The sequence below is a fragment of the Carassius auratus genome, unplaced genomic scaffold (genome assembly GCF_003368295.1).
Source record: "Carassius auratus strain Wakin unplaced genomic scaffold, ASM336829v1 scaf_tig00215914, whole genome shotgun sequence".
Lineage (NCBI taxonomy): Eukaryota > Metazoa > Chordata > Actinopteri > Cypriniformes > Cyprinidae > Carassius > Carassius auratus.
In genome coordinates this window covers 162,501-234,589 of record NW_020528308.1, presented here as the reverse complement: position 1 = coordinate 234,589, position 72,089 = coordinate 162,501, and the positions used below count along the sequence as shown (strand labels likewise).

Genomic DNA, 72,089 nt, shown 5'->3' with positions numbered 1-72,089 from the left:
GCAGGGAAACAAACACAAACACTTGCACAACTCCGTTGATGCTCTGTAAAAATAAACTCCATCCACTGGTCCCTTAATGCTGTTTCTCTTTTGGTAATCTGTGCAGGGTTGTCTTGCCCTGGCAACCAAAAACACACTCCTTTTGTGACATTTCGCGACGCTCTCGCTCTGATCAGTGAAGATGTCTGTGCTCGCTCTCAGTGCTCTGCTATACGGGAGCGCGCGCTCTTCCGGCAGAAGTGCCCTTAGGACCCATATAAGGAAATTCCGCTCCATCTAACGTCACACAGAGCCATACTCGAAAAAAACTTTCCGAAACTTGTGACAAACCGGAAGGAGTATTTTGGGAACAAAAATAATCCTTCAAACGTACAACTTAATTTTTGAAACTTTGTCCATGTTTAGCATGGGAATCCAACTCTTTAACAGTGTAAAAAACTCAGTATGCATGAAATAGCATTTCACCTCCCCCCCCTTAATATAATTCTGTTTTAATGCTGTTTTTGACTGTTTTTATGTTCAGTTATTTTATCTGTGCACCTGTAGCACTTTGAGATGTTCTTCATGTGTAAAATGCAATATAAATAAAATGTATTATTATTATTATTATTATTATTATTATAATTGAAGTCCCAGGAGTAAGTTATATTTGTTAGATCACACTAAGAAAATTTACAAAAGCAGAGAAGTCTCATCTTTACTGCTTAGTTGATCATTTTCTGTTTCTAACTGTAAATTCATTTTAAATAAGTAAATTTTAAAATCATTTTAAAAGTAAAAATATGCTTATTATTTCTGTTATTATTTTTCTTCATAATTATTTTGCTTTGTTTTATGTAAAGCACTTTGAGTTACCATTGTGTACAAAATGTGCTATATAAATAAACATGCCTTGCCTTGCCTAAGGGAACCAACTCTCAGGGGACCATTTCTACTGTTACGGATTTTCCCCATTTCTCTTTCTTTATCCCCATCAAATGTTACTATCGATATAGCCTCTGATATCTTACGGTCCAACTCGTCTGACGCCAGTCCAACACATGCTTCCTTGTCGTCATCTTCGCTCAGTTGCAGATTAGGGATATTATACAGTCTTATTATGCCGCTTTCATCATCGCTCAGATCGTCTACAGAATCAGTGAGCGCTTATTCATAAGCATCCGGATTGTCAAAGAAGTACTTCAAAACATTTTCGGTGAAACGGCCACGGTTTAGCTCGTCTGCGTTCATCTTTGCGGCGTACATTTTCACTGAATTTAGATTTCAGCTAGAGCCGGCCAGAGCGCTGCATACTAAGTAGCCACGCTTCCCTCGGAGGGCGGGGGCAATAACAAAAGAAACAAAAGCCGGCTTATCCAGTATGGAAATACAGACAGACAATGAAACGCCCCTACTGCGCGCTAGAATCTCCGACAAACAAGCTGATTTCAACCTCAAAATGTACGCATTTAAATATACCAATACTACTATCTCAAACACGGAGAGGCTTCTTTGTGATCTCAACTAACAGATTCCGCAAAAAAACTAAAACCACCAATTTTGAAAAAAAAAACCTGCTGCTTTCTCATTTTGCTCGAAAGTTGTACGATTGGTTTCTCTGGGTGGCTTGCACTGGTTCTCAGCTCCCTGCCTTCGTGCCTTTCTTCCCAGGGGTGCGTGATGAGCTAACCAGGTCATGAACGGCACTTTTTACAGCAGGAATCCGATTTGCTGGTTTTTCCATCCTCACCACTCTCCAGAGTGGTGCAGCTAGGTGGCATACGTGGTAGTTGCGATGCAGTTGTGTCCTAATACCACCTCCACCCAGCAGGGTGAACTTTGCTTCCCCTCCAAAGTCTGTAGGTACTTGTCTGGCAAGTGAAGTTTATACATCCCATGGAGAAGTGGCATTACTGCAGGTTCTTCCGGCTAAAGCACTGAGGGACCTGCTCGAGGGTAGTCACGATCTGGAAGTTCTGATAGAGCTCCGAGGGACGAAGGTCACTGTGTGTTCTCTGAGTCACTTCTGGTCTTGGAGCACCATCTCCAGCTGTGTCTGGTCGATATGAGGGACGCAGATGATGTTTGGTTCCTTAATGTGAACCTGTTTTAAAACAATATATATATATGTTTGGGTTCCAGACAAGACTTGCTGTTAAACGGTTTTGGTTATTAGACGATTTTGCTGACAATTTGTTCTATAGCATTGATATTTTCTGATGGGATCTGGCAGCCGGGGCTGCATCTGTCATTTCTGGTGTGGAGGCAGGACCAGCCTATTGCATAGGTGAAATAGGCTAATGCTGGGGGCGTGCAAATGATTATGTTTTTAAGAAACAAATCCAGCATTACAAGTAAGAGTCCATGATCCACATTAACACTTCCTCCTGTGAAAGAGTCTATGATTAAACTGAACTGAGCTGGATAATGACATCACTGAATCCAATAATGAACTGCCTTTAACGGACATTTTGCATTATTGACACACTGTTTCCCTAATTAACGTTGTTCAGTTGCTTTGACAGAATCTTTTTCCTTAAACAGGCGGGTGTCGCTGTTGGACAGTGTTTTCTCTACTTCCTGTTGGCCTTCAGTTGCTAGCTGTAGCTCCGTGTAGCTGTTTTTATTTTTATTTTTCTTCTCTAGAATCTTTATCATACTATCACTCTTTTAAAGTTTTTTAAAGTGATAAAATATAACTTAATTCACACCATATTTCTGATATTATCGATCAATCTATTCAGATTAATTTTGATCGTTCACTTTTTTTTATATCCGTGAGTGCAGTACACCTGTAAAGCGTTAGCACTCATTAGCTTTTCATTAGTGTTTTCATTCGAACCTATTGCTGGTTTCTTTTCTCCTCTCCTCTCTCTCGCTCCAGTTTTTCACAAGTTCATCAAACAACCGCAGTAAGAATATTTCTCCCCAGGTTCTCCCCACTCAGTGATGCACCCACTGAGAAACCTGATGAAAGTGCTCTAGTTATTGGTGATTCTATTGTACGGAACGTGAATATAGAGACACCAGCCAACATAGTCAAATGTTTACAAAACACACTTATTTGGACACATTCTCGAACAAATCTTATGCAGAGCTGCCAACAAATTCCTGATGAATTGCGTTTATGGCGAGGTCTCACTCTCTTCTGGTCGACATGTGCAGAGGCGTGCATTCCCGAGAGAAATGCTCATAAGGAGTTCCACCATCATGTGCGTCATTAGATCCATGATCAAACTACCGAACTTCTACAACCCAGAAGTACGATTTTCGGCACAAAAAACTAAATTCATCCAAATTGGCCATGTTTAGCACGAAAAATCATCTTTTTAACACTGAACAACTCTGAATCCATGAAACACCATTGTAGCCCCCCTTTAAGCAAATGTGTGATACATATGACCCCTTGCTGCGGCACGAGGAGCTTGTAATATGCATTAATGCTGTAAGTTGCATAATGGAGGATGGTAGTCCAGCAGGGAAAGCATACACCCTTTCGGAAACTTGGGATGACGTCCAGTCTGAATGAAAATGCTCCATATAAACACCTCAGTCAGAAAAAAATTGCCCAAACCGAAATTATAATCTGTTGAAGGGGTGGGATAACCTTCTATACCTGAACTAAATTAAAATTCTGCCATGTTAATGTGTTAAACTGACTACTTGTATTTATGTAACCACATCAATAGTCATAGTCATCAGAATGGGAACGTGATGTCGGTAACACTATGCATTCAGTGATTAGTAGACACTGACATTACAGTAGAGACTGGGAAATAGTGGATGAAGAAGATACATTTCCAATTATACAATAACACACATTAGAATGGAATCTGGAATCTCATGACCAGAGCAGAATCGGATGTAATAAAGGAGCAACATTACTGATTTTCAGCTTAGGAACAACACTGATAGTGAATAGCTCAATGAAAACACTTGACCAAAATGTGGCTGTCATTGTATGATTTATACAGATTCATAAACCCATTTGTAATTGTTGTGCGTTAGCTCGTTGCAAGCACTATCTGTGTTCATAAGCCGCCCCCTCGTGATTCATTTTTTAACAAAACCTGGTGAGAAATCGTGTATTTTTTTAAGTACAGAATTATTATTATTAGTATATATATATATATATATATATATATATATATATATATATATATATATCAGAATACAATTCATTTCATTACAGAAGGTCTTAGGCTGAGGCTAGTTCCCATTGCTGAATTGACATGCCTATGTTGCCGTTTTCCAGTTTACCTCTCCATGCAATTAACATTGTGGATGTTTTTCAGCCAGCATCACTACAAAACTTAATGTTCTCATGCGTCACTCAACAGTATCAATAATTCTGTGTCACAACTGAATGGATGAAGCTGAATATCACTTTACATTGTTGCCCAAACGCAGCGCTGTGTGGGAGACTCTGCTCTTGCATGCAGCTGGCGGATGCAGTGTGTAGCACCACTTCACACTTTTTGGCAGTTTGGTGTAATTTAGAAACAGTGCCCTAATGTGGGGCAGGTTTCCCTTGTTTCCGATATAAACTCTCAACTCAACCGGTCCAGAAATGTCCCAGTTCTCCCGATGGCATTTGAGCGGTGTTTTCTCACGCAGACTCAGTAGATGATGGGCGGGGAAATGTTAAATGACAGAACTGACAGTTTCACGACTGTATGGTACACCATTAAAAGGAAACGATTCATGATAGTAAATTGCAGACTTGCGAGCAACAAACAAGTGGGTATGCCTATGGCCCCGACTACACTACTGGTGTGGTACGATAGAAGACGGCCTTAGTGTGTATGCGATCGTGTTCGGGCCACAAGACTGAGCGCACGAATGAACACTGGAGTTTCAAATATTAGTCTGTTAATTCGTTAATAACGTCTCATGTAAATAGTCCACCGAATCTTTAAATCTGAATGAAAACATTTTATACATGTAAACGTGGCTATTGAAATCACGTACTATAAGCCTATCTATAGAAGCCATAGAGTGATAAATGCGTGCGTTTGAAGCTGCGTGCATCTGAAACACTCACACAGCTAATGTGACATCAACCGTAGAAATAAACACCAGTGACATTAAGATTTTGCCGCTAATACAGCGAACCCCTATTGAAACGCTTACACGAGAATGCTTGTCTCGTTTAACCCTGTTCTCATGACCTTATCGGCGTGTCCTTAGAGTGATTGCATGCTCTAGCTGCGTATTGCTCCAGGTGTATAAACACAGATGTATAAATGCTGCTGCAAATATGCTTAATATTCGTTCCTGCAACCGATGCAACACGATGTTAACCACCAGGCAACATACACAGCGATATGGATTAAAATAAAATTCACAATTCATTAAAAATTCACTTATCTTAGATGCGGATTTAAGACGTTCTGAAACAAACTGCAACAGTTTGATTTGCAAGCAGCGATGCGATGGAAGGGACACTGAAGAATGGGAATTTAAATAGACCTCAGGCGATAGGTGTCAAGACTGGATTGGTACACGTCAGGAACAGCTGACTGTCAGCTGATGCAAGCATGACTAACGTGGCCTGACTGAACTAACGCAATGCTCAATATCAGCTCTTAGGTGATGAAGATGGTCAAAAGTTTACACACACCTTGCAGAATATACTTCTTCATCAGAGTAGTAATTGTATTTTTTATTATTATTATTTTACCTCTCTACCCTCTTACTGCTTAAATTATTAACATTTTGCGGATACTGCAAGGTGTATATAAACTTTAGACTGCAACTGTGTCTATTGCTTTCACTCAACTGAACCATTTATAATGGCTGGATATGTTTTAAAACAATTGTTCTTCTTTCCTCAAATAATTTTTTGGGACTTTTCCTGCCTCTTTGAATCATTATCCGTTCACACAGACTGTGGAAAGATGGTGTGCAGCTTCATGATATGTGAAGTTTACTTCCGATGGAGAGCTTCTGGGACATTGACAGACAGCAAGTTCTTTTTTTAATTAATTAATTTATTTAGACAAACTTGCATTCACTAATGCTGGAGTAAGATTTTAGTCTCATGTTTTGTACATGGATAGATAATTTTCTTTCTTTTTTGTATTAAATATGTATCATTTGTGTGTTAGTAATCCTATATGTTATGAGGACCAAATGACTCAAGTGAAGTAATACCAGTACATTTTTTACTTGTGGACATTTTTAGGTCCCCAATGAGGAAACAGGTTTACACATCTTACAGAATGATGTTTTCCATGATGGTGAAATTAGCATTGTTCTCCAGACTCTTTCTAATAAGTGAGTTGAAGTGTTGTAACTGTATAGTGTTGGGTTTTTCTTGTGCATCAGCAAAAAGCATTTTAGCATTTGTTTTAGAGATTGATTTGTCAATAAATGTAGAGGGGTTTATCATTTTGTGTTTTTTGCTTTGATTGTAACTAGGTTATTAAGAGGTTATTATTATCATTATTATTTAATAAAATCCAGACTTTGCGTTGAGCTGTTGTGATAGTCCATCTTATAGTCACTAGTCCTGATGATTAGCACCTGTGAAGGTGATCAGAGTCCAAGGACGGGGCTTGTGGGAAATGTAGTGTAGTCAGTGTAAATGAATGGATGGATGTGTGTGTGTGTGTATTCAGTATTCAGGTGAAGGTGCCCTCTGCTGGCCAATCACCGGGTTCGTCTCCGTGACAGTACCTGTTGAAGATCTATGAAAGAAAAGTGTATATTATTTTAATGTTTAAAAACAGTAAATTGTTACATTATTTATACCACCAGAGGAAAAGCTTTGTGTGGGCTTTTTTTTTCTCTCTCCCCTTTTCTGTTTTTTTTTTTATTTTTTATTTTTTTTTATGTAGGATTATATTTTTGTATAAAAGTATACTTTTATAAAGTTATATATTATTAATCATAACAGTAGCGAACTTTGAGTACCTTTACCTCTATGTTTGTAGTTTGTACTGGAATTAAGTTAACTTATAGGTACAAAAGTGAATTGAGTTTAATAATTAAATACTTCGTACACTTTGAAGTATAGTCTCAGTAAACTACTAGTTAAGTAGTTTTATACTACAAGTATACTCATACATTTTACTGTAAGTATACTACTATGTCCCTATTTAGGTTTGAATTTGTATATATTTTGTATACAAACATCCAAAAAAAAGAACAAGGAGATCTGCTTGTACAAACCTGATTCCAGAAAAGTTTGTACACTGCACAAATTTTGAGCAAAAAAGGAATGGAATAATTAACAAATCTCATAAACTTATATTTTATTCACAATAGAATATAGATAACATATCAAATGTTGAAATTTAGACATTTTGAAATGTCATGCCAAATATTGGCTCATTTAGATTTCATGAGAGCTACACATTCCAAAAAAAAAAAAAAGTTGGGACAGGTAGCAACAAGAGGCCGGAAAAGTTAAATGTACATATAAGGAACAGCTGGAGGACCGATTTGCAGTTTATTAAGTCAATTGGCAACATGACTGGGTATAAAAAGAGCCTCTCAGAGTGGCAGTGTCTCTCAGAAGTCAAGATTGGCAGAGGATCACCAATTCCCCCAATGCTGCGGCGAAAAATAGTGTAGCAATATCAGAAAGGAGTTTCTCAGAGAAAAATTGCAAAGAGTTTGAAGTTATCATCATCTACAGTGCATAATATCATCCAAAGATTCAGGGAATCTGGAACTATCTCTGTGTGTAAGGGTGAAGGCCGGAAAACCATACTGGATCCCCATGATCTTCAGCTCTTAGACAGCACTGCATCACATACAGGGATGATACTGTAATGGAAATCACAACATGGGCTCAGGAATACTTCCAGAAAACATTGTCGGTGAACACAATCCACCGTGACATTTGCCGTTGCCAGCTAAAACTCTATAGGACAAAAAAGAAGCCATATCTAAACATGATCCAGAAGCGCAGGCGTTTTCTCTGGGCCAAGACTCATTTAAAATGGACTGTGGCAAAGTGGAAAACTGTTCTGTGGTCAGATGAAACAAAATTTGAAGTTCTTTTTGGATAACTGGGACGCCATGTCATACGGAATAAAGATGACAAGGACAACCCAAGTTGTTATCAGCGCTCAGTTTAGAAGCCTGCATCTCTGATGGTATGGGGTTGCATAAGTGTGTGTGACATGGGCAGCTTACACATCTGGAAGGGCACCATCAATGCTGAAAGGTATATCCAAGTTCTAGAACAACATATGCTCCCATCCAGACGTCGTCTCTTTCAGGGAAGACCTTGCATTTTCCAACATGACAATGCCTGACCACATACTGCATCAATTACAACATCAGGGATGCGTAGAAGAAGGATCCCGGCACTGAAATGTCCCGCCTGCAGTCCAGATCTTTCACCCATAGAAAACATTTAGTGCATCATAAAGATGCGACAAGACAGTTGAGTAACTAGAAGCCTGTATTAGACAAGAATGGGACAACATTCCTATTCCTAAACTTGAGAAACTTGTCTCCTCAGTCCCCAGACGTTTGCAGACTGTTATAAAAAGAAGAGGGGATGCAAACAGTGGTAAACATGGCCTTGTCCCAACGTTTTTGAGATGTGTTGATGCCATGAAATTTAAAATCAACTTATTTTTCCCTAAAAATTATACATTTTCTCAGTTTAAACATTTGACATGTCATCTATGTTGTATTCCTCTACTGTGTAATAATGAAAACATGGATTCTAGGAGTGTAGCTCAAATATATTTAGAGTTTTTTAAAGTATAAGTCAAGTATACTTTAATGTCATTTTAAGTATTTATGAGTACATAAAGCGCATTTTTGAGAAGTACACAAAAAGTAAACTTAAAGCATACATTCCTATTTTTTGTTTAAAATAAGTATACTAATTGTACATTTGAATAAAATTATTTTTCGTAAAGGATGTTAGCTGATTAGAATTGAAGATAGGGAAACAGGCAATAAAGAAAGTGAACAATCTGAAACCAGGGATTAGATTAAATTCTAATTACTTCACACTGCATACACACATGCTGTATTTGAAAGCTTCAAGTAAAGGATGTTAAACCCAAAATGTGTCCGATCCACCTCATTCACTACACACAATACAAAAATGAAATACTGACAGCGAATAAGCAGTAAACTGTAACATTAAGTTTAATTACATGTGTGGGTTGTGAATGTGAATGATATTTAATTATTTGGTATTTTAATTATACTTTACTCTCTCTCTCTATTTGTTGACAATATACAATAGCATAAGATGTTTTATAGTTCCTAAAATGTATTTGACTAAACAGTTACAGGAAGTTTCCGAAGCTTACTTCACATTATAAACAAAATATTATGAAGAAATTACAGTCAGTATATTTAGATTCAGAATCATTGTCTTGCCACATAATGAATGAATTAAGTGAGTCAAAGACAGTGTTGATTTCCAGAGTATTATTTTCCTTTACCACAACGACCTGTGAATAAAAGATAAGGCATTTATTGCATTGCATGCTTTAGTCTTTTTCATTTATAGAGCTTAGTTATCATAAAAATCACAACTCACTCGTAGCAGTGTCCACCTTCTGCTTGACTTCCTGTTTAGGGGTTTGAGACCAATGTATTGTCACGTTTATGAATCCTCTATCAGCTAGAGCAGATTCCACCTGAAAATAACATTAATAAGCTACTCAACAGAGATTGTGACAATACACTCAAATCTTCATAACTCAAAGAATGAATAAACCCTGATTAAAACAATGACATTACCTTTACCGTTGGAGCAACTCTGGAGCAATATCAAGTTATTAGTAAAAGTATTTGGTTTCCATATATGAATGGACAAAATTAAATCAGTGTAGAAAAAATCTAGCATGATGTTTCTTTCTCTCACCTGTTTCAAAATATTTTCTCCTACTGAAGTGTCAGTCAAATCAGCTCTGGAGTTAAACCGCATTTTTACAAACGATCTTTTTAAAACAGGACCTAGCAAAGATATAAACAAAATATAAAATATATAAACATAAAATATGTTTAAATATGCAAATTAATTTAAGATATTTGTTCATTGAAACATATCAGTGTCTTTGTCTGTTGACCTTCTCCATAGACCTCCACCTCACACAGAGTAAGCATCTTCATGTCTCCAGGAATGATCAGATTCACGAAACGTCCCTCCATCCCATTACATGAGTAGCTGTAGGACTCACCTGCTGGAATAGCAGGAATAACTGCACATCTACAGATAGAGAAACACACAAGGGATAGAAAAACACTGCAATGCCTGCATCAATCCAATTTTTGCTAGATGTCTCATGTTCTTTTAGCCTCCAGTTTCTCACATGGGATTGTTGTTGCTGTTGTTCTCCAAAGAGTTTCCGATGTGAATCTCTGCTCCGTTTATTCGTTCTGCACAGCAGTCTTTTCTGTTAGTGACAACCACTCTACTTACTCGGTAAATATCACGCAGATCCACACTCCACCATGGGTTACTCTGACTAAGGGTTGAGGAACATCCCATATACAACTGCTGGAGACCTCGATTGCCATCAGTGGCCTTTTCAGGAAACCAGTTCTCAAATGTTGATGACTGTGAAGCAGCTCCATCTACTGCCCGATTTCCTAGAAAATATCATTAGAAATTCTAGATATGAAAAGATTCTGTATGAATTCTTGATTTTAGAGTTTATAAGATAATAACGTGAAGCAGTATAACGCAAGCAAGAGAGCTATTTTCCTGAATTATCAGTACAATTGACCTAACTGTAAGCCCCTCCCCTTGAATGCAGATGAGCTAATGGCAGTCGAGTATCAGTTGGGAACTCTGATATCTGTAGGTTTCAGCACCATAGAGAAACATTGGAAGATCCTAAGCTTATGCCGCTTTATGGGGTTTATGCTTAAAAAATTTAACTTATAACAGTGATTCCAGGTGTCCTGAGAGGATAGGCATTGTAATTTATTTTATTCTATTTCCTATACCCAAACAAAATGGAGCAACATGTCCCAAAGTATTCACCATCGACCCCAATGAAGACAAAAACTTTAATTTTCTGGTTGTCATACTCTCATTAAGTTACAATTTAGTCCTTGAAAGGACCTGTACTGCCCTGAAAGACAGCGGAGACCAGGGCAACTAGAGCCCCAGATACAGATCCCCTGTAAAGACCTTGTCTCAGAGGAGCACCAGGACAAGACTACAGGAAACAGATGATTCTTCTGCACAATCTGACTTGCTGCAGTCTGGAATTGAACTACTGGTTTCGTCTGGTCAGAGGAGAACTGGCCCCCCAACTGAGCCTGGTTTCTCCCAAGGTTTTTTTCTCCATTCTGTCACCGATGGAGTTTTGGTTCCTTGCCGCTGTATAATGAACATTATTAATCTTTGTGTGTGTGAGGGAGAGAGAGAGAGATGATTTGAGTTAGTGATTTATTAATATCTGTAAGCATGGCCGTCACTAGTGGGGTGAAAGGTGGTGACGATTATAGGGGATATGAGAGGGGGCCCCCTGGCAACATCAACCGACTGGCTGTGGCCAGCATACAAAGATGCTCAGGACAGTTCACGGACCACTGCTTCGCATCGTCATGAAAGCATATCTTTTTCACGTTTTTTAAAGCCTTGCCACTTGTCAATTTAAACAATAAAGAATCCAAAAACAAGACGCGGAATATCTGAAAAGAGTAGCTGGTTACTCGCCGCTGTGTTCAGTGCAGAGAGAGAGAGAGAGAGAGAGAGCCGTGAAATTGATAAAAATTGTATATCTATCTATCTATCTATCTATCTATCTATCTATCTATCTATCTATATCTCTCTCTCTCTCTCTCTCACTCTCTCTCTCTCTCTCTATATATATATATATATATAATTGGGACCAAAAATTATTCAGCACCTTACAAAGCACCATGTATTGCTTAGTTGTTTTATTTTTATTATTATTTTTTTTTTCTGAATTGCTAATGCAACCTTTTCACACCACAGTCTGAACAAAATGAAGCATTGCTTGGTAATTGGTCAACAAAGTATTGATAGTTGTGTAAATATTGTCATAATAATAGTTGTCTGTAGTTTTGGTTGATTGTAATGCATTACATACATTTCTATCAAAGTTATGACATCATCAAGACAAATTTGTTGTCATATTTTAAATAAGTGTAATAATGTGCGAAATGTTGATGGTGTCTGAATAAATTTTGGTTTGATTGTATATATAATTTTTACATTGGAGACTATCCAGTGCCATTTTACATTTAATTATTCGGTATCTGTACCTGGACACCTACAAACTTGAAAAAAACATAAACATTGTGTAAATAACACAAATAAATAAAAATGAATGAACATACATATTAAACAATTTCAAACAGGGCCCACTGGTACAACCTTCGTCCGTGCCCTGCAAACCCAAGCTACAGCCTGGCCGTGATAGAGAGATGATTTGAGTGAGTGATTTATTAATATTTATAGAGTGGATGTGTGTGCACGTTTATACGTTTATGGTTGTGCTTGCAAGTTTAATTAATTAATTATTATTAATTTTTTGTTAAGGTTAGGGTTATGGTTGGGTTTGCAACTGTATGATTTTTTTTTTTTCTATTATGCACCCCCATAAATTATCCACAGGCTTTTCACACTAAGAGAAGACCAATTATTAGATAATGTAATGTGCACATGCTACTGCCAATAAAGCTGACATATCCTTATAATCAGTGAACCATTCACAATGCATTCCACTCTCAAACAAATACATTTGATACTGCTCACAAACTGTATTTTAATGCAGCCAAATTCTCAATAAATCTGTTTTCACTGGTATATATTTTTTGTTCGCCCTCTGGACTTAATTGTTTTATTGTTTTATTATTTATCTTTGATGCTGTGATGTTTTCGTGTATTGTGCAGTTTCTCTCTCTTCCCCTTTCCCTCTGCCAGTGTTAATTGGATGCAGCTGCAGGTGATTATGTTGAAGATGGAGCGTGCTTAAAAGCAGAGGAGGATGGCACTGCAGTCCGTTAATTGGTCGTTTGATATGTGGAGGAGGTTGCCATTTACTTTACGACCCCTTGTTTTTCGGACAGCTAGGGAGAAAGAGGGGGATTTCTGTGTTTTGTTTGGGTTCTTTATTTTTTTAGGTAAGTTAACCACTATTTTATTTATTTATTTTTTTATTTTGGCCATAACCCCTTCTGAATAATCACACTTCCTGTTTCATATTACTTTGTGATTTAAAAGTTTTTTTCTTATAAACATACTCTTGCTCCGTCACTCAGGGCGGGTTAATGTTAAGATTCCAGTCCAGTCTGTGCTGAAACTCTACTGTCAATCAAAATATAGTGGGAGGAGCCTGTCTGTGTGATGTCATGAAGACAGGCATCTGAGATTGGTTTGATTTAAGAAAGGGGAAATGATTTAACGAGATAAAAAAAATAAAAAAAACAAAGGGTAGATTTTTATCATTATAGGGTTTTTGTGTACACACACACTGCCAACACACATTATAGTCCAAACAACTTGTAAAAGTGCATTTAGCATCTGATAAATCCTTTAAAGGGGGGGTGAAATGCTATTTCATGCATACTGAGTTTTTTACACTGTTAAAGAGTTGGATTCTCATGCTAAACATGGAAAAAGTTTCAAAAATTAAGTTGTACGTTTGAAGGAGTATTTCTGTTCCAAAAACACTCCTTCCGGTTTTTCACAAGTTTCGAAAAGTTTTTTTCGAGTATGGCTCTGTGTGACGTTAGATGGAGCGGAATTTCCTTATATGGGTCCTGAGGCACGTTTGCCGGAAGAGCGCGCTCCCGTATAGCAGAGCACTGAGAGCACAACACACTTCACTGATCAGAGCGAGAGCGTCGCGAAATGTCACAAAAGGAGTGTGTTTTTAGGTGGCCAGGGCAAGACAACCCTGCACAGATTACCAAAAGAGAAACAGCATTAAGGGACCAGTGGATGGAGTTTATTTTTACAGAGCATCAACGGAGTTGTGCAAGTGTTTTTGTTTGTTCCCTGCATTTCGAAGATGCTTGTTTTACAAACAAGGCCCAGTTTGACGCCGGATTTGCACATCGTTTATTTCTTAAGGATAATGCAGTCCCAACGAAAAAGGGTCACGATCGTGTGTTGGAACCGCATGCGGTGAGTAAAACTGCTTCAAATATCTCTGTGTTGTTAACTTAGCTATCAGCGCGTAAGCACATCAAGTAAACAACATGCGATGTTGTCATCAAACTGCACTTTCCAAATGTACAGCTTAAAAAAAAAAAAAAAAGACGACAAAGTGGAACTTAGTCATTTTCCAAAACCGCTAAGCAAATATATACAGTTTCAGTACATACCACATAGAGACGTTGTTGCTGATGCTGCTCTTGTTAAATTTCAGCCTCTGGATCATAAATATACGCTGAATCTGACTGTTAGCAATGGTTTGTTTTGGTTGGTTTTGTCCTCACGTAATGTCACAGCTTCCAAACGCCCTCAACGCAAAAGCCTACTGGCGCTCGTGATTCTTTAGCTCCGCCCACACGTCGTGTTTTTCCGGGAAAAATCGGTACAGACTAACTTTCTCTTATGAATATAATAAAACTAAAGACTTTTTGGAGTTATGAAGGATGCAGAACTACTCTATAGGTACTCACGATTAACAGGATATTGAGTGAAAACGAGCATTTCACCCCCCTTTAAACTACAGATTCAGTGACACATTCATAAAGACAGTGCTCACTTGTGTTCATTGCATTGTTACATTTTTTCTAACATTTTATGTCTAGATTCAAAATTTTATGTATAAAATGTTGATCTAATTATATTATGCAGATACATTATAAATATATCCAAATTAATATTTAGTAATGGAACAGTGCTCTACAACAATGAATTACCTTGCAAATACCCGTAGACTTCAACCTCACAGAGAGTAAGAATTTTCCCACCTCCAGGAATATGAACAATCACGTAACGTCCCTCAGTCCCACCGCATGAGAAGATGGCTGTGTCTCCAGAAGGAATAGTAGAAACTACAGCACATCTGCAGACAGAAATATCACCCATTATTGCTTTTATTAATTCTCAGCTGAAGCCAATGATACATGTGAAAAGTATCCCCACATAGGGTTGCTGTAAACGTCAAGGAAGTTTCCGACACGAATCACTGCCCCGTTTATTCTGGATACGATATCCGAATAGTAGCTCAGTCTGTTAGTGATGGCCACTCTGTTTACTCTGTATATGTTGATCAGATCCACTCTCCACCACGGGTCGGTCTGTGTGTTGGTGTGGGAACAGCTGCCACGTACACCGTCCACTGCATATTCACTATACCAGGTGTCATACCTGGACGACTGCGTGGCTTTGTGCCGGAGTGCTGCATTCTCTGGAAGAAGGCCAGTAATTGAACATTTAGTTACAATATGGTCATAAACTAATATATATATGCATATAGGCTCCTCAAAATTAATTCCAAAGAAGAAAACCCTACAATTGCAATTACTATTACAACCTGTGGTACAAAGATGCAAAACAGAACAAAGATTTTATCAAAATAAAAGATTTTACCTTCTTGTCCATTCACAGTTTCTTGAATCAGTAAAAACCCTGTATAAAAAGATGAGCTTCAGAAAAGCATGCTTTTCTGGTTTATGAGTTACCATTAAATTTGTTCTCCTTTACCAGGTAATGAGAAGACCTTCCTGTGTATCATAACTTTCTTGGAAGATCATTTACATGCAAAATGAGCACAGACTTAAAGATCAATTTGTTTTGTAAAGCAGAGATAGAAACTTAAAATAACAAAAACTATTCCAGTAATCCAGTGAAAAATCAAATTCACAATCTACATACTGAGAAAAGTATTTAATGGAAAACCATGGAAAAAGTAACATGTTCGGAAACAGAACCTTCTGTGGATCTATAAGTGCAAATTAAAATAAAAACACCATTTGAAAACATTTCTGACCAAAGGCAAACATAAAGGTGTAAATATTAGTGTGAATCAAGTAAAACAGCAGATGTTGTACATTACCCAGGAAGATCCAGGGGCTCTTGTAGAGCTTCCTCATGGCTGATTAAAGGTGTCTCTCTGTCTCTTAGGATGGAGAATGTGATATCAATGTTTTTTTGGAGGATGACCTGTTTAAATGTAAATCACATGACCAACCTCATCTCTCCTCCCATCTGTTTCCATCAATCACCTGTCTCTCTTTCTCTCCTTCCACTGGTCCATCTCTCTCTCTCTCTCTCTTTTCTCTCTCTCACACACACACACACACACACAGTGCCTGAAATCTTGCATCTGCTTTATGAAACAAGGTTTATGTTGGTAACAATGCTAATGTAATAGCTCTAATGTTTGTGTAACTACACACATGTAACAACTTACTGAAAGGTTTGTGTAAGTTCACATGTGTAACAGGACATTGGTAAAAACACTTTGCAATTTAAATATGTGAACAAGCATGATAGAAAAGTGTGGATTTGCATTACATGAATGCATCCATTGCAAAAGACAGACAGGCAGATAGGTTGTAACTATTCGCGACCAGAGAAACACAAGGAGAGGGAGAGATCCAATTGCAGGTGATTTATTAAACAAATGAGGGTAATCCAAATCAACAGTCCAATGAGACAAACAAAACAGGGAACGGAACGGGAACTCGGAGGACGAGAAGGCAAGGGTAAGTCTCGGGAGATGAGAACACTGGTAACACGAAGGGTAAGGACTCCATACAAACAACAGGGAAAGACAGGTATTTATAAGGAGACTAATGACAAAGGATTGTCAGCACCTGTGCGATTTAATTGGAGTGCAATTACTGTGAAGACAGAACCAGACTAGAGGAATTCTAGTGCCTATGGTGAAGTGCCTAAGGGGAAGTGCGCTCACTAGTGGACACCCAGGGAAACAGAGACTGACAGCGTGACATAGGTGTGGTTAAAGTGAATATGGAAAAATCTTCTGAAAGTTATTTGAATGTATTTTTGAATGTAAAATATGTCAACACTGTTACTGTCACACAATTAAACAGAGCAGCACAGACTAATGAAACAAAATTGGACTGATCCCACATAACACTTCTCAACTCTGAAATAAAAGCAGTGTTTGTGCATCTGTGATTATTTGCTGGCATGTCATCATGAGGATGGATTTGATCTTTGTGCTGTAATTAGGTGAGTTGCACTGGTTTTGCAAAATATTAATAACCACTAAAAAGGGGTGAAGACATTGGATTTCCATTAAATTAAATGAAATTAAAATGTAATTAAATTTATGCATTTAGCAGACGCTTTTATCCAATCATATGTTATAAATCCAGTTGTATTCTACTGCCATAAGAAGAACAATAGAACACATTACATTTAGTGACTATGTTTACAAGGTAGGTAACCTAACCAGGGCTGGGCATTATCTCATGTTTTCATGTCACAAAAAAAAAAAAATCTGATGATTGGAAAGAAAACATCACAGATCATACAATATTAATTATTTATTTTATTGCACTGTACCAGAGACAGTTTATAAGAGACATACCACTTAATCAATCCTTAATACTGGGGGCGTAGATTACGCAAGTGTGTCCGCATAGAAGTTTTCAAGAGCTGTTATGAATAAATATAGATTTAAACTCAAAGAGAGAGGACAGTCCGCGCATGATCTGATATTTTATTCGGACCCAGAAGGCGAGATGAACATCACGGAGCGCTAAACTCTCATGCAGTGTGCGTTTCATTCATACTCGAAGCCAGAGGGCGCTCTCGAACAGAAATTCATACCAGGAAACTCCTAATATGGACGAAGGCGTCCAGCCATCGCTGTATGAAGACGTTTTCACAGAAGAACAGACACTTTTGGAAACACGAACATATTAAACATACGATTGCGACATTATGGTTTTTCAAGCCATCTCCAGCAGGTGATAAATAAAGTTTATGAACAATGCAGTGCTAATTGACATAGCATTTAATACAGTATAGAAACTATTCTTCCTTATGTGACAACAAGTGTTTGTAGTATATAAACAAATAATTATTATTTGTTATTGTCCAGCAGTTATAGTTTTGTATGCCAATTCAAAGCTAGAAATTAGAGAAAAATTTAGTTGCTTATAGTATCCACTACCAGTCAAAAGTTTTTGAACAGTAATCTTGTTAATGTTTTTTTAAGGAAGTCTCTTCTGTTCACCAAGCCTGCATTTATTTGATCCAAAGTACAGCAAAACATAATATATTAAATAAAATATTTTTACTAGAATATTTAAAATAACTGATTTCTATTTGAATATATTACAAAATGTAATTTATCGAGATTTCAAAGCTGAATTTTAAGCATCATTACTCCAGTCACATGATCCTTAAGAAATAGTTCTGATATTCTGATTTGCTGCTCAAAACACACACACACACACAAACACTTATTGATATAATGTTGAAAACAGCAGAGTATATTTTTTCAGGTTTCTTTGATGAAAAGAAAGGTCAGAAGAACAGCATTTATATGAAATAAAAATATTTTGTAAAATGACGTCTTTATCATTACTTTTGATCAATTTAAATAATCCTTGCTAAATAAAAGTATTCATTTCCATATTTTTTTTTTCCAAAAAATAACAATTATACTGACTTTTGAATAATATAGTGTATAATGTTGCCAAAGCTTTTTTATTTCAAATAAATGCTAATCTTTGGATCCTTCTATTCATCAAAAAATGCTGAAAAATTTATTCATATGTTTTTAATATTGATAATTAGCAAATCAGCATATTAGACTGATTTCTGAAGGATGAGACACTGAAGACTGGAGTAATGATCCTGAAAATACAGCTTGGGCAGTGGCGCCACCGTGGCGGACGTGCGCTTCCTCTCTCCTCTCCGTCCGCCATGGTGAGACCATGGTCCATCCCACACGAGCCCCTGGTCGAAGGGAGGCTATGGTTGAGAGCGGTGCTGAATCTCCTCTCGACCACTCCCTCCTCGGCGACCTCCCCTGCTCCCCCGGAAAACCACCAGGTGAGTTCCCTCAAATCCATCCCTCTCCCGCTCTGTGGCTGGGGAGGAGACAGAAGTTGACATACTGCTGGCTCTTGCAGTGACGGAGTCCTTCTGTCACGACCGGTGATACAAGGATACACGGAGAGAGAACCAATTGCGAGTAAGTCTTTATTTAGGGCTAATCCAACGAGAATAAACAGTCCAAGCAGGGGTCGATACCAGACAGAACCAAACCAAACCAAACATAAACAAACAAGGACACAGGGCAAGAGCACGTCAAGATGACGGACATGAATTATCAAGGACTCCGTGACACATACTAAGACAGACCAGGTTAAATACACAAGGAGAGACAAACGCTAATGGGAATTAGACAGAGTGTAATGATTAGTAACCAGTGACAGCTGGGTGCAAATTAAGCAGAGGGCATGAGGAATGTGATTCATAAAGTGACAGACACCGTGGGGAAGGAGGACATCTAGTGAATTCCCAGGGAATACAACCCAGACACTGTGACACTGTGGCCTCTTATGAGGACATTCTATTTTAGTGAAATTCTCTGAGACTAAATATGTCACAGTTTTAAGTCTGGATGTCCTGTACAGACAGAGAACATTCAGGGCTTTTCAGAGATACTGAATGTTTGGAGGTTCCACCATGACCTCTCACTCTCCTTGGTCTTCAAATATGTCTGAAATTAATTTAGTGACACTCTTATGGATATATGATAATATTTTTTAATTATAATTTAAATCTGTCTAATGTTTTAATTGTGTGTCAAAAATTAACATCTCAGGAAAATGTTATGGGTTTCAAATAAAAAATATGACTTTCTGTTATGAAACAGGATGATGAAACAGTTTCACACATGTCCTCTTATGAGGACACTGGGACTTAAAGCATGTTTATTTTCATTTTGGGAGACAACAACTGAATAGGGGAATTATATTTAAATATTCTATGATATTATATGTTATACAAATATTTTCGATTATTACTCCTATTATTACACTTCTTTTTTCATAACATTTTGCCCCAAAAACATATTAATATGCAAATTAGATTTAGTTTAGTTACATTGTATATAATGAAAAAACCTTTTTATGGTCATTTTACACACATTTTGCAGAAATAAAAATAGTATATTGAATAATTATGTTGTAACATAGCTGAGAATTATCTTTATACAAAGTTTGAAAAAAAAAGAAAAGTTTTTGTCTATGCATTCTTTTTTTTTTTTTTTTTTTTTAATTGAGTTCCAATGTACTACCGAGGACATAGCATAACTTATGAATGAAATAATACAAATATATATATATATATATATATATATATATATATATATATATATATATATATATATATATATATATATATATATATATTTCCTAAAACAAAATATAAAATAAAATATAAAAATGCCATTTTGTCCCACTATCCATTTTGCACCTATGATTTGGTCATAGAACGTCAAAATGAGTTTCGAACTTGTGTTTGAATAAAGATTTAATGTATTTTTTAAGTTGTTTATGTAGTGTTCTAATTCTAGAGGTTTATTTCATAGACAGTAAAGAAATGGACACAGCGACCCCATTGGAACTCAGTTGAGACAAGTGAAGCCCATTTTTAGCGTTATTTTAGCACTTCCGTTTCTGACGCGCAGACTCAAACGAAGCTTGACGACGTCAGCAACCTGTCTGACAGATGTAAATCTTCTAAGTGCTGTGCGTGCAAACTGCCATCGTTAATCTTGCAGAGACGGCGAGCTTGAGCGGGGAGTTCTTTGGCGTGAGTGAGCAGGAGTAAGTATTCTGATTAATTATTTTTGTATAGTATTTTAAAATGTAACGCCACTACGCCATGTTAAGTTAATTGCCTGCAAGCTTCTCCTCCTGTCTGTACGGTAATGCGACAGAGAGTCGAGTGGTTATGACGCAATCGTTAGCCTATTTTTTACAAAAACTGTTTCTACGGGGCCATAATGTAACATAGAAGGTAATGGAGCCCTTTATACATTGTTGTGTATCTTTAGAAATAAATAATGGACAAATGGAGTCTTTAAACGCCTCAGATGTAAAGTTATTCGTCAATGGGAATGCTAACGCAAGTGAAGTTCTGTTACAAGATGGCGGCACGCAGCCGACTTCAACTTCCGGTCAACTTCCTTGCCGCCTGGTTTATTTAAGCAAATACTGCATGACTTTGACTGGAGTCTCATTCAAATGCTGGAGCGGAGGGAGTTGCCACGGCAATGGGGTGACAACAACTGACAAACGAAATCTCCGTCACTAGCTGCTGTTTTCACTGCTTTCAGGTGAGTTCAGTCCATAAAACAACCACAAATATCACATACAACTGTTCCAGACACTTTCTTACATGTAACTGACATGTTTCTTTCGAATATTTACTTAAAGTCTCTGTTAGCATCTCAACTGTTTTCAGGTGAGGTAAGCTCACTCTATAGCTTGTGCTCTTTTTGATAGTTTGAAGTTTGGACTTTTAAGCACATCTGTATGCATAGATGAGATGTTTTGATAGATTTGTAAAGGGTTTGCTGTCAGTTTGTCAGTAGTTTATTGAAACTTGTCTAACTTATTTAGCTTAAAATATGCGCTGTAGTGTTAATCATTGAGGTCACTTACAAGGAGCGCAAATTAACTGAATCTAATGCTAGTTAAAACGTGATTATATCTTTCATGGTAAACAAATATTCATAAAATTTGTTCTGTGGTTTCAGAAGTGAGAATATTATCTCTCTACAACAGAAGAGAAGCTCCAAAATGTCAGAGTTTCTGAAGGGAGCTTCTGACAGAAATGCAGGAAACACAGTTGAGCTGAAAAAGCTCTTTGAATTAGTTAATATGCACTTTCTCACAACATATTTTCTTATATCACCCGAGCTGAACTTTCTCTCTTGAAGCCAATAAGGAAGTGTCTAAAACGGTAATTCAGCGACTGGCTGCTTGAGGCTGGCTGCAGAAGGGAGTCAATCCCATAGACTCCCCATGTTAAAATGCCCAACTTTAAAGCAGGAAAAAACATGTTTACAGCCTGGTGTAAGAAATTATTTTGGTCTATATAGCTAATTTTACCCTTCGTGACAAATTTGAGGGGGTGATTTTTTTTTTATAACTCATCCTGATTGTAGCAGGAAGGGTTATTACCCCTCCTTCATCATCGTTTAGTGTTTAGCCAATGGCTAGGCGTCCAGGGTGTATAAGAGCATGAGCTACCAGTTCCTTGGCATGCGTCATTATCCGGGGCTGTGACGTCATCCATGCGCCCTGTTACTTTCTGTTTGGAGTTAGCGTAAAATGTGCTGCTTGTAAAACTTGCCCAAGCTGTTTATCCACTGGCGGGTCTATGTGCTTGTTTGGAGAGTTGAATGTGGACACTTGAGACAGGTAAGAGAAACATTTGTTTGCGACGGTGGTTTGTAGATTAAGTTTATGGTTCGCTCTGATCAGGCGAGTAATCTGACTGATCTGTATGCGTAGTGTACGATATATCTGTGCTTCATGCCAACGAGTTTATCGGAGACTACCGACTTTCTGAATGAGCATTATCTGCTCTGTGCTTCATCATAAGGCTTTATTCGTGCTGGGCCTCATCAGCTGCTGTTCTGCTTTGGGTTTGTTTTGTTTAGTGTTTGGTGTGCTGTTCTGTCACGAGCGAGTCGTCTCGAGTGAACAGCTGATCGAATCGTCTTGGGTGAACAGCTCTGAGTTTGCTGTTCGAGTGAATCATTTCAAGTGAACTGTTCAGTGAACGATGACTCTGTTTTCGTGATTTTGGTTTTTCCTTCTAGTTTATTTCATTATTTTGTTTAGTATTTTCAAAGACGAGTATTTTTTGAATATGTTCTTTTGAATTCAATTGTATTAGTAAATTTACATCTTTCATTTGTGTTTTGAATTATACCGATGCCTTTATGTGATTTGTATTATTTTGTTTTCCATAACACTGCTCTTTAATGTTGTTTTCTTTGTTTGTTGGCAGGGCCTGGGCACCCGGGGGCAGACGTGTGACCAATTAGGTGGTAGGGTCTTCACTGTAGTGGTCTTCTCTGACATGAGTCGTGGAGTGTGTGCTGTGCTGGTGTGTGTGCACTGAATGGGGTGCTCTTCATAGAGGTGATATCTTGAGACTGCCCTTGGGTATGCCCAGGATCCTCTGCAGCCAACGTTAGAAATTAATAAATTGAAGAGTGATTGCTGGTCAACACCTTTTATACAAAAGGACTGTCTTTTTAACAATTAATAAATTGTATGTTTTTTTCAATCACCTATGTCTCTGACTCCAACTGTGGTTAAGGATCTGTGTGTGCCTTAGCTTAGGGGTTATATTAAATTCTTTGGGCGAAATTCCCCAAGTGGCGTAGTCGGAAATAATTAACTGAATTGAGCGTGGGTATAGATCGTTCCGCCCAATGTCATAAAATAGAACCGTCACTCCCGAGCGCTTTGCCACATTATTAATTATATTAAGCCTTAAATTTCTGCATAATTATTGGGGTGGCCACTTGAGTGAAGGGTGGATTGCCGCTGCTGACAGTGCTGTTGTGCTAGGTGGGTGGGCTTCAGCAACAAGCTCCCACCTTTTTGCCCATTTTTGATTACCCCGGAGTGACGTGCGTTGTTGCGCTACCCACTTTTGGTTTCATAAACTCTCTTTGGAAACCTATGGGTGACGTCATGGACACTACATCCATGTTTTTATAGTCTATGAAATCACCATGCATCTGTTATATTACAGTTATTGTAGGAAGGTTTTAACATTAACATTCTGTTATTTTATATTTTGTGTGTGTGTATATATATATATATATATATATATATATATATATATATATATTTGACATAAACCTCCTGTATACTAACTTTTTTTTGACTCTGTGATAAATGGCATGCTATATTTCTAGATTCTTCTATGATGATGGCACTTTCAGCAGAGTTGGAGCAGACCTCCTGTCAGACAACATCTCTAAGGCACTTTGAACCATATGACTAGTAAGTAAATCCTCAAACATTCAGTTGAAAAGGGTGTTTTAAATTGCTTTTGTACATTTTTTTTATGTAAGTCTTCAGCTCACTACATTTAGTTGATTAAAAATACAATAAAAAACGAAATATTGTAAAATATTATTAGAATTTAAAATACTAAAGAAATCAATGTCGCACGATCCTTCAGACATCATTCTAATATGCTGATTTGCATCTTAAGAGAAATTTCTGATTAAGTAATCTCCACATTTTGAAAATAGGATTTCACCTCATGAAATACTTTTTCATTTTCATATATATTTTCAGGCAGTGTTAACAGAATTTCTTTTATGCTGTGCCTTTGGTGTGCATTTTGATGTATTTCTGCCTTCGACCCACTGTAAAGAGCGGTTGCATGAGCCTGAGCATGCATGTCCTAAAAGGTGCATGTGTGCAGCTGAGTGCGTGTCTTGAGTATGCATGCGTTGCTTGAGAGTGCATCATGTCTGCTGTCAGACTCTTGGATTTTAGTGACATTATTCCTCCATTAGATGGTGACAAGAGATTGTTTTTCTGAGTCAGCTGTAAAGACATTTATATTGAAAGAGACTGAAACAGGGTTGTAAACAAGGAAATTGTTTTTACTTCCAACAACACATTGTAAGATACATCCAACAAGTGCACTAAGCAGCGCTGTCATCGGAAATGACCCTTAACAGATTAAAGGACAGTACAACAACAACGATATGGCTTTCCTCAGTGGACATTTAAATTAATGTTTTATTTTGAGATTGAGCTGAAGAATGAATGAAATTATAACACACCCTCAAAGTAATCTAAGATATAGCTCCACCATTTAGGGCAATAATGGTATGCTGTTATTGTATTATCATATCTGCCAGATGTATGGGTCCATAACTTAAAAATGCTACAGCAAAAATGTCTGAAATTTTTGGTTTACATTCAAGTGCACTTTTAATATGACCTCAGTGGACAACACAAATGCAGTAGCTCATATATTGTTTCAAAGCAGCTTTACAGACTGCATCTTTTTCAAAACCAGAATAGTCTTCATAGGAGCTTGTATCAGAAAAAGGAGTTTAAATCTAATTAAAATTATAGTATTTACAAGCAAACTTTATGTGCATTTTATAGCAATAAAAGTTTGTTTTTGTTTTTTGGGGGGAGTCCTTGCAAGGTAGGCGTCATCTACTCACAGGTGCTGGATCATATGAAGTCTTCACAAGAGTCTACATAAAAAAAAAAAAAAAAAAATCATTACTGTATTCGAAGGATTTAGAAAGCTCAAATTTTTGAAAACCAAGGTATGCTCTGATGGTCAGCTATCCAGTGAGTTGTGATTGGCTCAGTGCCTCAAGTTTGTGACAGTAATATTACGCCCCTCACCATTCTGTGATGCCGTCTCCCAGCACGACCAGACAAAAACATTAAAACACATCACAAACGAGGCATTTGTTTCATCCAGTGTAGACATAAGTACTGATTATAATGACTTATACTGTCTTTTTGTGCATTGCATCCCACCATGTAAACATAAAATCATGTCTGCATTTGTGATCAGAGAAACAACAAATAACAAGTACTACTCTACACTGCTCAAAACTAACGTTTGAATCATCAGTGGCAAATTATTAAATTAAATATAAAAACAAATGTAAGTCAGAACAGCCAGCATTGTAGACTACTCAGGATCAGGAAACAGTCCTCCATAAAATGCGCTGCACACCTCTGAATATTTAGGATAAATAGTTCTGAAACAGTGTTACTGTGGAACTTAACCACTGATTTCTAGTTGTGTCCTCTTTTGGAAGCCCAAACAAAGTAGTTTAGCTTTCACAATGAAACAAACAGCATCTCCACAACATGGCGGCAGCAACAATCAAGAATCAAGGTTACTCCTTCTTTCTATGCATAGAACATTTTGCCGGCTTTATGCAAATCTTCCAACAGTTTGTAGACATGTGGGGGCATGTTTAAACAAGATGTTTTAGGAGGGAGTGGACAAGTCTTAACTTTTATTAAGACTATCTCTTCGGGTTTGAGACTTTAGTCTTTGCAACTTTAGGGATCTTATCTGTTCACAAACAGCTTGTGACACTCCAAAGAGAAAGCACAACTTGAAAATGCATCATATGACCCCTTTAAAATAGATGATTGTTCATTTCTGAAAAAGAGACACAAATAATTAAGGTCCCTCGATTGAGCATGAATAATAAGCACGGAAGTGTCACATTTTTAAGCTGGAAGGGATAGCATCAATAAGAATCTGCGAATAAGAAGCTGGATTCAGTCTCGTAGAACAAGAATACCGGAGTTTCCCACAATGTCAAAAATTACCCATGCCGATTCACTAAATGTTCAAGTTGATCATGCAAATTCGACCAACAGAAAGATGCTGGGCTTGAAAGTGACATTGTTGTGAGCTGTGCTTTGTACATCTCTATGCTACTGACAATGGACCAATTTTTTTTTACCGGTTTTACCTGTTCCATAAACCTCCACCTCACACAGCGTGAGCCACATCTGGATGTTAGGAATGTACATGTTCACATAACGACCTTCCATTCCACCACAAGAGAAACTGACAGAACTGCCTGCTGGGACAAGTGAAGTGACACCACATCTACAGCGAGAAAGAGAGAAACCACGACACAATCAGCTGACCTGCTCAAATCCAGTTCTCCTGACACGTTCATAACTGTTTTCATAACTTCACCTGGGATTGTTGTTTCCGTTGTTTTCCAGAGAGTTTCCGATGCGGATCTCTACTCCTCTCGTTTGATCCGGACAGCAGTTATCATCTCTGTTGGTGACGGTCACGTTGTAAATGTTGTAAGAATCCAGCAGGTCCAGCCTCCACCATGGGTTGAGCTGGTATGCTGTGATGGAGCAGTATGTATAGATTTCTTCTGGAGTGGGTTTACCTGAAGGAGAGTATCTGATGCCGTTGATGGCCTTTGCTGCTCCACAGCTGTAAAATGTGGATGACTGTACAGCCGTTCCTTTTAATGCCAAATTCTCTGAAAACATTTAAAGAGACAGAGGGTCAAGACTCAAATGTGTGAAGTTTCTTTACATTCCAATTGAGTTAAATAATAAATTCCAACCTAAAACACTTATTTCCATTTACTACTACATTAAAATCTGAAGTTAATATTTTTAATGGATCTACACATACATTAATTAACTATGAGCAGTTGTATTTTTTTATCAACATTAACAAAGATGAATAAATACTATAAGTTGTGTATAGGTTAATGTTAATGGATGCATGTTAATTAGTGGGACACAAGTTACAACGTTTTACCTTCCAAGTTTTCTGAACTTCCCTGAATGGAAAAGACACCTGTTACAAAAACAAAATATTTCCTTTGCTTTCTGGGATGTGGATCAAGTTTATGTTGCATTTGCTCCTTTAAATGTGTGCATAAAGAATAGCTAAACATCATCTATAATTGTACATCCTTTGATTGACGTAATTTTTACTCACCCAAAAGTAAGAACAGATAAGAGAGTTCCTCCATCTTGTTTGTAAAGAACATTAACCAGATAAGTGTAATGGTCAGATATGCTAAAGGTGTGAGTTTCCCCTTCAGGTGTATCTTCTACGATATATCCCTCTTTTTATTTGTGTTTCTCTCGAGTCTCCTCCCTTAGGAAAATCTGACTGGCAGCTTGCTGAATATATTTCACACATCACAGGATCTCCAGAACTGCTTTTCTCAGAACACCTCTCAGGTCAAGTCTGATTTACTAAACAAATCTGTCAAAATGCTAATTAAAATGCTAAATAAAAGGAATCATCTAAAAGTTGAATCATGACATATGTAGTGTTTGGTTTTCCTGTATGAGGCCTTTTTCTTTTATAATTCACAGGGTTCCCATGGTTACTTGATATATATATATATATTATTCCCTTCATGGCCAATGGATTTTATCTTGCTTAATTTACGTTGGTTACACACATTTATACATTACGTGTTACCATGATCACGTGTGCACGAATGAGTTACAATGGTACCTCAATGTTTCACACATACATACACATAAACACACACACACACACACACACACAGACTGTTAATCATTGCAAAAATATGCTGAAACCACTGAAACGTGATGCCTAGAAAAAAAATTTAAGTTTCAAGATATTCGTCTCACCAAATAAGATTACAAAGAATGACTGAAAACTGTAACAATGTGTCATGTAACCTTGCTCTCACTTGAAATGTGTCCCCACATTAACAGGTTGGCCACAGGTTCTTAAATAGTCTTAAATAATGTTTTACTGATAAAAGGCCTTAAAAAGTCTTCAATTTCTTAAATTCAGATTCAGTGGGTATTTTCGATTCCATTTCCGTAAAAATTTCTCCAGTCTAAAGGATTCCAGTGACCGTTGTTTGGGGGCATGCCCTGCTCCGAACTTTTTTCAATACCAATTAACTCCAATTATATTTGACAGCAATATATATATATTGTTTAAAGGGGGGGGTGAAATGCTCGTTTTCACTCAATATCCTGTTAATCTTGAGTACCTATAGAGTAGTACTGCATTCTTCATAACTCCAAAAAGTCTTTATTTTTATTATATTTATAAGAGAAAGATAGTCTGTACCGATTTTTCCCGGAAAAACACGAGCGCCTAGAGGCGTGACGTGTGGGCGGAGCTAAAGAATCACGAGCGCCAGTAGGCTTTTGAGTTGAGAGCATGTGGAAGCTGTGACACAGATCCAGAGGCTGAAATTTAACAAGAACAGCATCTGCAAAGGCGGTATGCTATGTGGTATGTACTGAAACTGTATATATTTGCTTAGCGGTTTTGGAAAATGACTAAGTTCCACTTTATGTCGTCTTTTTTTTTTTTTTTTTTTTTTTTAAGCTGTACATGTGGAAAGTGCAGTTTGATGACAACATCGCATGTTGTTTACTTGATGTGCTTATGCGCTGATAGCTAAGTTAACAACACAGAGATATTTGAAGCAGTTTTACTCACCGCATGTGGTTCCAACACACAATCGTGACCCTTTTCCGTTGGGACCGCATTATCCTTAAGAAATAAACGATGTGCAATCCGAAATGCAGGGAACAAACAAAAACACTTACACAACTCCGTTGATGCTCTGTAAAAATAAACTCCATCCACTGGTCCCTTAATGCTGTTTCTCTTTTGGTAATCTGTGCAGGGTTGTCTTGCCCTGGCAACCAAAAACACACTTCTTTTGTGACATTTCGCGACGCTCTCGCTCTGATCAGGCTGTGCTAAGCCTCTCTCAGTGCTCTGCTATACTGGAGCGCGCGCTCTTCCGGCAGAAGAGCGCGCACTTAGGACCCATATAAGGAAATTCCGCTCAATCTAACGTCACACAGAGCCATACTCGAAAAAAACTTTCCGAAACTTGTGACAAACCAGAAGAGGTTTTTTTGGAACAAAAATACTCCTTCAAACGTACAACTTAATTTTTGAAACTTTGTCCATGTTTAGCATGGGAATCCAACTCTTTAACAGTGTAAAAAACTCAGTATGCATGAAATAGCATTTCACCCCCCCTTTAACCAATTAGATATTACATCATAGGTATGCAAAACAATGTGATTTCCATCAGATGTTTGGTCTTAAATTTTATATAGGTGGTATTAAAAAGGTCTTAAAAAAAGTCTTAAATATAACTTGTTCATATCTGTAGACACCCTGATTAAAGCCCCGTTTACACCAAGAATGATAACTATAAAGATAACGATAGTAGCATCCACACAAGCAAACGATATTGTGTGTTTATTCATGAGCGTCTGCCTCTTTAAATTCTCAAGCTCATTGTAGCAGGATGGATTCCGACTGGCTGCCAATGTTTGTATCTTTCATCAGCTGGAATAAATCGTTCTGTAAATGATTCCACCGATATTGTTTCTCTGTGCCTCTATCGTTATAGTTGTAGTGTGGACTCTGCTATTCTTTAATATTTAGAAACCGATTTTTAGAACTATATCTTTATCGTTATCTTTATCTTTATAGTTACCGTGCTTGATGTGAATGGGCCTTAAGTCCTTAATTTAAGGGGGCTGGACCTGGAAAGTCCTTAAAAGGTCGTTGAATTTTAAGTTAACCAAGGTGTGGGAACCCTGCATTCAAGTAGTTTATGCTGAATGAGAAAAAATATTGTGGTAAAGTATAATAAAATCAATATATAGAACATCTGAATGAAAGCAATGGGATAAATATTCTAGAAAAACTTGTGTGATTAAGAAGATATTCAAAATAAGGAAGCATGTTTTAAAAATAAGGAAAGTGTTTAATTTAATGTATCATTGCCAGCTTGACATGAACAGTATTTGTGTTTTTATTCCCATTTTTTCAATACATTTAACAGGTTTCCTAAACTCTTAAAATGGTTAGCACAACATCCGTCTTTGTAGGCTATAGAATGAACACATTTCTTGTTGCTTTGATGCAAAATGCATACATTTAACACCAATTTAAAATGCTTGTTTTGGCCACTGATGTGTAACAACAATTGATAACTAATAACAAAATCTGAACCATTTCCTACTGTCCCGGTAAATGTATTTTTAAGTCTTGTAGTGACACAGTAAAGAGGCAATCACTTCAGGATTGGGCAATGGCAAAATAATAAACATAACATATCAGTAACTAAACCCAGAAACTCTAAGTAGACTATACCAAAGAAAAAGGGAACAAATGTCAGCAGTCTTCCCCGACGCCTGATCTGAAGTATAAACAGGAGAAAAAAATGACATTTACAATAAAGAAAACTGGCACTGAATCCCTACAGTACCATTTACAATATTTACAAGGAATGAAAGGATGGTGGCACACTAACCAGCTCACAAAACTCAACAGTGAAAAAGAAATTGGGATTTAAAAAGGTAGCAGAATGGCTTAGGCAACAATAAACACAAAGAAAAATGAAGGTCTAGATCAGGGAAAGGCAACTCCGGTCCTGGAGGGCCACTATCCTGCTGAGTTTAGCTTCAGCCTTCATAAAAACTCACCTGCCTGTATCTATCTAGTAATCCCAAAAACACTGATTGCCTTGTTCAGGTGTGTTTAATTAGGGTTGGAGCTTAACTCTGAAGGACATTGGCCCTCCAGGACCTAAAAGCAAGTGAGAGAAAGACAAAGATAAACACTGAAAAATATATCACCAGATGTATCAGATGGAAATTCTTGTAACAACTATACAGATCACCAAGAACAAAGTGTAGACAGCTGTAAAAAGTTGATTTTGTTCTTTGTCCAATGATGAATTATACTGTATGTCATAATATCTTCTGTATGATGAATTTATGTTAGCCCACAGACGTCGTGGCCTAATGGTTAGAGGGTTGGACTCCCAATCGAAGGGTTGTAGGTTCTAGTCTCGGGCCGGCAGGAATTGTGGGTGGGGGGAGTGCATGTACAGTTCTCTCTCCACCTTCAATACCACGACTTAGGTGCCCTTGAGCAAGGCACTGAACCCCCAACTGCTCCCCGGGCGCCGCAGCATAAATGGCTGCTCACAGTGTGTGTGTGTGTGTGTGTTCACTGCTCTGTGTGTGTGCATTTCGGTTGGGTTACCATACTTGGCTGAATGTCACTTCACTTTCACCTTAAGTTCATGATTTTCCACTCCATCAGTCTGATTGCTGATCATTTCCAGTTGTTTTGTGTGCATTCAAATCTCAGGCATGATGTAAATCAGGAGCTCCATACACAACAAATTTGTCTGAGTAAAATTTACTCAAATTGAAGAAAATTTTAATATACAGTATGCCAGATAACATATGGTCCCTTATCTGAAAAGAGTAAAATAATACCTTTTCTTTATAATTCCTTTTTCTAGAACCCAAAGCACTACTAAAAATACAAAACTAACTAACACTAAATGCAATATCAAGTGGATTACTCATTACAGCATAACACAATAGAATATTACTGACAGTCCATAAAATACATTTAAAAAAAATATTATTTTTTAACAGCTTCTTAAAACTGGCTAGTGTTTGAGCATTTCTAACATCAGCGGGAAGCGCATTCCATAACCTAGGTGCAGCAACAGAGAAAGCTTTTCTACCTAGATTTTAATCTATAGGGAGGCTGTTAAAGAGGAAGAGAATCAGCAGACTGAAGGGAACGAGAGGGGGCATAACAGGTGACTAAGTCACAAATATAAGAAGTGGATGTTCCATGTATAGCTTTGTATGTTAATTTAAAAACACATTTTAAAAAAACAATACGTGACCGTACAGAAAGCCAATGCAAACTATAAAACGCGCCTGTGATATGCTGACGTGATGGAGTATATGTGAGAACACAAGCTGCTGAATTCTGGATGTACTGGAGGTGTTTGGTTGATTTAGCAGGTACGCCAATGAATAGTGCATTACAGTAGTCAATCATGGAAGTAACAAATGCATGAATAAGCCTTTCAGCATCAGGTGGAGTGAGGAAAGGCCTAGTGATGGAAAAAAGATTTTGTAATACTCTTTATGTGAGAGTCTAGTGTCAGATGAGTGCCAAAAATCACTCCAAGGCTATGAGCCTGGGCAGATGGAAGTACTTCACTGTTATCCATAATAAAATTAAGATTGCTACCCTTGTGAATAGCCTCTGGTGTGCCAATGAGTAGAACCTCTGTTTTAGAACAATTCTGTTTTTAAAAGTTATGGTGCATTTTTATTTCCAGCACACACTCTGAAAGAATTGTTGAGGTGAGTATAGGATCAGACTTGGAGCTGATGTAAATCTGGGTATCATCAGCATTAAAGTGATACCCCAAATCATATTTCCTAATAATTTGTCCCAAAGGAAGTATATGCACACTAAACAATATAGGACCCATTACAGATCCCCAAGGAACACCATGACAAAACTGTCCAAGTTCAGATTTGTTGTTTCCCAAGATAAAAAAAACTGGGTTCGATCAGTGAGGTAGGATTTAAACCAGTTAAGCACCGTACCAGTGATACCAAGCCATCTCTCCAGCCTGTTTATCAGGATAAAATGGCACACTGTATCACATGCAGCACTAATATCTAAAAAGACCAGGGTGGTGGAGGCTCCAGAGTCAGCTGAGACAACCAGATCATTCATAACTCGAACCAGGGCTGTCATTGTACTGTGTCCCTTTCTAAACCCAGACTGAAAAGTAGTAGTAGTAGTAGTAGTTGTCCTGTATTTTCACTAGTCTCAAGTACCAGCGAAATTAGCCATCAACCTGACCATACATACAATATGACAAGGGGGTAGACAGGACAGGAAGACAGGGAATTGAGGAAGAAATACAGCATAACATTAGGAAAGCGAGGAGAAGAAAAAAAAACAACAACACCCAGGCTATGCTCTGGTTCAAAAAGCTTTTTGGAAGACATGTGTGAGTGGAGTGTTGCTACAACAACATGCTCCAAAACTTTAGCAAGAAAGGGTAAGTTTGAGATAGGTCTGTAATCGTATCCAGACTTTTTAAGAGCTGGTGTAATAGTTGCAACTTTAAGGGCTTTTGGACATGTACAAGTAGTGAGGGAGATGGTCACAATGTTCAAGATGAGGGGACTAATTGAAGAGAGACACCACTTTAGAACAGATGTTGGGATTGGTGTCAAGAGTACATGTACTTGTATGCATTGCCCTCACTAATTTCAGAATTCAATCATTAGAGACTATGTAAAAAAAAAAAGCACTTTCAAGAAACCTAGACGGAAAGATCACAGGAACTTTAGAGCAAGGTACCAAACTGATAGACTTATATATGATATTTTCATTTTTTTCCATGAAAAAACTAAGAAACTTGTTACACTCCTGCACAGAGGAACAATTTGGTGACTTGATTGGTGCAAGAAGGCTGTTGATCATCTTATAAATTGTATTAGGGTTTGGAGCACTATCACTAATGATAGATGAATAGTACTCTGTTTTTAGTGCTTCAGCGTATTGACTCAAATGACCATCATACATAAGCTTATGAACAGTTAAACCTGATTTTTTATATTGGCGTTCAAGCTGCCTGCTTTTCATCTTCATGTCCCTTAACTCAGTGGTGTACCCAATGAGAAGATTTACTAAAAGAAACAACTCTCCTAGAGGCTAATTTATCCAAAGCAGATGACAAAATAGAATTATAGTGATTACATTTTACAACAGCTGATTGCTCTGAGATCAGGCAAGAGAGACTGTCAAAGTTAAAATTCTTGAAATTTCTAAAACTAATGACCCTTGTTTGAGTACCACTTAAAAGTGGAACATTTAAATTAAAAGTGAGAAGCTTATGATCACTGATACAAAAGTCACTACTATCTAGTTGATCAATGTCCACCACAACAGAACATACCAAATCTAGTGTGTGACCTTTATTATGAGTGGGAAATTTCACATGCTGAGTCATGTTAAAACAGTCTAATGCATCCATGAAATATATGCCTCTCAATATATGTACATCCCGGTGGAGCACTCCTATTTAAGTTTATAAAATCACAAGTTTCACAAATACAAAAGAAGTCCAGAGCATTGTTCAATATGATATCATGAAGTACAGCCGTCTTATTTTTCAGTGAATGAACATTTAGATGTGCAAACCGAGCAGTTTCAACTTGCATTTTCTGATGAGTCATTTGTGTATAATACAAATTTCCATGGCAAACATCACGTAGAGAATGCTTTTGTGTTTCAGAGTCCTTGGTTAGAGAGCATAACACTTTAATGTCAGTCCCAGTAGTATGAACATTAGATAAAAGTTACTCTTTTTATAGAGTTGTTTTTCTAGAGTTAAATTTGCTCACCTTAATGTTAATATTTGACTCTATTTAGTGTTTTATCCTTTCCTTTTTTTAGTAAGTCTTGTACTATTTTACTCAGTTCAGAGGTAAAAGAAATTGACTACGGTACTTTTTAACTCTGTCCAGAGGAAAGTCAAATTTACTCCAGGCAAAGCAAGGCAAGTTTATTTATATAGCACATTTCGTACACAATGGCAATTCAAAGTGCTTTACATAAAAGAAAGTGAAATAATAATGAAGAAAATAATAACAAGAATAAAACAAGCAATTTTAAAACTTTTAAAATTATTTAAAAAGTTACTTATTTAAAATGAATTTAAAACAGTTAGAAAATGATTTTACATTAAAAAAACAGTGAAAATATAGTGCAATCAGTTCAGACATTGCACAGTGCTCATTCAATAAATGCACAGCTAAACAGATGAGTTTTGAGTCTAGATTTAAATGTGACTAGTGTTTTGGCACATCTGATCTCTTCTGGAAGCTGATTCCAACTGCGGGCAGCATAGTAACTAAAGGAGGACTCCCCTTGTTTTGTGTGAACCCTTGGTATTTCTAACTGACTCGATCCTATTGATCTGAGTGCTCTGTTAGATTTATATTCAGTGAACATATCTGCAATATATTTCGGTCCTAGGTCATTTAGTGACTTATATACCAGTAAAAGTACTTTAAAATCAATCCTAAATGTAACTGGAAGCCAGTGTAAGGACCTGAGGACTGGTGTGATATGCTCAGATTTTCTGGATGAGCTGCAGCTTGTCTAATGGTCTTTTTGGGAAGGCCAGTGAGGAGACCATTACAATAGTCCACCCCGCTAGTGATAAAGGCATGAACTAGTTTCTCCAAGACTTGGCTGGAAACAAAACATCTGATTCTTGCAACGTTTTTTAGATGATAGTATGCTGATTTAGTGACTGCTTTGACATGACTACTGAAACTAAGGTCTGTCTCCAGAATCACACTGTAATAAACAAATCTCCATATTCATCGGGAAGAAGGAGGCGGGAACCGGCGCACAATCAAAAACTCATTTTAATAATCAAAAGTAAATACAAAACGGCGCACCAGCCCCTCACGGACGACTGGTGCGCATAAATAAAAGCCAAACACATAAACTAATGTCCCAGGCCTGGTCCTCTCTCGTCCTTCACGGTCGTCACTCCAGTTTTATATCCTTCCATCTCCTACGTGGGACTCGATACTAGCGGTGGGGCTCAGGTGTAGCTCATCTTCAATCACTACACCTGGCCTCACTCCTTGTTCCCACGCCTCTCGGCCCCGCCCCACTCGCCACACACACCAAGTTTCCTGACTTGATTTTTAGTTGTTTGACCCCTAGAATCAAGGTATGCATTCACCTTGAAAACTTTTCCTTGTTTAACTGAAGAAAGTTCTGGTACATCCAACTATGCATTGGCAGAGGGAGTCAATGGGGCTGTAGTCATTTGGAGATAAGGCTAGGTAAATCTGGGTATCATCAGCATATCTGTGATAGGCAATTTGGTTCTTTCTCATTATTTGACTTAGTGGGAGCATATACAGGCTAAACAAGAGCTGTGCAATAATTGACCCTTGTGGGACTCTGCATGACATGGACGTCCACTTAAGGCCGATTTATACTTCTGCGTCGAGTGTACGCCGTAGTGTACGACGTAGGCGACGCCGTCGTGAGCATTTATACTTCTGCGTATGTCTGTTCTGCTCTGCAGTTACACCGCCGAAACGCTAGACGTGAGCGGGTTCCACTGTGTTCACATTCCTTGATCCTCGCGGGCTTCTACGACCAATGGTGACTGACAAAGAGCAGATCATGTTGGAGCTGGAGCTTATTGAGGTCCAAAAACTGCAAATTTTTGTTAAGTTACTAAAACTAAAAGGCAGAAACGAGAGAAGGCGTCGGAGGAGATGGTACGTGATACTCGTGAACCAGTTGAGACAGAAAGAGGGTGAATTTTTTGTGCTTGTCCTACCTGGTCAACTTGTTGTGTAAATTGTATTGGTGTAAAATATAATGCACCAATAAATGACATGAAACCATTTAAATAAAGCCCAGTTTTAAAGTCATGTCATTGTTCCTTTATTTACATTAACCTACACAATACAATCTGCAAACAGCAGGGATAGATTTTTTTTTTTAAGTTTGTACTATACATACAAATGGTCGAACTATGTATAATATGATAATACATCATGTAAAGGTGCAATGGTCTATAATTGTTTACATTAAATAAATGCAAAAGAGCAAACTATACAAATAAATTAACTGTAAGATCATAATTTACTGTAACCTGAACCATAAAATATGCATACAGCAGGAACCAACATAATTGGTTCAAACTATATAGATAAATTGTTCAATGTAAAAGATAGTAAAAACAGGTGCAATGGTCTTGAATTGTATATTATAAATAGATGCAAAGGAGACACTTGCAACTATATGTTAATGTTTATTTGCAATAACCTTCACACTTTTTTAGAAACAGCAGTATTTTTTTTTTTATAAAAAGTGCAAACTATATACAAATATGAGGATGACAGGGCAATGTATTAATGTGCAATGATCTACAATTATTATCAAAAATAGATGCAAAAGAGAAACTTCACAAATGATGCAAACTACCGTATAACCTGCATGAATTGGTGTGAACAGACAATAAATAAAGCTGCATACTACATACAAAAATGTGCAAACTTTATTCCCTTCCACAAATAGTAAAACAAGATAAAATATTAATGGATGCAAAAGTGCAAACTATACACAAAAAAAAAAAAAAAGTGCAAACTGCAGATACAGTGAATTTCCATATGCGCAGAATTAAAAGGTTGAACGTTGTCAAAGTAAGCACAATTGTTGCTGCCACTTAAAAAGTATCTTCGACACGTCGAACATTGCCTGCGCTCTGCGGTCCTCCAGCACCCTCCTTAGCATATCTGCAACAGTTTGTCCAGACCGGTCGCTCTCATCATTGCCTTGACACAGTCTCTGTTGAAGCACCACCCGCCATTCCTCCAACTGAGCCTCCGACCGAGCAACCTGCACTTGGACCCAGTCATCTTTTTCTTTTCTCTTCCTTTTTTGTGCCATTCTTGGACTGGGGGATGGAAGAGATGGCTGGTGATGGGGGCTACCACTTGGTAATTGGTCATCATCGCTGTTGGCTGGAGGTCTCACATCCGATAAACCAGTGGAGTTTGAGCTGGTATCAGTCCCATCCTGTGATTATGAAAGAAATAGCAAATAGTATAAGTTATATATAAAAGATGATGCATTCATTGTTAATTCATAGATAGATAGAGCTATAATAACATATTCATACATTGCAAATGCTAAATTTTTGCATTTGTATTTTCTGTAAGCCAAATAAAATTACAATCTATTATATTATGTAAAAACAACCCATTATATTTACTTACAACCCTTTACACATGCTTTTTGACTCACAGGTATATTATTTTTGCAAAAAATCAATACCTCATGTGGTAGCATTGCTAGGTAAGTTAGCTAACCGAAACACAATAGAGGTACATAAAAGGACGTGCATTATTTACCTTATCGTCAAAGTTTGACTCAGTAAGCCGATGTTTGACATGAGGTGCCAGCCAAGATAGGAATAAATAAAACGCTGGGATTTTTTTTTCCTCCTGGACCCCCGCTCCTTTTTTACGGAGACGAACGTACTTGTCTCGAGAGTCCTTCAATCTTCATGCACTCCACTACATCTAAACCGACGTTGGAGGAAATCTCCCTCCATGAATTCGCTGTCATCTGGCAGTCTTTGTAATCTCCCAAAGAGACGTCATACAGATGGCTGTATTTCCTCACTTCTACAATTAATCGCTCGTTCACTTGGTCCATTTCCATGTTGGCTCTTCACTGAATTTCGGAATTTAAAAATGGCAGGTGGTCCAGAGTGCAGAAGTTCATTCTGGAAATGCATAGGAGGAAACGTGATACTACCAAGCCGACCAATCACAGATCTTGCGGTCCGCGACGTCGCAACGCGTAGATAAATTTTTGAGGAGCTGCGCGTCAGGGTCAGGCGTCAAGGAAGTCGACCGGAAGTTGAAGTCTGCTGCGTGCTGCCATCTTTTAGCAGAACTTCACTTGCGTTAGCATTCCCATTGACTCCCATTCATTTTGGCGTCACTTTGACAGCGAATAACTTTACATCTGAGGCATTTAAAGACTCTGTTTGTCCATTATTTATTTCTAAAGATACACAACAATGTATAAAGGGCTCCATTACCTTCTATGTTACATTATGGCCCTGTAGAAACAGTTTTTGTAAAAAATAGGCTAACGATTGCGTCATGACCACTCGACTCTCTGTCGCTTTACCGTAAAGACAGGAGGAGAAGCTCGCAGGCAATTAACTTAATATGGCGTACTGGCGTTACTCAAGTACTCAAGAAGCTACTAGAAGATTTACATCTGTCAGACAGGTTGCTGATTTGTCAAGCTTCGTTTGAGTCTGCACGTCAGAAACGGAAGTGCTAAAAAAACGCTAAAAATGGGCTTCACTTGTCTCAGTTGAGTTCCAATGGGGTCGCTGTGTCCATTTATTTTACTGTCTATGGTCAGGGTACGGCGTAGGGTACGACGTATGGTACATGTCAATGCGTATGCTACGCCGTACCTACTACGCACACCCGACGCAGAAGTATAAATTGGCCTTAAGACTCTCCTTAGCTCTCCTAGACTCACATAATAGCCTCTCCCTTCTAAGTATGATCTGAACCATTTGAGAACCATCCCAGAAAGCCCAACCAAGTTTTCCAGTCTCTCTAGTAGTATGTTATGATCGACAGTGTCAAACGCAGCACTGAGATTTAGCAATACCAGCACTGATATTTTGCCAGAGTAACAATTTAACCCTTGTGCACTGTTCGATTTCTGTGTACACCCTTTATGGAGCGGGTCAAATTGACCCTAATTGGATTCATACAATTCCTCAAAAATCACACTATGAAAAACAACAAAGATTCAGGTACAAACTGAAAACATTTATTATCAACATTTGTCAAATATATAATATCATATATCTGAAGGTATGATTTAATGAAAATGTTTTTAACCATTTTTAAAGATATTTTGTTTTGACAAAATTTGACTTGTTTTGCATATACATTTTTTTTGTCTTTTTTTTTCTTAGAACATCATAACTGAACAATTAAATGCAGCTGTATAATGAAAATATTTATTTTCTTCAGTTGGCTGTTTTGTAAACTCATTTCATAAAGTCATGAAGTAACTTTTGACATGAGCACACAGCAAATGTGTGCTTTTGGCATTTGAATTTCTTGCACTTCACACACATGGTGCTGGTTTTGCTGTTGCGCTTGAATGGGCACACCTCACATCTCTACCATTTTTTTTTTCCTATCATCTGTGTTCACTCCTTTATGTTCTGTGGGTCTGACTCCAGATGCACGTTTCTGCCCTCCATGTTCAGAATCTCTCTGTGTAGCTCAGATTTGTCATTTGTAATTTGCCATTAATTTTGAACACGATTTAGCTTTTTGAAGTGTGTTTGGTTAGGGTTAGAGCACTTTTAGATACACTTACACTTTAGAACTAGAGTTGATGCCCTGACATACATTAAATAAATGTTTTTATTTTGTGTCTGTACAGTTTCTTTTGAATGGCTGTCTTTGAGGGTCAAACTGACCCACGAACATCACACATGTAATATTAATTTTGCGTGTATATGTAAAAAAACCCAGCATGTTGAAACATTGCATGCATATCTATGATGATAAATGAGAAAAAGTCACAAAATATCAATAAAAGAAAAAAAGGTTTAATATTATTTCAGGTAGCTTGACAAAATAAATGATAGGTAATTTTTAATCTGTGGCTTACAAAATATTTTTCTGTATTGAAATAATGTGGAAATCCTCATTTTTTAGCTTCATAATGTAGTAAAATAATAAAATAACAAAATATAACCAATAAATGTTATTATTTTGGTTCAGTACAGTTTCCTTAGAGAGTTACAATATGCGGGTCAAATTGAGCCGCGAACATCACGCGAACACCATCACCGCAAACACCATCATGTTGAAACTTTGCAAGCATGTTCATGATGATAAATGAGAAAAAGTCACTAAATATCAAGAAAAAAAACATAGGTTAACCAGTATTTCCAACAACTAGAAAATCTAAACGGGTCAAATTGACCCGCAACATAACACAAGGGTTAAGGGAATATAATTTATTATCTTAATGAGTGCTGTCTCTGTGCTGTGATGCAGTCAAAAACCAGATTGAAAATTGTCCAGGTATCAATTTTAATTTAAGTATTTGTTCAGCCGATTAAAAACTACCTTTTCTATAATTTAGCCTATAAAAGGAAGATTAGATATTGGTTTAAAATTGCTCAAAATGGTGTTATCAAGATTGCTCTTTTTCAGGAGAGGCTTAACAACTGCAGTTTTTAAGGAGTTTGGAAATGTCCCAGACAGAAGTGAGGCGTTCACCACTTCTAAAAGATCTGCTTCTAAGCAGTTAAGCACACTTTTGAAAAAAGATGTGGGAAGTCAACTGCAGTTTTTAAGGAGTTTGGAAATGTCCCAGAAAGAAGTGATGCATTCACCACTTCTAAAAGATCTGCTTCTAAGCAGTTAAGCACACTTTTGAAAAAAGATGTGGGAAGTGCGTCAAGACAACAGGTTGACGAGGTTGATTTTAGGTGCTGCACTATGTCTTCCAGAATGTTGCTATCAATTGCTTCAAAAATAGACATAGTATATTTTTGATATTGTGGCCTAATCTGTAGTGTTCTGTAGCTCAATTGGTAGAGCATTGTGCTTTTAAGCGCAAAGTTGGGGGTTCGATTTCTTGGGAATACAAGATAGGTAAAAATTTCAAGAGGGTCTGGCTGCAGACTTGCACTTGCACTCTCAGACACTTGCACTTCCGCTAGTGACATCACTTGCAGTCTTTATTTTTTATTTTATTGAATTTCTTTTTACTTTTTGTTTGAATTTCCCAACATTTTATAACAGTAGCCAGGTGGCGAAGACAAGAAAAAATAAACTAAATTACAATGTCACTTGCAATTGCTACTTGCAATCTCTGCTACCTGCGACACTTGCAATCGACACAAATCGTGTTTGTTGCCAAAAGAGACAAGAAGCTGTGGTGTTGAATAAACGCAACGCGCAAAGTTTAGCATTAAGTATTTTTCCATATAGAATAAACTTTCTACAACTCATTTATATCACTGTCTTTGTCCATTAAGCTACATTGTGTTTTATTTATAATGATTTTCTATAGGAGGAATACGTTTAATGTAAAATTTAACGCACTGCGTTCTATACTCGTCTGCTTGCCTGTACAGAGCTGATGCTTTTAAAATCACTTAATCGCATTTCATAATGCATGTTCATATTTGCTGGTCTGTATATACGTTGAGTCAACAACAAGACAGTTAGGCTATGCCTGCTGAATTGTCTTTATCATCTTAGTCTGTTATTAGGCCACATTAAGCGTTCGCATTGTGTTCATATCCATCTGCTTGCCTTGTAGTACATTAAATAATAACTATATATCAAATTTGGTCTTTTAATTGAACTTAACGTATTCTAATACATTATGCCATATTAAGTGTTTGTTTTTTTCTACAGGAGGAAAACGCTTAACGAAAGACTTTGTGCATTGCGTTCATATTCTGCTGTTCTGTGGCCATGGATTTGCCGGTCTTGTCCTTTTCTTGCAGGACCCTGTATGTTATAGTAGTAGGCCTACTAATTTAGTTTTAATCGTTTAATCACCACCACAGCGTCTTGTCTCCATTGGCAACACGCACGATTTGTGTTGATTGCAAGTGATGTCACAGGTAGCGGAGAGTGCTTTTTTTTTCTTGTTTTCACCACCTGGCTACTGTTGAGAGATTCAAACAAAAAGTTATGAATAAATATTAAAAAATAAATAAATAAATAAATAAAGACTGCAAATGAAGTCGCTAGCGGAAGCACAAGTGTCTGAGAGTGCAAGTCTGAGAATGCAAGTAGCGAATGCAAGTGACATTGTAATTTAGTTTATTTTTTCTTGTCTTCACCAACTGGCCACTGTGGCAAAATGTTGAAAGTTTAAAAAAAAAAAAGTTACCAATAAATAGAAAAATAAAAAATAAAATAAAATAAAGACTGCAAGTGATGCCGCTAGCGGAAGCACAAGTGTCTGAGAGTGCAAGTGCAAGTCTGCAGCCAGACCCTTCTCAAAAATTGATAGCCTGAATGCACTGTAAGTCACTTTGGATAAAAGTGTCTGCTAAATGCATATATATATATATATATATATATATATATATATATATATATATATATATATATATATATATATATATAGTCCTAATAAATAAATAATTTTGTATTTTGAGTAATACCTGTGTCTCCATGTTTTGCTTGACTCTGGTTAGGGAACACGTGCAAAGTCTCATGGGTAAAATCTTTGGGTGATATTCCCAAGGTGGTGTAGTCAAGCATTAATTGTTTGTGTCTCTGGAGTGGGGTCAAAATTATTGGGCAAATCTACTGGGACACATATGGCCTGGCTACAGTTATTTTGGACAGTTCCCCTCCTGAAGTCTTATGCTTATATCCTATTGATTATTTAAAATAAAACCTGATATCTGTTTCACTTTAAATCTGGTATTATTCTGAATTGTGTTTGTCCTGGGACCAAAAATTTGGCCCTGGCATTTTTTGGTCCAGGCGGCCCACCACCACTTCGATATACAGGTGCTGGTCATATAATTAGAATATCATCAAAAAGTTATTTATTTCACTAATTCCATTCAAAAGTGAAACTTCTATATTCTTTCATTACACACAGACTGATATATTTCAAATGTTTATTTCTTTAATTTTGATGATTATAACTGACAACTAAGGAAAATACCAAATTCAATATCTCAGAAAATTAGTATATTACTTAAAATGAATAAACACAAAGAAAGGATTTTTAGAAATCTTGGCCAACTTAAAAGTATGAAAATGAAAAGTATGAGCATGTACAGCACTCAATACTTAGTTGGGTTTCCTTTTTCCTGAATTACTGCAGGAATGCGGCGTGGCATGGAGTGGATCAGTCTGTGGCACTGCTCAGGTGTTATGAGAGACCAGGTGTCTCTGATAGTGGCCTTCAGCTCTTCTGCATCCTTGGGTCTGCATATCACATCTTTCTCTTCACAATACCCCATAGATTTTCTATTGGCCAAATAAAAAGGAAACAAATGTCAACAGTCTTCCCCGAATCCTGATCTGAAGTATAAACAGGAGAAATGTTTTTTTTTTTTGGTTTTGTTTACAAGGAACAAAAGAATAGTGGCACACTCACCAGCTCACAAAACTCAACAGAAAGAAAGAAATGTGGATTTAAAAAGTAGCTGAATGGATTAGACAACAAAAACACAAAGAAATCTAGATAATCAGAGATATACACAACAGAATTCTCAACACGATAATAATATAAGACTCTAATTCACAACACCAAAAACTCTGCTCTCTCCTCCTTCTCCTTGTTACATCCTGATATTTCAAAAGATGCTGGAATATGAATCAGCAGGTGCGTCTTTTTACGCCCAATTAGGGAGGAGTCACCTAAAAGCAAGCGAGAGAAAGACAAAGATAACCACTGAAAAATATATCACCAGATGTATCAGATGGAAATTCTTGTAAAAACTTCTGAAAAAAAAAACAAAGTTGACTCGATGTATGTTAACTATATCAGCTCTAGATGAACCCCAGACCTTAAGTCCTGATTTCCACTCCATCAGTCTGATCACTGATCATTTCCATGTTGTTTTGTGTCTATTTGAATGATCTCAGGCAGGATGTAAATCAGGAGCTCCACAGGAGTACATCATCTGCTCAAATTTCAAACAAAGAGTCGTCCCTTCATACAGGTCTCAGACTGTACACATTTCTGGCTGTTTTGCCTCAAACTCAGACATAAGCAACAACGTAAGCTATTATTGTTTGTCATGGTTTGCATAGTTTCAGGGAGAATGCAGGAGTCAGTAATCAATTTGAAACTTTTCGGCAAACAAGCTCGTAACTTAGCAGACCAGATGACCAACTAAGGAACAGACAGGAACTAATAAACACAGGTGAGTGAATAATCAATCAGCTAAACAGGAACAGGATACATGACCAAAAAAGGAAAAAAGAAGCTAAGACAGAAGTAAAACAAGGAAACAGAGGTCCATAACACTGACAAGTGTTCAGAAAGACACTTTTCTTTGTGACAAGTATCAACTGGAATGTTTTCCTTCAACATTATTTTCCTTCACATTACTGATATCTTTTTTGTGAGGTTAATCACCCAACATTCCAAATATATTTAGGTCTAAATTGAGATTTATGTGTTTGGATTACAGTTTTAACATTAACTTATATACGTAGTTGTCATAAATGAAACAGTAAAAAAAATTGCACAAAAAACAAACAAACAAAAAACATGGCATGGTTTATTATCACCCTGGAGCCCAAGACCGGTGTCCCACTGAAGCTGAGCAGGGCTGAGCTGGTCAGTACCTGGATGGGAGACCTCCTGAGAAAACTAGGTTGCTGCTGGAAGAGGTGCTAGTGAGGCCAGCAGGGGGCGCTCCTAGCACCACATTGTAGTGATGGGGACACTATACTGTCAACAAGCACCGTCCTTCGGATGAGATGTTAAACCAAGTTCCTGACTCTATGTGGTCGTTAAAGGAGCCAGTTTAACAAAATCCATCACATAGTACTCGATGGGCCGATCTTTTTTGGTTACATTGAAGACTATGCAGTGCTACTTTACATTTATTTATTTGGTTTCTGTACCTGGACACCTACAAATTAAAAAAATAATAATAAAAAAAAAAATAAATAAACATTGTGTAATAGCACAAATAAATAGAAATGAACGAACATACACCTACTGCTGCAACCTTCCCGGGGCCCCGCTAACCCCAGCTACGACCCTGTGTGTGTGCTTAAAATATATCAGTCTGGACAGTAAACTGAAACATTTTAGCCAATGCCAATTATATTGCCAAGGTGTGTAGAGGGTTGACTGAGTCTCGAAGTTTCTTGCTCATGTTCACATGACCCAGACGGCAGAAACCACATCTTTTTTGCTTTAACTATTTTACAGAAGTTTCATTGTTATTCTGAGTGGACACAAATAAACTGTACAGATTCAGAAGATGTATTACTTTTATCTGTATGACAAAAAATGACGGAGTATTTTAAGAGCAAGTGAGAGCTCCGAAGCCTTCATCTGTCCTGCTGTGTCCATCATGTACTGTTTTCATTTAATTTTGAGTGAACCACTCTTCAAATGCATTAAAATATAGTTTAATCAATTTTAATTATTTGATTAATTATTTGTGATTGATTTTATTTATCTAACATTTATTTATTTTTTTTGTTACATTTGAAATTGCCTATCTTACCACCTGTTAGAGGAAACTAAATAAATAAATATACATAAAAGATATTCATGACATAGTTATAAAATACAGAATATAAACACTTAATGACATTTTAATGACAAATTCAATTTGTACTGTTGTAGTTGAGGTCAAGAAAATTATTCATGACGCTGTTATAAAATTATTTGATAGAGTATAAACACTTAATGACATTTTAATTAGAAATTCAAAATAACAACTGAACAACTGAATAAAAGTGGCAAGACAAAATATTCATGATACAACTATAATGGCCTTATTACAGCCAGTGTCAAAACCAACCACATGACAGTTTAATGTAATGTCAACCCATAAAGTTAAGTAATTTCTTAATGTTGATAATTAATCTGCTGTGTCATGATTATGACAGATTTATGACAGGTTATGTTGTCTTGGTAATGTCAAGTTGTCATGATAAAGACATCTCAAACAATGTAATCTTGGCATTAAAATGACATAACTGTGTGAATGACACTTAATGACAGTTCTCATAAACATGCATAAAACCAAAAGCCTCCATATTCATGACGTGTGATGTCTTTTGAACACCCCTTCAAATAAAGTGTTACCCAGAATTTAACACTTAAACACTGGAAATGTAATATATTATTACAATTTCTCATCAAATGGTAAGCCATTTAAATTTAAATTTAAATTCTACATATGTTCGGATGGTCATTAGTATTCAATGAGTTTTAGAAGTAATTTCCCTTAATTCGATTTCTAAATGTTAGATGTATTTTTATTTTTATTTACTTAATTATTTATATTGTACATTTATTTATTTTTATTTATTAGAAGTCAAATTAATGTCAAATTAGTTAAATTCACAAACATTTAATTAATCATGTTAATAAAAAAGTGTGCTCCCACTCGCACCACCTTCTTTCACTGACAACCTCTACCCACAACAGGTGTTTGAACTCTCAAATAATTGACATTTTGCCACAGTCACATGACATCACACATTAATATGTACATGGCTCCTATAGATACCTTGTTGTAAAGTTTTACAAAATTGTCTTAGTATAATTATCTTTTAAGATATAACTATGAAGATATATTTATTTATTATGGAAATGTTGGTTCTACTTGCTCTAGGGCAAGTAAGATTTGAACCGGAGTTTAGGACATGGAATGTGAGCATTATAAATCCAGATGCATTCCAATCCAGATAATAAAGTATGTAGAATTATTCATGCATTTTGCACCACACTGACACAGTGTCTTCAAATCGCTTGTGAACGCTGGATAAGACACAATGCAGCATCTGCCGTTTCAACATCTTTAGAAAATCATCACTTTCCTTGCTCACATTCTTTCATATTTTGTATCTTCTCTGCATCAGATTGAAAGTGCTACCTCTTCATTTTCAAACATCAATGCACACGACTGACTCAGCAATCTTTATCAAGTTATTATCAAGCATTTCTGTCTTAACCCCTGACATAAAAAAAAAAAAAAAAACATTTCAGTAGAAAAAAGGACTCAAAAGCGAAGGCAGGTAAAGAAACAGAAACTTTATTGCTTAAACAGAACCAGCACTCTTGGTGGACAAAGATCTGGAAGTAACTCAGGGTAAACTACCCCTTTTAGACTTGCACTCTATTCATTCACTAACTGCTTGTTTTCTTAATAATAAGAATAATAATAATAAATGAATAAATAACTTATTTATTACACTCTATTCTTTTTCTTTTCTATATGTTGTCTAAACAATAAAACATTGTAAACTATAAGCTTGTAAATAAAGAAACATCAAAGCTGATCCGAAGATAGTTTAGGTTTCCCAATCATCATCATCATCATCATCATCATCATCGTCTCTTTCTAACAGCACATTTAGCTGCAAATAAAACAGTTCATTACATCATAAAAACATCCCTTTCCAGTTCATTTATAATATATGCATTTTCATTTGAATTGAAAATCAACATTCCTTTTCAGTTTTCCAGTGTTTGTATGAACACACTCACCTGGGGCAGCTTCCTTCCGCATCACTTCCTGTTCTGGCGGTTGAGTCCATTGCAGCGTCACGTCAGAAAACCCTCGTTCCACCAAAACAGACTGGAGCTGAAATGAGCAGATCTCTTAAAAGTGCTCTCAGTGAGCTCAGATATCTGTGTTTCCTGAGCTCTCTCACCTGTGACAGGAGCTGGACTCTCACCGCAGGATCAGACAGACTCCAACTGGACTTCAGTTTCATCTTCAGGAAAGTTCTCTTCAGTAAAGGACCTGAAAGGGCACATGAGAGTGAACATACAGAGAATGAATGGAATTCGGTGTTATTGGAGGTTGTATTGTGATCCCCAAAAATCTTGAATAAAAATACATAATGCAAAACAATAACAACAAAAAGACTATTAAATTAAATTAAATTAAATACAATAAGACATGGTTTAGTGACAAATACAAATGAGTTTCATGTAGTGAATCACTTAAAGCTGAGAGCATGCAACTGTTTTAGTTTCACATTTTCAACTAATAAATTGCATTTTTTTTTAAATGAAGCTGTTAATAGTTTCCCAAAACATTAAATCTGTTTGATCACACCTTCTCCATAGACCTCCACCTCACAGAGAGTAAGAAACCTTGAATCTCCAGGAATGATCAGATTCACGTATCGACCCTCCATATCGTTACAAATGTAGGTGGAGGAAACACCAGCTGGAATGCTAGAAATCACAGTGCATCTAAAGAGAATCAAAGAAAACATTATTTAGACTTCTAGTCTTTCTTTATGTGTGTTTTCAGGGATTTTTATGGATATTAAGCCACTGAAAGAGGAGCTCACATGGGATTGTTGTTGCCGTTGTTCTCCAGAGAGTTTCCGATGCGAATCTCCGCTCCGTTTATTCGTTCAGGACAGCAGTCTAGTCTGTTTGTGATTACGACGCTACTTACTCTGTAAATATAACTCAGATCCACCCTCCACCAGGGGTTTGTCTGAGAATCGGTTGAGAAACATGCTGATGACGGTTGTGTGAATCCTGGATTGAAATCAATGGCCTGTTCAGTGATCCAGCTGCCAAAGGTTGATGACTGTGTGACGTTTCTTCCTGTTGCCAAATTACCTGGAAGATGTCATAGTGTAAAGAAATGGTTTTAGTATACATATTTTATACTCTAATTTTTTTTGAGGGGGAGATTTCTTGAATTCAGGTATCTATGACAAAGTCCTATCTACCTGAATGGAGAAATCCTGAAAACTCAAAAACTGCCTGCCACATATGCATTTAAATAACATTTAAAATCACCAACAAAATTTGACACAAACTGTCCCATATGATATACTCAAATAACATTATAAAAGCTTTTATTTCAGGCTGGTCCAGTCAATGTGAATATGTATCCTGTCTCAGGAGTAAAGACAGATGCAGTGACGTGATGATGATTTTACCAGCTGGCAGCTGGCTTATTTATAAGGAAGTTTATTAAAAACCACTTTAATGAAATGAGAATTTCTTAAAAAGTCCAATTAACAAGGAGATTACCTCTGAATTACCTGGAAAAATCACATAGACTCCCACTTCACAGAGAGTAAGAACCATTGAAGTTTCAGGAATACTGACAAAAACATAACGTCCCTCCATTCCATGACACGAGTAGCTGTATGTAGCTCCTGCTGGAATAGTAGAAACTACAGCACATCTGGAGAAAGACGAAAGAGTGATGATTAACTCTTTCTTTTATAACAGGATATACAATTAGATATTTCCTCCAACTTACATACCATAAATTATTTGCATAATTTTTATTATTATGATTAGTATTATTATATTATTTTTCAGCTTATCAAATGTGCAATTATTTGTCATAACAATGAAGCATTATTACTCATAGAAGATAAAGGTTTTCCGGTTTGGTTGGGGTTTTTGTTGTTGTTGTTTTTTATCCTTTAGACTGTGACGCTTCAGAGAGAAACTGTGTTGTGAAATTCTGTAATGAAATTAACATTCTACTCTATTTTCTTTCCTGAAAACAATGTTCAGTGATGTACTTGTTTGTACTGTAGGATGAGGCGTTAATTAAATTGCCTTCTCCAAATACCAACACTTGCAGTCTTTGCACTTGACCACTTGACAACTATAAGACGTATTTCCTGTATTTGGACCAAGTGTTCAAGTGAGGATGAAGACCACAAGTGTGTGTCAAAAACACTTACACAAACATTTAGAGTGCAGTAAAAATGCAAGTATTTACACAGCTTTATTTTAATTTTAAATACTTTGTATTTTAAAATTAACTTCTAAATTTCTGTTCAGTAGTCCCTATAACATGACAATTTAATTTGTAGTGCTTCTAATTAAGAGGTATAAAGAAGTTGCAAAATTTTTACAAAATAAATATCACCACTACTCATATTTGCACCAATAAGTGAAAATCGTGCTCTGGAGAAGTATTCGAGCTAGCGTGGATTTAGTGTGTGCACTGAAGGACACTGCAATTTGCCATTATTAAGACCGTGGACAGTATTGTGCACTTACTTCCTGTTGTGCACACCCGTTCTCAAGTGGCAAAGACTGCAAGTATTTGGATAAGGCAATTCTATGATCAGAGAGGGAATTGCCTGTGTAACGCGATCTGACATTTTTGAAAGATATTACCCTGATAACAGACATCCATCACATGGACGTAAATGCAGACATCAATAGGGCTGTCAAAAAAATAATGAAAGAATTTTGTAGATTTGTCAAATAAAAAAATTCTGTAAAGATCCATGTGATGCATGATGATGACATGACTGACAAGGTTTGTTAGTTTGTTATCGAGTTCATCGCAATGTGGATACTAGTAATGGGAGAAATGAACCATTTGGAAGCTTTGAATCAATTGCACCATTTGCTTCGGAAAGTGATTCACTGTTTCAAAGTCCTCGAAACAACATATGCTGGCGATGCCTTCTTGTCAAAACTGGTTAAATGAAAAAAAAAAAAAAAAACTTAAGCCTGTTATTTCTATAATTCGCTGTTGTGCGCCTCTAGGAAATAACATTCCTTTTGCCATTAATTAATTGTAATAATACAGTGAAATTTTTGATACACAAGGAGTCTGACAGCAGCCATTGTGCTCCACGGAGAGGTCTGATCTCACCATCATCTAGTATATCTGGAATGACATGAAGAAACAAAACAAACTGAGACAGACTAAATCCAGAAGAACTGTGGCAACATCCCCAAGACAGTTCAAGAAACTGATCTGCAAAGCTACCTGAAAAACTATGTGCAAGTGTACCTAAGAAAAAAATCTGTTTGAAACAAATATGGTAGTCACACCAACTGTTGATTGTTAATTTTAGTTAATTGATAAATCAAATCTATTTATGACATTATTTTTGAAAACATCCTCAGTTGACAGTATTTTTACACAAGTGCCTAAAACTTTTCACAGTACTGTAGCTTTGCCAATACGTTTCTTCAAGCATCTTAGAGACATTGTCACAATTCCTCTGGATTAAGTCTGTCTCAGTTTTTTTCTGTTTCTTCATGTCATTCTAGACAGACTGGATGATGGTGAGATCAGACCTCTCCATGGAGGCTGTTTTCAGACTCCTTGTGCACAGAAAAAAAAAATCACAGGATTATTACAATTAATGCAAAAGTCAAGTCAAGTCAAGTCACCTTTATTTATATAGCGCTTTAAACAAAATACATTGCTTCATAGCAACTGAACAACATTCATTAGTAAAACAGTGTGTCAAAAATGCAAAATGATAGTTAAAGGCAGTTCATCATTGAATTCAGTGATGTCATCTGTTCAGTTAAATAGTGTCTGTGCATTTATTTGCAATCAAGTCAACGATATCGCTGTAGATGAAGTGACCCCAACTAAGCAAGCCAGCGGCGACAGCGTCAAGGAACTGAAACTCCATCGGTGACAGAATGGAGAAAAAATGCTTGGGAAAAACCAGACTCAGTTGGGGGGCCAACTGATGAAACCAGTAGTTTAATTCCAGGCTGCAGCAAAGAAGAATCATCTGTTTCCTGTGGTCTTGTCATGGTGGTCCTCTGAGACAAGGTCTTTACAGGGGATCTGTATCTGGGGCTCTAGTTGTCCTGGTCTCCGCTGTCTTTCAGGGCTGTAGAGGTCCTTTCTAGGTGCTGATCCACCATCTGGTCTGGATACGTACTGGATCCGGGTGACTGCAGTGACCCTCTGATCTGGATACAGACTGGATCTGGTGGCTACGGTGACCTCGGAATAAGAGAGAAACAGACTAATAGTAGCGTAGATGCTAATGATGATGTAGTAAGTACATCGGGTGTTATGCGAAGTGTTCCAGGTTCCGGTTTGCCTAATTAATGCAGCCTAAAAATCCGGTTGCACTTTATTTTGCAGTACGTGTACTTACATGTACTTATAGTGTACTTACAGTGTATTTATCTAAGAAAGTTCAGGTAATGCAAGGTAACTACATGGGGTAAGGTTAGGTTTAGGGGTAGGTTCAGGATTAGTACCTAGTTATTACATAGTTATTGTAATTACCATAATAAGTACCTAGTATGTACATGAGGAACAGGACTGTAAAACAGAGTGCTACCAAAAATCCTTTAACGGATTTGGATATTTAAAGCATATTAGTATGTTTATGTGGAAGCCAGGTTAAAGAGATGGGTCTTTGATCTAGATTTAAACTGCAAGAGTGTGTCCGCCTCCCGAACAATGTTAAGTATGTTAGGTAGGTTATTCCAGAGTTTAGGCGCCAAATAGGAAAAGGATCTGCCGCCTGCAGTTGATTTTGATATTCTATTATCAAATTGCCTGAGTTTTGAGAACGTAGCGGACGTAGAGGATTATAATGTAAAAGGAGCTCATTCAAATACTGAGGTGCTAAACCATTCAGGGCTTTATAAGTAATAAGCAATATTTAAAAATCTATACGATGTTTCATAGGGAGCCAGTGCAGTGTGGACAGGACCGGGCTAATATGGTCATACTTCCTGGTTCTAGTAAGAACTCTTGCTGCTGCATTTTGGACTAGCTGTAGTTTGTTTACCAAGCGTGCAGATCAACCACCCAATAAAGCATTACAATACTCTAACCTTGAGGTCATAAATGCATGGATTAACATTTCTGCATTTGACATTGAGAGCATAGGCCATAATTTAGATATATTTTTGAGATGGAAAAATGCAGTTTTACAAATGCTAGAAACGTGGCTTTCTAAGGAAAGATTGCGATCAAATAGCACACCTAGGTTCCTAACAGATGACAAAGAATTGACAGAGCAACCATCAAGTCTTAGACAGTGTTCTAGGTTATTACATGCAGAGTTTTTAGGTCCTATAATTAACACCTCTGTCTTTTCAGAATTTAGCAGCTGGAAATTACTCGTCATCCAGTTTTTTATATCGACTATGCATTCCATTAGTTTTTCAAATTTGTGTGTTTCACCGGGCCGTGAAGAAATATAGAGCTGAGTATCATCAGCATAACAGTGAAAGCTAACACCATGTTTCCTGATGATATCTCCCAAGGGTAACATATAAAGCGTGAAGGGTAGCGGCCTAGTACTGAGCCTTGAGGTACTCCATACTGCACTTGTGATCGATATGATACATCTTCATTCACTGCTACGAACTGATGGCAGTCATATAAGTACGATTTAAACCATACTAATGCACTTCCATTAATGCCAACAAAGTGTTCAAGTCTATGCAAAAGAATGTTGTGGTCAATTGTGTCAAACGCAGCACTAAGATCCAATAAAACTAATAGAGAGATACTACCACGATCAGATGATAAGAGCAGATCATTTGTAACTCTAAGGAGAGCAGTCTCAGTACTATGATACTGTATGAATCCTGACTGGAAATCCTCACATATACCATTTTTCTCTAAGAAGGAATATAATTGTGAGGATACCACCTTTTCTAGTATCTTGGACAGAAAAGGGAGATTCGAGATTGGTCTATAATTAACTAGTTCTTTGGGGTCAAGTTGTGTTTTTTTTTTTTAATGTGAGGCTTAATAACAGCCAGTTTGAAGGTTTTGGGGACATATCCTAATGACAATGAGGAATTAATAATAGTCAGAAGAGGATCTATGACTTCTGGAAGCACCTCTTTTAGGAGCTTAGATGGTATAGGGTCTAACATACATGTTGTTGGTTTAGATGATTTAACAAGATTATACAATTCTTCCTCTCCTATAGTAGAGAATGAGTGGAACTGTTTCTCAGGGGGTCTATAGTGCACTGTCTGATGCGATACTGTAGCTGACGGCTGAATGGTTGCAATTTTATCTCTAATAGTATCAATTTTAGAAGTAAAGTAGTTCATAAAGTCATTACTGCTGTGCTGTTGGGAAATGTCAACACTTGTTGAGGCTTTAATTTTAATTAATTTAGCCACTGTATTGAATAAATACCTGGGTTTATGTTTGTTTTCTTCTAAAAGAAAAGAAAAGTAATCGCATCTAGCAGTTTTTAATGCTTTTCTGTAGGATAGGTTACTTTCCCACCAAGCAATACAAAATACCTCTAGTTTTGTTTTCCTCCAGCTGCGCTCCATTTTTCGGGCTGCTCTCATTAGGGTGCGAGTATGCTTATTATACCATGTCACACTGGCTTCCTTAACCTTCCTTAAGCGTAAAGGAGCAACTGTATTTAAAATGCTAGAAAAGAGAGAGTCCGTAGTTTCTGTTACATCATCAAGTTGTTCTGAGGTTTTGAATATGCTAAGGAATTTCGATACTTCAGGAAGATAACTCAAAAAGCAGTCTTTTGTGGTAGAAGTGATGGTTCTTCCATACTTGTAACAAGAAGTAGAATTTACAATTTTGGCTATATGAAGTTTGCACACAACTAAATAATGATCTGAGATATCATCATTTGGCTGCATAATTTCAACACAATCGACATCAATTCCATGTGGCAGTATTAAATCTAGAGTATGATTTTGACAATGAGTAGGTCCTGAAACGTGTTGTCTAACCCCAATAGAGTTCAGAATTTCTATAAATGCTGATCCCAATGCATCTTTTTCATTATCCACATGGATATTAAAATCACAAACTATTAAAACTTTATCTGCAGCCAGAACTAACTCGGATGTAAAATCGCCAAACTCTTTAATAAAGTCTGTATGGTGCCCTGGTGGCCTGTATACAGCAGCCAGTACAAACATAACAGGGTATTTATCATTAACATTTGTTTCTCTGGATAATGTTATATGAAGCACCATTACTTCAAACGATTTATACTTGAAGCCTGCCCTCTGAGAAATCCTGAAAATGTTGTTATAAATTGAAGCAACTTTTCCGCCTTTGCCTTTTAGACGCGGCTCGTGTTTATAACAGTAATCTTGGGTGGTGGACTTATTTAAAATAATGTAATCATCAGATTTTAGCCAGGTTTCTGTCCAACAGAGCACATCTAGATTATGATCAGTGATATTATTTACAAAAAGTGTTTTCGTATGAAAAGGGATCTGATATTCAATAAGCCAAGCTTTATCATTTGTTTATCCATATTGCATCTGTTTTTTTATTTGTTGAACCTCAATTAAATTGTTCATCTTAACTTGGTTTGGACGTTATTTGTATTTTCTAGTTCGGGGAACAGACACAGTCTCTATAGTGTGATATCTAGGTGAAAGAGTCTCTATGTGCTGAGAATTAACTGACCTCTGTGACGGGAGGCAGGTAGCAGACGGTCGGTTTAGCCAGTCTGTCGGCTTCCTGACCTGGGCCCTAGTTAGTCAAGTATAAACACTAAGACTGTTTGCCATATTTCTAGAGAGAAGAGTGGCGCCACCCCAGGAGGGATGAAGACCATCTCTTTTCAACAGGTCAGGTCTGCCCCAAAAGCTCGTCCAATTGTCTATGAAACGTTATGAAATGTTATTCTGTGGGCACCACTTAGACATCCAGCCATTGAGTGATGACAATCTGCTATGCATCTCGTCACCACGGTAAGAAGTTCCAAACAAAAGAAATGTTTAGAAATGTAAACTGATATTTCCTACTGATACATATGATACATATGCATATTATATATAATTATGTCTTATTTATTTTTTTGTGAAAATTCTACTGGCCTAAGATTTCTGCACAGTACTGTATGCTCTTCCTTCGGACGTAAACTGCTGCATTTTTCTATGGTTATGGAAGGGACAACACATGGAGTACGTGTCCATCAGTTCAATCGCTGAAAACCAATCTCGGGGATGGATGCACCCAAAGATGCATTCCTGCATGAACATCTTGAACGGTAACTGGTGAAGGGATTGGTTGTTACCCACCACCTTTCTTGGGTACAAAGAAAAAGGGGCTGTAATGCCTTGTCTTCGGCTGGAGTGACTGTCTCTATCGCATCCTTGAAGGTGGAGGACTGTGATCTCCACCTTCAAGACTGGAACACTGTCTGCCTTCACTGCTGCATTGCAGATGCCCCTGAACTTGGGGGGATTGGAACCAGAGACAGAGAAAACCACTCTCTCATCAAGATTCCCTCCTCCAGGGGAAAGAGAGGTGCCTTCACCTTCCCCCAAGAACAACTTCCTCCATCTCTGTGTCACCCGTCCCCGGACATCTTGTTCTTCTGCTCACTGCCAGGTTTGTGGCAAGGGACTGGGAGCAGACACAGGGGCTCACACTCTCTGATGAGCAGGCTGTGGTGTTATGGTGCCTTAGTCTGAAGAAACTGCAGTAACGCCATGGCATGTAATGTGGAGGTAACTTCTTCACAGGCCATATAAGCTTACCTTAACACTGTTGCAAATGCGATGATGATTGGCTGGGTGGGCGGTGCCCTGATCATGCTGTCTCACTGCACACCCTGACTACCACTAAACATAAGACAGCGTCAGTGACAATGGCGACAAGCCAGGGGAAATTCAAAAGTAGTGTTCTCGAAATGGAAGTACCGGCACTACTTCTCGTTAATGGAAATTAAAGGGAAGAATGTTTATGTAACATGCACACTATGCCCAGGAAAAAAGACTTATCCACGTCTGCCTCAAGCAACTCAAATCTTATGAAGCACCTCACATCAACACTGCTAACACGACACTTGTTGCTGCTGCTAACCCAACTCCAAATCCAATCTGTTAAAACAAGCAATGCTCAATTTTTCGGGTCATTAACAGGTGACCAAGCCTGAGCTGAACACATTGATTGCAAGATATGTTGTTGAAAACAGGCTCCCCTTGTCCACTGTGGAGTCTGAGTTATTCAGAGCTATCCTTGATAAAATACCAACACGAGGAGGAAGGGGGTTTGTCCCATTTTGTTAAATTCATAGACAGTGAATACAATATATATATATATATATATATATATATATATATATATATATATATATATATATATATATATATATATATATATATATATATAGCTCAAAACATTATTTGAGGAATTAGAGTAAATTTCAACTACAGCAGACATCTGGACTGCCCACAATAAAAGTTACCTGAGTGTGACAGCACATTGGACCAATCCAAATAACATGGAAAGAGATAAAGCAGCTCTTACCTGCAGATGGTTTAAGGGGCATCATACTCATGACGCCATTGCAGTTTAGCTTGACAATATACTCTCAACATATGGGATAACACACAAAATCACAGTGACTGATAATGGCTCTAATTTTGTTAAAGCATTTAAGAGATACCAGCCACTTGATGAAAGTGATTCTGAAGAAGACAATAAAGATGAGGTGACGTTTACAGACATTAATGATGCTCTACATGCAAATGATGATAATGATTTTGATGTCGATGTTGTGATCACTTTGACCCCCACAAGAGATGTGCATCACACACACTAAACCTGATTTCCTGCACAGATGTTGACAAGTGACTGCTGTCAAAATCTGCAACAAAGGCTGTTTATAGAAGTGCTATTGCCAAATGTACTGCCCTATGGAACAAGACTAGGTGATAAGCTTTGGCTACTGAAACAGCTGATGAGTTGTTGTCAAAAACGCTGCTTGTACCTTGTATAACATGATGGAATTCCTTCTATGATGCCCTGGCTCAAATCTTTGATAAATCCATGGTAGACCTTAACACCATTTCCTCCAAATTAGGACTGACAGCGATAGCAGAAAGGGAACATCAGTTTTTAAAGGAGTACTGTACTGCGATGAAGCCCCTTACAGTTGCCTTGGATATACTTCAGGAAGAAGACAAATGTTTTCATGGTACACTCCTACCAACGATTGAGACATTAATGCTTGAAGACAGAAGCCCTTAAAAGTGGCCTGTAAATACTGAGGGACCTTCCTGATGCCATAGTTACAGTAAGAACTTGAATTTAATATTTTATCATTTATTAAGTGAACATTGCTGTAGTATTCATAATAATAAATACAACAGCGACTAATTATGATAATAATAATAATAATAATAATAATAATAATAATAATAATAATAATAATAATAATAATAATAATTTCACTGATTTGTGTTGATACATACATTTTATGTTATTATTCTTATCATTTCAGGCTTTCAAAACCAGATTTGCTGATGTCCTGGGAAATTAAGAGGCTATACTTGCTGCCGTACCTCTTCCAAAATTCTTCGCTGGCTGCGGTCATAGGAGTTAAAGGATAAGGCTAAGGCTAAGGCAAGTTTGCTGAGTGCCGAAGAATTGTCCTCGAAGAAGCACAGCCAGGTACCAGAACATCTTCACATCACACAGATTCAGCCAAAGAGAACGATTTATTTTCCTTTGAGAAGGAAACCTCCTCTTCAGCAGAAAAGTGGCAGACTTTATTAGATCTTTAGCACAAAACTTTGACTCTCTGTGTGGATTTTCTCTCATCAAGAAAATTTCACTACGTTACAATGCTGCTACTCCATCTAGTGCACCTGTTGAGAGACTGTTCAGCCTTGGAAAGCTTGTCTTCTCTCCGAAGAGGAACAGACTGTCAGACAAAAGATTCGAAAAGCTTCTCCTCCTACGTTACAACCACTGGTTTTGTTTTTAGATGAGAGGGTTATTTTAATATAGATTAATGTATTGTTCTTTTTTTCACTGAGAATGGACAACATGTTAATCTACATCGAGAGTTGGATAGTTTTCTGTTTATTGTACAATAATATACAGGTACAGAGATTTGCACTACTTAATGGCCAGATCTTCCTTTGTTTCTTTTTATACAGTATTTTTATTCTTCAGTCAGTTAATATAAACATCTTTGACATGAAATATGTATCAGAAAGTAATAGGTTTATAGAACATAAAAAAGGACATCACTGTTACTTTTCTGAGTAACTAATTACTTTTACAATGTGGTAACTGAGTTAATAACTCAATTACTTTTTGAGAGAAGAAATGTGTGACTGTAACTCGTTACTTTTTTTAAAGTAAGATGACCAAGATTGGTTATAAAAGCACGTTCTGTTGTCCACTGAGGGCTAGTTCCCTGGAGCGTCTGCCATCATTGTTACCCTCAGACTGCCCTTGCTACTTCCTGAAGTAGCCCCGCCTGACTTCTGTCATAATGAGAACTAGATCGAGGCAGAGGCAATGGAGCTTGCCCCGCAACTCTGAGATGATCTTTCCCATGATCATCTTCTTTCACAAACGCCACCTCAGCCTGATGGTAATCATCCAGATATATTCACATTCAACATAAAACACATTCACACATATATGAAAACTGTTTGAAAAATAAAACAAATAAATAAAAAGGCGATCGCTATAAGTTCCGCCTCCATCAGAAGACAGGTGCGTCAGAGCGTGTGCGTTACAGGCCAGAATTCAAATAAACTTTCACCAACTATCACTATCAGTGGACCCTTAGCTTCCTAACAAAATCAGGATTTACAGCTGTGGATGTGTTTATGACACGTTATTACAATTAATCTAGAATGTACTGCATTTTCATGTATACTGCTTACACAAATGTAGCAAATACAGTCTTTATAAGCTTTCCATTGAAAAACAGCGATCTGTCATCGATGCTTGAGGCTAAGAACTTTATAATTATATATAGTTTGTCCAGATTAAATTTGTCCCTTTTCATTTAATCTATTTGTAAATACTGGCACGTACGAGTTGAGGGGTTTTGAGGACGCGGGTGTCTGGGTGCAGGCTAAGAGGTTTTAATGCACAGACACATGAGAGAGTGATCGTGACCATCATCCAGCGCCAGGTAATGACCACATCCAGAAATACCCGGGTGATACGCTGTCTATAGCAAGATCCACATCGTCTTTACAAAGATTGCCACGCAACATCATCTTTAAAAAGACGCACCAGTGAATGCTCTTTTAGCATGTTGAAGTGCACAGGGGAGTTGGCCACCTGCAACACAAACGGGGTAGTGCTGCCTGATATGTGCATACCACTCGACACAGCGGCAGCTGGATGCAATAATCGCATGCCAATGTGCATGGCTCGTTTAGTTTACACTTGAAGTACATTGGTCTCTCTAAGCAATATCAAAATTTGTCATTCATCCAATGAAAAAGGATTGTCACAGTTTTTTAAATGTGAGATTCCATTTAATCTTAAACATATCTAAATAATATATACAATTTTTACCTTTTTAGCTTTCCCTTGATACCAGCAACTCACATAACTTATCTGCAGAGAGACACAAAAACAAGCATGTAAGTGCATGGGATATGATAATTAAAGAAGAATTCCAAAGAAATATTAGTATTAGCATTGCATCAAATCATCAACTCAATTAAATCTGTTTCTGTGCACCTTTTTGTGCTTCAGTGAAGGCAGCACATTAATTTGGAGGTGATTAAAATGACTGGAACAACAAGTGCATTCAACTGTTTGGACGCACACCAGCCAATCAGAATCGAGTATTCAGACAGACCAACGGCCTTGACATTAACCACAGCATAAGCTAATTATAACTTAAATTGCATAATCATGGATTTCAGTCACATTACTTTTTTTGTTGCGGCAGCCATCTTTAGGTCCCTGCATAGCGTCCCCATGATGATGAGAAACCAAAATAACACTTCACCAACAAAGAAAATCAATGGTATTTAAAAAAAGAATTAGATCCTTATATACTTTCAAACAAACTACTGACTCAACTGAAGTCTAGTGAAAACTTACCAATTTGACGTTTACTGATATTAACATCTATGTCATACACAATCCCTGTACATACACTCGGGCCAGTTTCAGCTAAATTCTCAACTGCTGGATGGAGACCATTGGGCCTGATCCATCTGCCGCACCCAGCCTGGATGCCTTTGTACTCACTGCCAGATTCTGGGCCTAATCAACTGGTCCACATGCGACAGCCGATACTCCTGCATCCAAGCCGGACTCGGCCCGTTGCACAGCACACCAGACTTATGCCCCTTTCATTTCTATAGCTACTGTACTGTTCATTAATATTCATTTAAAATTGACAATGTTATCTAGACAAATCATTTACTTTTTGTTGTGTATTTGTTTATAATCACGAGGAATCACATCCAGGTAACTCACATGGTCTTTTTACTAGTACTGCATTTCCTAACACAACATTTCTTTTTCTTACAAGCATACCAGTTCCTACATAATACAACAAATCCCTCTAGGCTCAGCGTCTTACCAGATTTCAGAAAATAGTGTTAATTTACCAGGTTATTTTCTTCTTTTTCACTTCATTCAGTTATGCGAACTTCACCTACAGTAAACAGTCACTTTTGGACATCAACAAACAGTGTTCCAATATTTTAGATGATCCTTTTGACATAAGCGAACTCACGCCGGAGCTAGAGAGATCAGCGCGGACAAGCGGATCACTCACGAGATCGTAAACAAAGATGGGGAAAGTGTGGAGGGCTGCGTGGTAAGCTAAGGCTAAACCCACATCGATCAGTTTTGCCCAGCATCTGTACGGTCTCTGATCAACAAGATGGATGAACTAAAGATCTGGACCCTCACACAGAAATGGCTTATGGACTGCAATGTTATGTTCTTCACTGAAACATGGCTCTGTGATGATATCCCCAAAAGCATGGTGCACATTTATGGACGCAATTTCTTCAGGGCTGACAGAGTAGCAGCAACTTCTAAAAACAAGTGTGGTGGAGTATGTATTAATTTAAACAAATTATGGTGAACAGACTCATTGTCATTGTTGATACCTACTGCTCTGCTGATCAGGAGTTCCTGAAACCACACTGAACGCAGCAGTCACCAAATTCTGTCGTAGGACTGAGGCACGCGACTGAGCTTCATGAAACCTGAAGTACCCAAAATCCCCTCTTGGAAATCAAGGAAAGAGCGAGAGCCTCCCAAAGCCCCTTTCACACTGCACGTTGGACCCACAATATTTTCCGTAACATTGCCTGGTCGCCTTCTGTGTGAAAGGAACCACGTCCCGGAATTGATTACCGAATTGAACCCGGGTCGGGGACCTAGTAACATTGCGGTAATCGATCCGGAACGAGCGCTGTGTGAACAAAAGCCAGATCTAATTCCGTATCGAAGTGATGACGCGCGTTATCGCGTGACTCTTTTACCGGCTGTTTTGAAGGAAGATCAACATTCGCGACGAAAACATATGTCCAAACTGTAATGAAGCAGAGATCAGTTAGTTCCTCACTTTCCGCGCTGACGTCGAGACCGTTTGCTTGCTTCAGTGAAAGTATAACGTGCCAAGCATTGTCGACTCGTACATTACACGTCACGCGCTGATGTCACGTGTCGTTACGGGATCTTCAAGGGTTGTGTGTGAAAGCACGCACATATACCGGGTCATCACTGGCAGTGTGAAAGTGCCAAATCTAGTGACCAGGGAACAATTACAGGAACACTTTACCCCTGCATTTGCCGGAATGGCAGTGTGAAAGAGGCTTAAGAAGCACCCCGAAGCAGTCCATGGGACTGTGGGATGGGAGGGACACCTGGCCCGGGATTGCCAAGAGGAGCTAATGCCCACTGCCAGTACCCCAGAATCCAGGAACCCATGCCTTTTCCTTATCACCTCCTGGGCGCATGAGGGGGCGGCCACCCCTAAAGTCCCTGTTAAGATTGAGGGCAAAGACAAAGAAGCCCTTATAGACTCCAACAGTATGGTAACCCTAATCCAAATCCAGAGTTTGTAGGGCCTATCATGGGAGAAGAGATCTCTGTGTCCTGTATTATTGGGGACACTAGGAACTACCCCACTGCAGAACTAGCCCACTGCTGAGCCCCTCAATGGTGACAGAGGTGAGGAAAATCACTCTGACTCCACCTCCACTGCTTCAGAAAATTTCCGAGGGTGTACAGGTTCAAGACAACAAATAATCCCAGAAAGTGATTTTTGAATTTCCCCAGGCAGAAATCTTCCAGGGAGAAAGGCTAGGATGGTTCGGCACCGCTCAACTGCATGACCCAGTACTGAGCCAAGCATGGGGGAATGTCCAGGTGGTTGAGGGCCAGACACAATTTGGGGTGAATATACTCACTTATGCACATTTTACGATCAAGAACAGATTGTTGTATAGAGTGGATCAGCGAAGGGGAGAAATTATAAATCCGTTGTTGGTCCCCGAGCCATATGCCACTAAGCCAACACTCACCTGCTGGGGGGCCATTTGGAGGCAGAAAAGACCTATGAAAGGATCCTCACACAAATATGGTTATTTAAATTTTGGGGTGAACTTAACTTTTAAGTATTGCGTTTAGAATTTGAATTTTAGAATTTTGTTAATATTTCAGAAATAAATTTGAATTGAGATTTTCAACCATTTTGACTCAACCAATTTCAACCAATAGTACTTGATTATTTGATTTCTGCCAGCTATTATAGTTTGTTTATGTTTAAGAGTTACACTGTTATTTGTCATTTGAACATTTGTTGTGACAAAAATTTACAGATTGCTTGACAATTTTACATATATATTAGTGCTGTCAAAATGAATGCGATTAATGCATTTTTTTTTTTCAGTTTAACATGTTAAAAATTTTATTTGTTATACATGTTGTCTGTTAATCAAAGAACAAAAAAGAGGAAATCAATAAAGTTTGTTGCTTTAAAGATTAATTTATATAGAATTTTGTGTTTGATAACTTTATTCAATTTCTGTATATTTCCTACTTGTGAAGAGCACAGGTAGATAACTATGTGAATATTAATTTCACTTAAAGAAGTTGTTATTTTTTAAAAGTCAAATAAATGTTAAAATTGACAGCTCTCAATTAAACTGTAACTTGAATTGAATGGCTAGTCAATAGTAAAATATCTGCGGAGAAACAATTTCCTAGAGACATCAGTATTGGTATCAGTTCATAAAAAAGTATAAAGCCATTAAACAAATATAAAAAAATACTCTGTCTTTGATGTTTCTATATTAATTTGAAGATTGAATGTGAAATTATTGCACATTTTTTTAAAAAAAAATTAAAAACTTTAACGATAGGTTGTATTCCTCACAATTAATTTCATTTAAAAAAGTGTTTTTTATCGTTTGACAAAACTAATATACAGAACATATATATTCAGTTAATTTTTTATCCATTAAGTTAATTTATTGATCTTTACTACTGTAGGAATATTTGAGAATACCTGCAATCTGATTCATCCTTTGCTCTTATTAAAATAAAATACATATGAGCGCATATCAGATCTTAAAAGAATTAAGGTCAGACTTCTATCACAAGAGTACTACTGGGGGTGCTACAGGGGTAAAGTAGTGCTGGTGTTGTCCAGGGTTGAGCTCCGGCGCACATAACAGAAGGCTCTCTCAAAATGTTATATTTTACAGTTTGTCAATTGACATAAGATTTTGTAGGATTTGCATAGACATGTGCACCCCTCGAAAGCCTGAAAGCACAGAGAACAGAAACCCCCACCCCACATAACAGATCCCCTGTATGTGTATGAAACTACTGACCGACTCACCAAAATCACAATATAAGAATAAATCAGAGAGACTCACACTGGGTTGCTGTAAACATTTGAAGAAACATTCCCAATCCGAATCTCTGCTCCGTTTATCCTGCTTTCACAGCAGTCGGGTCTGTTAGTGATGGTTACTCTGTTCACACTGTACGTCTTCATCAGATCCAGTCTCCACCACGGGTCAGTTTGCCACTCAGTATGAGTACAGGTGTAGCTCAACCCATCCAGAGCGTATTGGGCATACCAGTAGTTGCCATATAATGTCGACTGATCTGCCGTTCCCCATGTTGCTACATTCACTGGAACATTTTCAAAGATAAACCTTTAACTTATTTACAATTTTTTTTTTTTTTTTACAGCCCTGCTGAGCAATTGAAGTCCAAGTTTTTACCATGTGTCTTAAAATGTTTCATAGCAGTACAAACTAACTAACAAAAGATGAAAGAGTGTTTAATTCAAAAAATCTCACCTTCTTTTTCTGCCTGTGTTTGAACTGAGAAAAAGCCTTAAAATGAGAAACACAGAATGATTATTAGTATTTTGCAACTTTTTATTAATACAAACCTGTGTTCTGTTAGATATATCCAGATGGGTAAAATTCTGTATGACTTCTAAAATCATGTATTAATATTTTATGTAATTAGCTTCTCAATAAAAAGTGTATTGTTTAAGGGTATGTATGTAACATTAAAAAAGAACAACAAATTCAGTTATAATTGAGGGTCTTCTGTTAAGTGTTTCTGAAGATGAAGGTGAAAGCAGACTGAAGGTCATTAAGATATTAAACAGATTGTGTTTTACTTACCCAGTAAAAAACACAGACTCTTGTAGAATCCACTCATGTTCATTTCAGGTGGTTTGTGATTCTTTCTGCTTTCATTTCAGGAAGTTTGAATGAATGTTTTCCCTGAGAGAAACACATTAGTTTAATTTTACATCAGAGTCACATGATACTGTCTCCCCTCCCACTTTTCACTTTGACTGGTGCTGGAAAAATGTTTACACACACACACACACACACACACACACAAACAAATCAGTATTTTGCATCTTTTAGCAACAAAACAAGTGAACACCTTTTTACTGAAAATAATGATAACTTGCAACTTCAGCTTTCAGTGATTAATGATATTAAAATGTTAGTGTTGGAATTGTGGCGGACACTTTTATCTGAAGCAAGTCAAAGGATGAAGTTCATGTTGACATGCTAACATTGAATATTACGTGTAAACAGCAATAGCAAAATCCACCAAACAGTTTGTCAGCTGTCCTCTCCTGAGAGAAATCTGAGGGACAATCTTCCTGAAATACATTTGTATTTATTTTTGTATTCAAATTCAGTGGTACCGCATTTTTACTTTAACTGTGTTAAAAATGTTATTCCATATCATTCTTACGTGTATGACATTCTTTCAGTGAAGGATGAGGTTTTTTTAAGTTAATGAGAACTGAGACTGTCAAGCTCCGAAATAACAAAAAAATTCTAACAGTGTCACAGAAGTGGTTCATATGACCATTTCTCCAGTCTAGATCTGTCATACTGCATGTTGCTGCACCTGCCATGTTTCAGTTTGTTTGTTTTTCTTTCCAATCTTATGAACATCTCAAGATCAACAGTCATTTACATTTTGTTTTTTTATGTATGAAAGCTGCCTGTCAAAACTACCTGAAAGCACACGAACACAGTCCTGCATCTGTTCTGACATGATGAGAAGATCTGTCTCTGATCATCTTTAAAATGTTAATATTCACCTTAGTTGTTCATATAGCAATGTAGTAAATCTTTGTCCCTTTTGCCATTTGCCTCAAAATCTACTTCTGTTCACTTCTTAGATGTTTTTTTTTCTTATTCACTGTGTGACTTTTCTCTGAGTCATTTGCCTAGAAAGCCTGTTCCAAAAACCATGAACATGAACATGAATGTAAATGTAAAATGTAAATGTTGTACTAGCGTCTTGAGCTCATCATGTGTTGTACATTTTTCATGTTTAAGCTCCACCAACATTACTCTTCCACAATTCTTACTTGGTTCTTTCTGAAAATGTCTGCTCAGTGTTTTTATTGGCCCTGATGCACTTGTTTGTGCAGTTCGTTTGACTAGGCGTACAGTTCTTTTGCATGTAAATAATGTGGATACCATATTTTTGTGGAAAGAAGCTATGAAAATAACACTTGATTAAGATGAATGAAATGTGAATGCTGATGTATCAAAAAGGACCATTGAGTGTTTGCAATCAGTGTAACCATGTCAAAAGAAGCGGACAGATCAAGAAAGATAAGTATTGAAGATGTGGATTCCGCTCTTACCAGTCTTAGGGATTCAACACATTATCCCTTTCTCCAGCATCTCCACTTCTGTGCTTTTCACAGAAAATGGAGGAATTGGTTTATGCTGGGACTAAACTCTCTCACTCATTTGCTGCAAGCCCGCAGATATAAAAAAAAAATAAAAAATGGCGGGCCCCACAACCACTAAAGCCTGTAGTCCCTGCTCCTGCGAGAGCTCTTCGGACAATGCCTCAACGACAGGGCCCAAACCCTCTTTCTGCTGAAGGTGAACCAAAAACAACTGATAGCAGCTCTCAGTGATATGTGTTGGGTCCCCACTATTATAACAGCAACATTCACAAATGCCCACAGAACAAGCGGGAACCCAATGTGCCTTTAGCTTTCTCTATTTCAGTTTTATCACGTGATAGAAAGTCTAAGGCCTTCTCAAGCCGAAGGGCAAACTCATCTAATCTGCGGCCTATTATGCATCAAACTAAGATTGATGTAAAGACACAAAGCACTGCCATCAAGTTAGCATCTTTAAACATTCACTCACTAAAAAATAAATCATTTCTAATCAATGACTTTATAACCACAAACAATCTGGATTTCATGTTTCTAAATGAAACATGGCTAGAAGACAGCTGCAGTGCAACAGTTCTTAATGAGTGTTTGCAGGACTGTTAGGAGAGGTGGGGGTGTAGCTGCTCTATTTAAATGTCTATCAATGCAAGCAAGTGTCATTTGGTCAGTACTTGTCTTTCGAATATCTAGGGATTGTGCTGAAAGGTGCTCCACGCATTCTGTTTATTAATATTTACAGGCCTCCAAAATACTCTCCAGCCTTTGTTGAAGAGGTCACAGAAATGTTATCAATGATTTCCTCAGAGTTTGACTGTTTTGCTATTGCAGGGGATTTTTATATTTACATAGATAATGCCGAACACAAAACTACAAAAGAAATGATAACGGTTCTAAACACTTTTGACTTGACTCAGCATGTGCATGGACCCACACACAAAGGTGGACACAATCTAGACTTAATCATCAGTAGGGGTCTAAACATTTCATCCATTGTTATTAAGGACATAGCACTATCTGATCACTTCTGTATTTTCTTTGATATTTGGATGTCTGCTACAACTGAATCTAGATCGGTCTCTGTCAGAAGGTGATACATTAACGAGAACACAAGTGTACTATTTATGGAGGCTATATTTTTAACACCAAGCATTTCTGCAGACTCTGTTGATATTCTCCTTGATTCCTTCAACTCCAAAGTTAAGAATGTTATTGATGATATTGCTCCAATAATAGTCAGTAAGAAAACAAACAGACAGAAATCAGTTTGGAGAAGATCAACAGCAGTTCAGACTGTGAAAAGACAATGCAGAAAAGCAGAGCGGATGTGGAGGAAGACAAAACTTTAAATTCACTCTAGCATCTATAAAGAGAGCCTTCATGATTTTAATGTGAAACTAGCCACATCTAGACAGAATTTCTTCTCAAACCTTATAAACAGTAACTTAAATAACAATCGTACTCTTTTTGACACTTTTGAGAGACTGACAAACCCCCCAAGTCAAATTCCCACTGATATGCTATCAGACAGCAAATGCAATGAGTTTGCATCCTTCTTTTCTGAGAAGATCATAAATATCAGGAAGGCGATTGGTACATCCTCAAGAAATGCAGAGGTCAGACAGATTAGGCCACAATATCAAAAGATAGTATCTGTCTGTTTTTGAAGCAATTGATAGCAAAATTCTGGAAGACATAGTGCAGCACCTAAAATCGTCAACCTGCTATCTTGACACACTTCCCACATCTTTTTTTTTTCAAAAGTGTGCTTAACTGCTTAGAAACAGATCTTTTAGAAGTAGTGAATGCCTCACTTCTGTCTGGGACATTTCCAAATTCCTTACAAACTGCAGTTGTTAAGCCTCTCCTGAAAAAGATCAATCTTGATAACACCATTTTGAGCAATTTTAGACCAATATCTAATCTTACTTTTATAGGCAACATTATAGAAAAGGTAGTTTTTAATCAGCTGAACAAATACTTAAACTCAAATGGATACCTGGACAATTTTCAATCTGGTTTTCGACCACATCACAGCACGGAGACAGCACTCATTAAGATAATAAATGATATTCGCTTAAATTGTGATTCTGGAAAAATATAGTTGCTGGTATTGCTAGATCTCAGTGCTGCGTTTGACACTGTCGATCATAACATACTACTAGAGAGACTGGAAAACTGGGTCAGGCTTTCTGGGATGGTACTCAAATGGTTCAGGTCATACTTAGAAGGGAGAGGCTATTATGTGAGTATAGGAGAGCATAAGTCTAAGCGGACGTCCATGACATGCGGAGTCCCACAAGGGTCAATTCTTGCACCGCTCTTGTTTAGCCTGTATATGCTCCCACTAAATCAAATTATGAGTTCCCATGAGTTAATATGATGTTCCCACGAATTAATATCTCGTGGCCATGACATTTAATCACATTCCCATGAGTTATTATGTTTTGGCTACAACAAAACTAAGTAAACCGTACAAGCCAACTTATGGGCACCGTAATATTAAGCTCTCTCTGAAGTATTGTTCAAATGGGCAAATTCACACAAAAAAAAATATGTCAAAATGGCTGTCTTAGAAAGTATCCTATGGCAGACATAGCCGGCTGAACGTACAGTAGGCTTACTGTATCAGTCCACTGGATCAGTGTGTTCTCTTAAAGTGACAGTCTTTATATTAATCGAATAGCAACAGCAAAGAAATCACTCATTGCTTTTGATTGAAAACCTTTTGTAACTTTAATAAAGAATATTCTTTAATTTATACAGTCCAATATGCAATGCTGTTTTACATTTGATCATTCAATTTCTGTACCTAAAAATTAATGTTAGACCTACCTATATAAAAAAATAAAAAAAAAATAATAATAATAATCAAATCTGAAAATGAAAATCACTGTTTATTTTTTTGTATAGCCTATTTACTCTATTGTATTTGTTTGTGCTGTCGCTTGCATAGAATAGTCTTATTTTTATTTTTATTTGAAAGTATAGTTTTTCCATAAACAATGCACATACCGAACTGTACTGAAAGTATGGCTCTAAAACCGTGAAACAAAATCAACGATTAAAAAAGTTTAACTGTGCCACTCCTAGCAGACATGGAGATGTTTTTATTATTCAGCAGGCAACGTTCTTCTGTATCTAAATGCAAAAATATTCATAATTGTTTGAATAAAACAGACTACTGAACTAATAATTGAATAATCATAATAATAATAACACACACACATAAATTAATATATATATATATATATATATATATATATATATATATATATAAATTCAATGCACATAGACCAAAGTCATTTAAGTCTTTGGTTCTTTTAATTGTGATGATTTGGCTGAATCAAGATTGAATCTCAACAAATTAGAATATGGTGACATGCCAATCAACTAATCAATTCAAAACACCTGCAAAGGTTGCCTGAGCCTTCAAAATGGTCTCTCAGTGTGGTTCACTATGCTACACAATCATGGGGAAGACTGCTGATCTGACAGTTGTCCAGAAGACAATCATTGACCCCCTTCACAAGGAGGATAAGCCACAAACATTAATTTTCAAAGAAGCTGGCTGTTCACAGACTGCTATATCCTTAAATGTTGAGTCGAAGGAAAAAGTGTCGTTGACAATTAATGTTCTTAATAAAAGTAATATACAGCAAAATTATAATCCTCCTATTAATATGGCAACTCGTAAAAACATCTCACCGCAGCAAAGCCTCACTTGCTTCTTCACTTTACTTTCCGGCCATAGTGCAGTTTGAGGCCGCCTCCACTAGCGGAGCAGACCGTGTGTTGTAAATCAATTCCTTTTTTTAGGTGAAGACGCTAAATACGCTAAATTTTGCGGCTATAGTTCGTTAAACGACGTTATGACATAACTCTGTCGGATGACGATGTCATTTTTAACCACGAAGCCCAGGTATTTTTTCCAGAGTCGTCATCCCACTCTGAAATGTCCGAAGACATTACATTTGCCTTACTGTGCATGTTTAAACCACACCGAGATGATGCAAACATAAGTTTCATGCATTTCCTCTGGCAGGATTAATTTATTTAGGAAAATATTTCACCATTTACTAGTATGATCACTCAGAATTTATCTAAAATGCAAACTACCCTCACGTTTTGCCGCAGGACAGCAATTGTGAAAAAATTTTCTGTTTAGTCTTGTAAAACATTGTACCAATACACAAGTTTATAGCAGTAACGTTAATTTGCAGTTATGTGGTATTCAACTTTCAAGCAGTTTCTAAAGATATTTACTTTGCATGCTTTTCATATTACGGTCCTAAAAAGATAACATGCTTCATCGTTTTCAAAGTCTCTGTTTCCACAGTCCATACTACAATGTGAATACAGCATTCCAATTTATCCGCTCTGGAAAGCCTGTAAAAAGGCCGGAAGGCCAAAAACGAGAGGAAAGATGCTTTTCCAACAGGAACGTATTAATATGGACAAGGCTTGAGGAATCGTCAAAGCCGGCAACAAAGTAGGCTACCCAGGCATTTTTAGCTTCCCCGTCAAATATTATTAACCCTTCTATAGGGGAAGTCGTGGCCTAATGGTTAAAGGGTTGGACTCCCAATCGAAGGGTTGTGAGTTCTAGTCTTGGGCCGGACGGAATTGTGGGTGGGGAGAGTGCATGAACAGTTCTCTCTCCACCTTCAATACCACGACTTAGGTGCCACTGAGCAAGGCATCGAACCCCCAACTGCTCCCCGGGCGCCGCAGCATAAATGATGAACACTGCTCCGGGTGTGTGCTCACAGTGTGTGTGT

The 72,089-nt window shown here is 37.4% G+C and overlaps 2 protein-coding genes across 2 annotated transcripts; both read right to left on the bottom strand.

Annotated features, from left to right (window-relative positions):
• Window positions 1-9,987: 9,987 nt before the first annotated feature.
• LOC113096425 (pentraxin fusion protein-like) lies at window positions 9,988-16,032 on the bottom strand. Its single transcript, XM_026261810.1, has 7 exons — window positions 15,957-16,032; window positions 15,491-15,529; window positions 15,025-15,308; window positions 14,957-14,963; window positions 14,818-14,925; window positions 10,278-10,557; window positions 9,988-10,174 (listed from the first exon to the last, which is right to left on the bottom strand). The coding sequence occupies exons 1-7, from the start codon at window positions 15,991-15,993 to the stop codon at window positions 9,988-9,990; spliced, it is 942 nt and encodes a 313-aa protein (XP_026117595.1). The 5' UTR covers window positions 15,994-16,032.
• Window positions 16,033-47,965: 31,933 nt separating this feature from the next.
• On the bottom strand, window positions 47,966-65,804 carry LOC113096424 (uncharacterized). The gene is made up of 9 exons (XM_026261809.1): window positions 65,762-65,804; window positions 65,426-65,461; window positions 64,994-65,255; window positions 49,654-49,799; window positions 48,943-49,222; window positions 48,702-48,841; window positions 48,292-48,383; window positions 48,125-48,221; window positions 47,966-47,994 (listed from the first exon to the last, which is right to left on the bottom strand). Exons 1-9 carry the CDS (start codon window positions 65,802-65,804, stop codon window positions 47,966-47,968), a joined length of 1,125 nt encoding a protein of 374 aa, XP_026117594.1.
• Window positions 65,805-72,089: the final 6,285 nt, after the last annotated feature.

What these genes read in the sequence shown, in the direction of transcription:
- LOC113096425 (XM_026261810.1), bottom strand. Translation starts at nt 15,993, where the DNA reads ATGAGGAAGCTCTACAAGAGCCCCTGGATCTTCCTGG. An exon ending in AGTCTACGGGTATTTGCAAG is followed by an intron (nt 10,558 to 14,817) that starts GTAATTCATTGT and finishes GATATTTTCTAG; the next exon opens with GAAATCGGGCAGTAGATGGA. An exon ending in AACAGCAACAACAATCCCAT is followed by an intron (nt 10,175 to 10,277) that starts GTGAGAAACTGG and finishes CTCTATCTGTAG; the next exon opens with ATGTGCAGTTATTCCTGCTA.
- LOC113096424 (XM_026261809.1), bottom strand. Translation starts at nt 65,804, where the DNA reads ATGAACATGAGTGGATTCTACAAGAGTCTGTGTTTTTTACTGG. An exon ending in AGTCTATGTGATTTTTCCAG is followed by an intron (nt 49,223 to 49,653) that starts GTAATTCAGAGG and finishes GACATCTTCCAG; the next exon opens with GTAATTTGGCAACAGGAAGA. An exon ending in GGTGGAGGTCTATGGAGAAG is followed by an intron (nt 48,384 to 48,701) that starts GTGTGATCAAAC and finishes GTGCCCTTTCAG; the next exon opens with GTCCTTTACTGAAGAGAACT.